The sequence below is a fragment of the Chiloscyllium punctatum genome, chromosome 10 (genome assembly GCF_047496795.1).
Source record: "Chiloscyllium punctatum isolate Juve2018m chromosome 10, sChiPun1.3, whole genome shotgun sequence".
NCBI classification, from domain to species: domain Eukaryota; kingdom Metazoa; phylum Chordata; class Chondrichthyes; order Orectolobiformes; family Hemiscylliidae; genus Chiloscyllium; species Chiloscyllium punctatum.
In genome coordinates, this window is record NC_092748.1 from 45,990,889 (window position 1) to 46,062,977 (window position 72,089).

At 40.9% G+C, this 72,089-nt stretch overlaps 1 protein-coding gene across 1 annotated transcript; it reads right to left on the minus strand.

Annotated features, from left to right (window-relative positions):
- Positions 1-7,050: 7,050 nt before the first annotated feature.
- On the minus strand, positions 7,051-41,078 carry zc3h15 (zinc finger CCCH-type containing 15). Its single transcript, XM_072579052.1, has 10 exons — positions 40,905-41,078; positions 33,577-33,678; positions 31,959-32,064; positions 25,994-26,146; positions 22,645-22,730; positions 17,667-17,846; positions 16,274-16,420; positions 16,070-16,168; positions 15,841-15,994; positions 7,051-7,993 (listed from the first exon to the last, which is right to left on the minus strand). The coding sequence occupies exons 1-10, from the start codon at positions 40,974-40,976 to the stop codon at positions 7,818-7,820; spliced, it is 1,275 nt and encodes a 424-aa protein (XP_072435153.1). The 5' UTR covers positions 40,977-41,078; the 3' UTR covers positions 7,051-7,817.
- Between the last annotated feature and the right edge of the window lie 31,011 nt (positions 41,079-72,089).

Sequence of the window (72,089 nt, forward strand, 5' to 3'; positions counted from 1 at the left end):
AAAGGAACCCTAGGGGGTAGTGACTATAATATGATAGAACTCACCCTGCAGTTTGAGAGGATGAGGCTAGAATCAAAATGTAACAGTATTACAATTGAATAAAGATAACTACAAAGACATGTGGGAAGAGCTGGCCAGAGTTGAGTGGAAGGGAAGCCCAGCTGGAAAGATGGTGGAGCAGAAACGGTAGAGGTTTCTGGGGGTAATTCGGGGGGTACAACAGAAATTAATCCCAAGGAAGAAGCACCTTAAGGGGAAGATGTGGCAACCATGGCTAACAAGGGAAGGAGGGAGCAGCATAAAAGAAAAAGAAAAAGAAAACCATGTGGTGAAGATTGGTTAGGAGCCAGAGGATTTGGAAATCTGTAAAAACGAGCAGAGGATGACTGAAAAGGCAATAAGGGAAGAAGATGAAGTCTGAAAGTGAGCTAGCCAGTAGCCAGTAAAAGAAGATTGGAAGAGTTTTTTAGATATTTAAAAGCCAATAGACAGGAATGAGTGGCCATTGGATCACTGGAAAATGAGGCTGGAGAAGTATTAATGGGGAACAAAGACATAGCAGAGAAACTGAATAGGTATATTGTATCAGTTTTAATAGTGGAAGTCACCAGCAGCATACCAAAACTTCAAGAGAGTCAGTGGTCAACACTAAATAGAAGGTGCTAGAAAAACTGAAGGATCTGAAGGTAGATAAATTACCCAAACCAGATGGACTAGACCCCAAGGTTTTGAAGGAGATAGCTGTGGATATTGTACAGGCATTGATAGTGATCTTAAAGGATCAATGGAATCAGGGAAGGTCCCAGAGGACTGGAAAATGGCTGATCTAACACCCTGTTTAAGTAAGGAGGGAAGTACAACACAGGAAACTATAGGACTCTTAGCCTGACCTTGGTTGATAGTAAGTTTAGCTTCCATCATTGAGGATGAGATTGTAGAGTAGTTGGAAATGCATGGTAAAATAGGACTGAGTCAGCACAGCTTCATCAAGGGAAGATCATGCCTGACAAATCTTAGAATTTTTTGAGGAGTTAACAAACAAGTTAAGAGGGAACCAGAGGATGTGATCTATTTCAACTTTCAGAAGACCTTTGACAAGGTGCTGCACAGAAGGCTGCTAAATAAGAGCCCATGGTGTTAGGGCAAGTTACTGGCATGGATAGTAGATTGGCTGACAGGCAGAAGGCAGAGATTGGAATAAAGGGGTCTTTTTCAGGATGGCAGGTGGTGACTAGTGGAGTTCCACTAGGGAATGGGGAGAAAGCAGGAACAGAATATTGAGATGAATGAACAAGCATGATTATAATGAATGGTGGAGAACAGATTCAACTAATTCAACAGTGTTTGGCACTGATAAAAAAAACATACTGACACTTGGGTCCAATATTGGAGTTGCAAATTGTTCAACGTCAATGTTGAAGGTACACGATTTATGGTATGAGTTTTATCAGGCCCAAAAGCTAATGTAAACATCAACCACCCTGATTCCTGCTACAAAGGAAAGAGTTTGTGAAATATTATCATATACTTTATAGATCTTCCACCTCTAGAAGCTATATCAAAAGGGAGTCTTAAAATTGACAGGTTAGGGAAGTTATATCCAGGACAAATGTAGTAGATATGACAAGCAGATGATTGTTGAAAAGAACAAGATTAAATGGCTTATAAGAAAGGCTGTACAATTATCATGAGATTTTAAAAAAACATGTAAGTGCTAGAAAAACTCAACTGGTCAGTCAGCATCTGTAGAGAGAAAAGGAGCTAACATTAACAATTTCTCTGTATAGAGATGCAGTTCGATGCGCTGGGTTTCTCCAGAACTCTTTTTATTCCAGATTGCCAGCATCTGCAGGATTTTGCATTGATGTGTGATTTTATTCTCCCTATCAATTGTATGAATCAATTGGCAGAGGTGGCCTTGAGAATGGGTTTGTAGTGTGTATGCAGGACAGTTTCTGAAAACACTGCATTCCAAAAGCAACCAGTCAATAAGTTATTTTAAAGTTGCAATGAAATATTAAGTAATAAAAATAAAATAAACTTTATTAATGATCACATAATAAATTATTTAGGCAAGAATGATCATAAAACAGTGAAATTTCACATTCAGTTTGAATGTGAGAAACTTGGGTCTGAAACCAGCATTTGAAATGCAAGTAAAAAAGTATGAAGGCAAGAATTGACTAAAGTAGATCGACAAAATAGGTAAAAAGATGACAAGTAGTCTTTTTAGGAGCTATTTTCTAACTCTCAACAAAGATAAGTTCCATTATCAGAGAAGACTTCTAGAAAAAGATATTCCAACTGTGGTGTACAAGAAATCTGAGAATTGTTACATCACAGAAGAGGACCATTCAACTCATTATTTCTACAGGCTTTCCAATTGAAAGTGCCATTTGTGTCATCCTGCCTTCTCCCCTTAGCTGTGCATTTTGTTCCTTTTCAGATAATTGTTTAATTCTCCTTTGAATATCTTGACTGAATCAGCTTGCACCACACCCTTAGGCAGGAGATGATTATGGATGATTTTAAATTCAAAAAGACATACAATGCAATGAACATTAATAGTGGACAAGATTACTAGTTTTTAAAGATTTTCCAGACCATGACTTAAAAAAAAGACATTAGAATGAAATTAACAAGAAATATAAAAAGAGATAGCAAGTGGTTCTACAAACATAGCATGCTGGCCTTCATAACAAGAGGGATTGAGTATAGAAGCAAAGAGGTTCTTCTGCAGCTGTACAGGGCGCTGGTGAGACCACACCTGGAGTACTGTGTGCAGTTCTGGTCTCCAAATTGTAGGAAAAACATTCTAGCTATTGAGGGAGTGCAGCGTAGGTTCACGAGGTCAATTCCTGGAATGGCAGGATTACCTTACACTGAAAGACTGGAGCAACTGGGCTTGTATACCCTTGAGTTTAGAAGACTGAGAGGGGATCTGATTGAGACAAATAAGATTATTAAAGGATTGGACACTCTGGAGGTAGGAAACATGTTTCCGCTGATGGGTGAGTGCCGAACCAGAGGACACCAGCTTAAAAATACAGGGTAGACCATTTAGGACAGAGGAGAAACTTCTTCACCCAGACAGTAGTGGCTGTGTGGAATGCTCTGCCCCAGAGGGCAGTGGAGGCCCAGTCTCTGGATTCATTTAAGAAAGAGTTGGATAGAGCTCTCAAGGATTGTGGAATCAAGGGTTATGGAGATAAGGCAGGAACAGGATACAGATTAAGGATGATCAGCCATGATCATATTGAATGGCGGTGCAGGCTAGAAGGGCTGAATGGCCTACTCCTGCACCTATTGTCTATATATTTAGACAATATCTTATGTAAACATTAGTCTTTTAAGGAATGAGACTGTCGAATTAATGGGAAATTGGTAGATACTTTAATATTTTGCATTTGTAGTGGAATAGCACTCAAAGACAGCAATGGTAAGTGAAGGGAGAAGAAAGGCTGATTTCAAATATGTGCAATTTGTTTTGTTATTTTATGAGAAAATGCTGGAATGCGTTCAATTCATTTTCAGTGATGATATTTCAACTGGAAACTCCTATTGTTTATCCTCTAAATGTGAATAATTCAAAATCAACTGCATCAAGTCAGGTTCTTTGATGATCATATTTTGAAAACAGGGTAAGATTTATCACAAATGTTCTATTAAATCTAACAAGATCTATATATAAATGGAATCTTTGAACTTTGATTGTGAACTTGGTATATCAAGAATCTAACTTGGTCTTGAATATATTTGATGTTCAAGCCAACACTGCATTCTGGGTTAAATAATTCTGAGGATTATTGACCCGAAGAATAAAGTCCTTTCTACCTCCATCTTAAAACGCAGACTCTTTATTCTGAAACTGTGTCACAGAATTTTAGACTCTGTTTCAAGGGTGAGTACACCCTCTCCCTCACCACCCCCACACAACCTAATATTTCAATGAGATTAACTCGAATTCTTCTAAACACCAATGAACACAAATTCAACTTTCTCAATCTTTCCTCAATTCAGGGATGAGGGTCAAAACATCTTGTAGACAGTGCTGTTACTGAGCATCTGCGATACGGGTGCTGAATGTTTTTGGATGTGGTGTCAATCAACTGGCTGCTTTGTTCTAGATGGTATCAAGCTTCTAGAGTGTTGATGGAGCTACATTCATCCACACAAGTGGAGAGTATTCCATCACACTCTTGACTTACAGATGATAGACAGGCATTGGTGAATCAGAAGGATATTGACGAGATCATGGATTGCTTTAGTATCTTACATATCATGAATGATGCAGAACATTATACAGTTGTTGGCAACATTCCCACTTTTGACTTTGCAATCAAGGAATGGTCATTAATAAAGCTGCCAAAAATGGGCCTAGAACATTACCATGAGGAACTCCTGCAGAGATGCCTGACCTCCAACAAATTCAATAATTTTCCTTTGTGCAAAGTATGACTCTAATCAGTGAAGAGCTTTCCCCTTGATTGAGTTTTTCTAGAGCTCCTTAACATCATAGTTAGTCAAATTCAGTCCACAGCTTTCCCATTATCCAGTGCCTCCAATTATTTCTTGATACCATGTGGAGTGAATCAAAGAATGGCATTGATGCTGGCGGTCTCTGGGGAAAGCAGTGATGGATCCAACATTTTACATTTCTGGCTGAAGATTGTGGCAAATGCAGATAATACAACAGGGCGTGAAGGCTGCACATGGTGACAATTTGGTTGTGCTGATGGCCACAATGCCTCGTGGTCTTGTCGTATTGAGTTGCTGGATCTATTTCAAGTCAAATGTATTTAGCACAGTGATAACATCACATTATACATTGATCGATACATCTGCAGCAGGCAGATTGGAGAGAATGAGATAAAGCTTTTCTTTCATACTATTGACTCCTCACCACCTGTCACTGACTTTTATACCTGATTTCCTTTGCAATTAAGTCAAATTTTAGAGGCTCATTAGCTGGATCAGTGCAAATAATAAATGACAAAGACTAATGAACTAGATGCTGTCCAGATTATTTAAAACAAAAAAAAATGGAAATACAAGAGGTTCATCAACTGTGAAAAACTAAAAGTTAACCATAAGACGTAGAAGCAGAAATTAGGTCATTCAGCCCATCGAGTCTGCTCGGTCATTCAATCATGGCTGATAAGCTTCTCAACCTCATTCTCCTCGTAACCCTTGATAATCAAGAATCTTTTTATCTTTATCTTAAATATCCTCAATGACCTGGCCCCCAAAGCCTTCTGTGGCAGTGAATTCCATAGATTCACCACTCTAGCTGAAGAAGTTTCTCCTTATCTGTTCTACAATGTCTCCACTTTAGTCTAAGACTGTGCCCTTGGATCCTAGTCTCTTCTACCAATGGAAGCATCTTCCGCACATCCACTCTGTCCAGGCTATTCATTATTCTGTAAGTTTCAATGAGATTAGACTCCCCACAGTGTGGAAACAGGCATTCAGCCAAACAAGTCCACACCGACCCTCTGCAGAGTAACCCGCCCAGACCCATTCCCCTAATTTACCCCTGATTTATGCACCTAACACCATGGGCAATTTAGCATGGCCAATTCACCTAACCGGCATGTCTTTGGATTGTGGGAGGAAACTGAAGCACCTATAGGAAACCCACACAGACACATGCAGAATGCCACATGCAGACTCCATACAGTCATCCAAGGCTTGAATCAAACCCGGGTCCCTGGCATTGCGAGGCAGCAGTGCAAACCACTGAGCCACCGCGCCACCCGATCCTCCCCTCAATCCTTCTAAACTCCATAAGAGTTCTCAACATTCCTCATATGTTAAGCTTTTCATTCCAGGGACCATTCTAGTGAACGTCCACTGAATACTCTCCAAGGCCAGTACATCCTCCCTGAGATATTGGGCCAAAACATGAGCACAATACTCCAAATGTGGCCTAACCAGAGCCTATAGAACCTCAGAAGTACATTGTTGTTTTTATATTAAAGTCCTCGCCAAAATAAATGCTAACATTGCATTTGTCTTCTTAACTACTGACTCAACCTTCAAACTTACCTTGAGAGAATCCTAGACTAGAAGTCAAGCCTCTTTTCACTTCAGACTTGTGAATTTTCTCATTTAGAAAATAGCTCATGCTTCTAGTTTTCTTACCAAGTGCATTACTTCACTTTCCCACATTGTACTCCATCTGCCACTGCTTTGCCCACCATCCTATCTTGTCCAAATCCTTCTGCAATCTCCCCACCTCCTCAATGCTCCCTGACCCCCTACCTATCTTTGTATTGTCTGCAAACATTGCCAGAATACCCCCAGTTCCTTCATCTAGATCATTAATAAAGTGAAAAGTTGTGTTCCAAACACAGCCTTGCAGAACACCAGGTCACCAGCTGCCATCCTGAGCAGAACCCTTTTATCCCCAGCCTCTGCTTTGTCAGACAGCCAAACTTTTATCTATGCTAGCACCTTGCCTTTTACACGATGGGGTCTTACCTTACTCGGCAGCCTCCTGTGCAGCACCATATCAAACGCCTTCTTGAAGTCCAAGTACATAACATCCATTGGCTCTCCTTGGTCTAACCTGCTCATTACTTAACGGTTTAGATTTGCTTAAAAAAAGTGCCACAACAGAAATGGCCATGTTAGTACCCTGCAAGAGTGAAATGGATTGGGCTCGAAAACCTTCCTTATGTATTGCTTCCATGAAAATGTGAATGTTTTGCATATACATGTAAAAAGTACAATTTCACACACATCTAAACTTAAAATACTAAACTCACTTGTCTGCTTTTTTCCAAAAATGTGACCCATTATTTGCCATCATTTCAAATAGAAGAATTGAAGGAACCATTGAACTATACTTTATTGCTGTATTTGAGAGAAAGGCACGTCATTCATATTCAAGGGTCAGAAACCGTCATACTTGACAAATTGCTATGTTTAAACCATGATAACGTATTCAGTATTTTGTGGAACATGTGCATTTTAAATTGTGTAAATAATAGCACATCTAACATTTTCTACTATTTTGTAAAATAAAATGCACGACAAAGCAAAGGGGCATGAAAACAACTGATTTATACAAAAACTATTTTTTTCAAATACACTTTATTTACAACCTGCACAGACATAAATGGCCAGGAAAATTTCAATATTGGGCAACTGCATCATTCATTTCAAGGAGTACAATATGTAACACTGCCGATTCATACTCTTCATCATTATAAACTCAAACCAGGGACTCACCAGTGGTGCTTGATGCACTGCTTAATGTGGCGCTAGGCATTTCAATACCTGGATCATCACATTAGAAATATTCCACATAGAAATGATCTTCAGAATAATTCGAGTTGAAATGATTAACATTGTCTCTTTAAGTAAACAATTTCATATCCTATGTTTTGGTGGTTCAAACAGCTTTCTTGTCCAAAATAATGAGTCAAAAGCATTATTTTTAAAAGAAATAGCTATCGTTCTTCAAAATAAAAATTTACATTTGAGCCATTTAAAATATTTGCTTCCCAACAGAATAAATAACTTGTTTTAATATTCAATTTCAAAGTTACAATTGGCAATGCTTGTAAATACTTGTTTACTCATTTTGGACAATTTTCTAAAGGTGGATCTTAACTATAAGTGGTTTACAAGGCAATACGTGACCATGGGAAGGGTCAACATATATCATATTTCTGCATATTTTAAAAACAGCACAAGAAAGGTCTATGGGGGTCAAACATTGAAGGAATCAGTCAGGTGTTTATTTAATATGAAGTCTTTCGAATTTGATCTCCAAGTTTGTACTAAACAAGTTTTGTTTCCAAGATTCCTTAATCTTCCAAATCCAAGTCATCTAATTCTTCTTCTAAATCATCAAGATCTTCTCCAGTGAAGAGATTTTCATCAACAGGGACACCATCGATATGACTGTCTTCGAGTTCCCCATCCAGCTTACCATCTTCACTTCCATTAGCAACTCCGCCTGAGGCCTCAGCTAATTTATTTTCTGTAAAAAAAAGAAATCAGAATGTACAAGTGTATCTACGGTGAAAAGCAAATATTAGGATAGGTGGCAAAGATAAGAAATTAGTATCAGAACTGGTCATCTTTGCAAAGACGAATTTAATCATTATTTAAATATTCAGAGAATTAAAGAGTTAAACTGACCAAAAAGTCTTTCAGGGAAAACTAACTGTATATGCACTAATATATATCATAATATGCAGTTAAACAAGCAAATAGTTGTGGTCAAAATTCTATTTCCTGCACATTTTCTATTAAATCTAATTTAATAATTCTTTGCAAATTTCATTTCAACATGTCCAGTTTTTGAAAAAACGTTTTCTTTCCAATAAAACAAAATAGATTTTAGCTGTTGAACAAAAAATTGCGAAGAAAAATAAATCTGCTAAATTATACCAAGGAAAAATTAGGTTAATTCAATTCAGTTAACCCAGTTGTTTCAACTAAGAATGGGGAACATAACTATTTATTTTCTTCCAGCTCGATTTAAAAAATGACCAAAGGCAGCAATTAGAGTCACAGAGAAGTATAGCACAGAAACAGACACTTCGTACAACTTGTCCGTGCCGACCAGATATCCCAATCTAATGTAGTCTCATTTGCCATATACTTCCAAACCCTTCCTATTCATATACCCGTCCAGATGCTTTTTACATGTTGCAATTGTACCAGCCTCCACCACTTCCTCTGGCAGCTCATTCCATACACATGCCACCCTTTGCATGAAAACTTTGCCCATTAGGTCCCTCATATCTTTCCCCCCCTCACCCTAGACCCTATGCCCTCTAATTCTGGACTCTCCCACCACAGGGAAAAGACTTTGTCTATTTATCCAATCCACACCCCTCATGATGTTATAAACCTCGATAAGGTCACCTCTCAGCCTCCGACGCTCCAGGAAAAACAGCAGTTAGAGTCACTTGAATAGGCTAGTGGCCTATTCAACCTCTTCCCATAGCTGAAATCCTCCAACCCTGGCAACATCCCTGTAAATCTTTTCTGAACCATTTCAAGTTTCACAACATCCTTCCGATAGGAAGGAGACCAGAATTGAGCGCAATATTCCAAAAGTGGCCTAACCAACACCCTATACAGACACAATGTGACCTCCCAACTCCTGTATGCAATCCTCTGACCAATAAAGGAAAGCATACCAAATGCCTTCTTCACTATCCCATCTATCTGCGACTCCACTTTCAAGGAGCTAAGAACCTGCAATCCAAGGTCTCTTTGTTCAGCAACACTCTCTAGGACCTTACCATTAAGTGTATATGCCCTGCGAAGATTTGCTTTCCCAGAATGCAGCATCTCTCATTTATCTATATTAAACTCCATCTGCCACTCCTCAGCCCATCTGATCAAGATCCCGTTGTACTTTGAGGTAACCTTCTTTGTTTTCGACTACATCTCTAATTTTGGTGTCATCTGCAAACTTACTAACTATACTTCCTACATTCACATCCAAATTATTTATATAAAAGATGAAAAGTAGTGGACCCAGCACCGATCCTTGTGACACTCCACTGGTCACAGGCCTCAAGTCTGAAAAACAACCCCCCACCACCACCGTCTTCTACCTTTGAGCCAGTTCTGTATCCAAATGGCTAGTTCTCCCTGTATTCCATGAGATCTAACCTTGTTAACCAGTATCTCATAGGGAACCTTGTCGAGCGCCTTACTGCAGTCCACTTAGATGACGTCCACCACTCTGCCCTCAATCTTTGTTACTTTTTAAAAAAACTCAACCAAGTTTGTGAGACATGATTTCCCACGCACAAAGCCATGTTGACTATCCCAAATCAGTCCTTGCCTTTCCAAATACATGTAGACCTGTCCCTCAGGATTCCCTCCAACAACCTGCTCACCACCGATGTCAGACTCACCAGTTTACTAATCCCTGGCTTGTCCTTACTATCTTTTTAAAACAACGGTACGTTAGCCAACCTCCAGTCTTTTACACCCCACCTGTGACTATCTATGACACAAATATCTCAGCAATGGGCCCAGCAATCACTTCCCTAACTTCCCACTGAGTTCTAGGGTACATCTGATCAGGTCCTGGGGTTTATCTACCCTTGTGTTTCAAGACATCCAGCACTTCCTCCTCTGGTATATGGACATTTTTCAAGATGTCACCATCTATTTCCCCACAATCTGTATGTTCCATGTCCTTATCTACAGTAAACACTGATACAAAATACTTGTTTAGTATCTCTCCCATCTCCTGCGACTCCACACAAAAGCTGCCTTGCTAATCTTTAAGGGGTCCTATTCGCTCCCTAGTTATCATTTTGTTTTTAATGTATTTGTACAAACCCTCTGGATTCTTGGTAATCCTATTTGCCAAAACACTCTCATGTCCCCTCTTTTTCCCAACCAATTTCCCTCTTAAGTATACTCCGACTGCCTTTATATCTCAGGATTCACTCGGTCTCTGTTGTCTACACTTATCATAAGCTTCCTTCTTTTTCTTAATCAAAACCTCACTTTCTCTAGTCATCCAACATTGCCCCCCACCTACCAGTCTTTCCTTTCACCTAACAGGAAGATACCTGTTTCTGGACTCTTGTTATCTCATTTCTGAAGGCTTGCCATTTTTCAGCCGCCCCTTTACCTGTGAACATCTGCACCCGATCAGCTTTTGAAAGTTCTTGCCTAATACCATCAAAATTAGCCTTCCTCCAATTTAGAACTTCAACTTTTAGATGTGGTCTATCCTTTTCCATCACTATTTTGAAACTAATAGAATTATGGTTGCTGGCCCCAAAGAGCTCCCCCCAAAGACACCTCAGTCACCTGCCCTGCCTTATTTCACAAGAGCAGGTCAAGTTTTGCACCTTCTCTGATAGGTACATCCACATACTGACTCAAAAATTTTTGAATGCTCTTAAATTCCTCTCCATCTAAACCCTTAACATTATGGCAGTCCCAGTCCATGTTTGAAAAGTTAAAATCCTCTGCCATAACCACCCTATTATCCTTACAGATAACAGATCTCCTTACAACTTCATTTCTCAATTTCCCTCTTACTATTAGGGGGTCTATAATACAACCCCAATAAGGTGATCATCCCTTTATTCCTCAGTTCCACCCAAATAACTTCCTTGGATGTATTTACATGAATATTTTCCTTAAGTACAGCTGTATTGCTATCGCTTATCAAAAATGCCACTCCCCCTGCTCTCTTGCCTCCCTTTCTATCCTTCCTATAGCATTTGTATCCGAGAACATTAGGCTGCCAGTCCTGTCCAAGCCTGAGTCATGTTTCTGTAATTGCGATGATATCCCAGTCCCATGTTCCTAACAATGCCGAGTTCATCTGCCTTCCCTGTTAGGCCTCTTGCATTGAAATAAATGCAATTAAATTAATCAGTCCTACGTTGTTCTCTGCTTTATTCAAGAAACAACCCACTGTACTCACTAATGTAGATTTACAGCAAGCCTATACTTAAAACAATTTACTTATCTGTTTCTGTGCTGTGACCTCTCCCAAACAGGTTCCTCCAAGATCAGTTGTGAATTTTGCTGTTTGTCAAGTTTTCCTAGACACACTCAGATGTCCAGCAACACATTAATTCAAACAGCAAACGCAGTAACTACACAGATTCACTGTCAGCTAGCAGTGTGGGTTTTCTTTCTCTCTCTCCCTTACAGACCATGTGCTTGCTGCCTTTATCTGTCTTCCTCCCTTTTAAAAATGCTGTTGCTTTGAATTTTTTCCTCCAAAAGTTTCAAAACAATTGCAACTGCATATAAAACAGTAATTGCTGCTCCCAGAATGTGAGGAAATCACCTCAAATACAAAAGGAGCAGCCTGTTACAGCCAGAAATTTTTCCTGTTCTCCATCTTGGATTACCCAGAATCATTTTTGCATCGAGAATTTCAGACAGTTATAAGTAACAAGGTATTTACTGTTTCAGTTGACAAACTGTGGTAAGGAGTTTGAAGGGCAATGGGTTAAGCTAATGCTCCTCCCCAAATTGTGGGACACAAGCTACATGTGCAATAAAAACTGAATTCTATGCTCCTTGAAACTGACTTGGACTCAAGTAACCTTTGGCAGACAAAGAATTTTAGCTTATACAACATCAAATGGTCGAACTCAGCCAATAATTCAGCACTTTTTTCTCCATGTCAGTAAACCACAATTTATTCAGTAGTTTATAACCAGCATTTTAAATCAAGCCATTAAACTGTAAAACCACAAAAACTTAATAGCAAGTTTACAAAATATTAGATGGTGCTGATGTGGCAAAATAAAATTTAGCCCAGATGAATACAGAAAAAGAGTAGGCCAGTTGGCCCTTTAAGCTTGCTGCACTATTCCATAAGATCTGATTCATTTGGTTGCCATCTCAACTCCACTTTCCTGTCTGCACTCCAAAACCCTCAATTCTTTTCACTATCAAAAACTCTAACGCAACCTTGGATAATTTTAAAGATCCAGCCTCCGTACCTTCCAAGGAACAAAATTCCAGTCTCTAACAACCTTCATTTGCCGTAAGAGAATTGCATGTTATTCTTAAACTATGCCCCTTTCAAAAGAACAAATATCAACCCAGTATCCATCCGATTCAGTCTCTGTATAATAAAACTTTTGTGCTATACAACTCTATGACTCTACAACTGAGGTTGGACATCAGAAACAAAAAAACAAATGAACCTGCTGAGTTGCTTCAGCAATTTCTCTTTTCATTTGATTGATTGATTTGTTGTTGTCACATGTACTTAGATACACTGAAAAAATGCGGTCTTGCATGCTATACAGGCAGATCGTAGTGTACAAAATGCATCAAGGTAGCAAAACAAAGTGCAGAATACAATGTTGCAGCCACAGAGAAGGTTCAGGGAGATACAGATCAGAATTAACATTTGACAGGTTCATTCAAAAGTCTGATAACAGGAAGAAGCTGTTCTTTAGTCTGCTCATACATGTATTAAAACTTTTATAACTTCTGCTAGGCGGAAGAGGATGGAAGAAAGTATAACTAGGGTGGGAGGGGTCTCTGATTCAGTTGGCTGCTTTCCCAATACAGTGAGAAGGATACAGAGAAATCAATATGCTTCAATAAGATCACCTCTCAGGTTTCCAAACTCCAATGAATATAAGCTTAGCCTGTTCAACTTATAAAATAATTCCTTCATCCCAAAAATGAGTTGTGTGAATCTTCTGAACTATACTATTGCAACTGAGTTTTTTCGAAAAGGAAACCAGAACTGTCCACAGTATCCTAGATGTGTTCTTACAAAATTTAAAAGCTGCAGTAAAACTTACCTTTCCTTTTCAATAAACAACATTCTAACTACCAAATAACTTGATATACCAATATACTAACTTTGTGTTTGACCTATCAGTTCATCTGGATCCCTCCGTACCATAACAAACTTACTTTCCCATCTATCTTGGTACTGTCAGCAAATCTAGTTATCTTACACATTTGGTCCATTGTCCAAATCAACGACAGATTACCAATAGCTAAGGGCCAAGCATTGATCCCTGTCGTACTCCAATAGCACCAACTTGCCTGTTAGCTAGGCAGCCCTTTATCCACACTATATTACCAGCTATACTATAGATTCTCACATTATGCAGCAACTCCTGATGTGGCAACTTGTTCACTGCCTTTTGGAAATTCAATCCACTGGTACTCCTCTATCTACTTGTACTTTATCAAAGTAAATGTTGCTTTGTCAAAAATGCTCAGATTAAACATTATTTCCTTGTTACACAGCTGTGCCGACAATGATTAATCAAATTGTGATATTCTAAGCACCCTGCTCCAACCTCCTAAATAATGGATTCTGGCAAGATCCCTATAACAGATGTTAGGCTATCAAGCTTATAGTTTCCTTTAACAAAGGCAATATTTCAGCATATTTTATACTGCTATTTTAATGGTTCCATTAGACTGCAGTGGTGACAGTCAAACTAATAGCTGATTACACTATTAAATTATCTGATGTATTCGATAGAGTTGACCATGATAGCACCTCTCCATTTACTTCATATCAAATTTCTTCACACCTGATTGCAATTCACACATCAAAACAATGACTTCTCTTGCTACATTGCGCGCGAACACACACTTCAAGTCCAATCAATCAAACCTGGGCTTGCATCTTTCTAATCTCCAAGGCAACCCACTGTGCATCCTTTGTTAATGGCAATCAAATTCAAAGCTGTCGCCCTACTTTACCCAATTTGCCTGCAATTCCCATCCTTACTGAACTACACCAACAAACCATATCAAATGAATCCTCGCCTTGAAAATTTTAAAAATTTGTTCATGCTCTTGCCCTGTTCAATGAATGAAAATTACTTCACTGCTGAATGTCTATTAATTTGTATAATATTTTCTTTTCACCGCTGGTGCTTTTATTCGGCCACGCAAACTCAGTTCATGCTTAGAATTATTTTTACACATCTCTTTAAACTTATTTTTCATGTAACAGTTCTAATTCCACAAGTTTAATCAACTGCTTTTTTTGCTTTTTTCACATTCCAGCATACCCGCAACTCCTGAACCTCAAGAACTAAAATTTAAGAGTTTTCTGTGCCAAAAGTCTGACACAGTCATAGGTTTGACAGAATGCAATTTTCTAACTGTATGAGATAGTTACTGACCTCTGATAACTGAGATCCCAGAGTTGGGGGAAAACATTGCAGGACTGTGCTATTCTCCCATTTTTCATCAGCTTCTCAACTTGTTCAAGTGTACAATGCACATTCAGTAATGTTTGCAATGTATGGTTTAAACAAAAATCAATTGTACACGGAACCTTCTGGTTAATATCTGGGAACTTCCCATTGGTTTACCTTATGTATAATTTGCATTTTTTTGCAATTAAAGCAATTCTAATAATGCTGCTACTTTCAAGTATGTTTTATCTTTAATTTTGAAGCACAATCATTAAAGTGCTATGGTGCAGGGCTATGAATAGCGTGAGTTCTGATTCCATAAACCGTGGGCTGAATGGCCTACACCAGTGCCATAATCATTTTATGATTCTAATTTTATGTTTATTTAAAATCGACTCCTAAAATCTATCCAACCAAAAGCAAGATGGTATATTAATTAGCAATATCATTGTATATTATGAAACTATTTAATAACATTATAATTATCCATTGTTTTGGATCGATATTCCTTAGAAGAAAAGTTAATATTGGTACTTATCAACCCTGGCTCAGTTGATAGCATTTACAACAATCACAAGATCCTAGGTTCAAGATGACTTCAGCTGTTTAAGCACAAAACCCAAAACTGCTTCTCTAATTGATAACTGCATTGACAGAGGTGCATTCTTTTGGATAGGATATTAAAATAAGACCCCCTGCCTGTTTAAGTAATTGTCAAAGGTTCTTAGAACACCAGGGGTATTGCTCACATTATTTTGACCAATACTTATCGTTCAATGAGTATCTCAAAAGTTTAATTGATCATTATCATCCTGCTGCCTGTGGAAGTTTGCTGTGTGCATACTGGCTGTTTTTTTACATCGCAACATTGAGTACATATCACTGACTGTATAGCATGTTAAGAGGTCAAATGCTCATGCAAAGTGCTATATAAATTCAAGTTTTTCATGCAAAGTCAATTATATAGAACAAAATGAAATAGTCAATTCAATGCAACATATGAAGGAACTAAAGGTTAAACTAATTGCATACAAATGATTACATACAATTCAAATTAACCTCAAATTCTAGAATTTGGCCTCGGAAAACTTGCAATAAGCTAATTCTTCCCATTTTGACTTTTGTTACGTGCTCTTTAAATAAGACATTTAGTATGCGAACAAAAATACTTCTGGACTCCATCACTTACCATCAGTATCACTAGACATTTCTTTAGGTAAACTTGCAGAATGTGTTGCACCCATCCGTTCAAATCCAGTAGACACTGTAATGCCAGTATTATTTATCTCTATTGGCACAAACCGGGAAACGTCAATGTCATTGACTTGTACTGTCTCTTCAATCTGAAATTAAGAGAGTCAGTCAAAAATTTACAATGACAGTAACAGAAAGTGGTTATTCTGTGCAGTTGGAATTACCTCTTCGCCTTGTTCTTGTGTGTACTGCGTTTCATCCGCTTCTTCATCATCGGCACTAATCAAATCAGGTCTGAATTCAAAGACTTCACGACCGCTCACCTACATATGGAAAGTAGGTTTATAATCAAGCATCTTTTGAAGTTAGCACGAGAACAAACCATTTCAATAAATGGTAAAGAACAAATAAAAAAAAAATCTACATACACCAAAGGCTTTGCCAGCATTAAAATCTGCTTTTCTCTTTTCTAGTTCTTGCAGAGCTTTTTCTGATTTTTCATGTCTCTTCCTTTTCTTCCATTCCAAGAAGGTTTCTAGGGTGATTCTGGTTACATCCGGCCCCAAAGCTGCTCGCTTAAAATTTAAAGGCAACATAATAATTTACTCTTTTGTTCCAATGTTGGTGAGTAACAGGTGCAAATTTGACCTTGTTACAGAGTTAAGAAGTCAAGGTAATTCAAACCATTTAAGACTCAATATAAATGAATGTATTGCAATTCAATAGACATGCCCAGTAGATTTTTAAATATTCAGCGTCACCATGTGGTTAGAATATGTAGTGCAGCACTGCTTTCAACAGAAATAAAAGCTCAAGTTATTGTTGTATTTTTATTTTATCCAGATATTTAGGATTATTGAATATAAAGTAAAAACAGCATATACCTCACCACCAATTGAAACCTTAAGTGTTCAAAGATGTTTGTTTATGTGTCACTGGAAATTTAAAAAAGACGTATCTATTGTGAAATCCCAGGTGATTTTTTTAGATTACTTAGTGTGGAAACAGGCTCTTCGGCCCTTCAAGTCCACACCGACCCTCTGAAGAGCAACCCAACCCCACCCATTCCCCTACATTTACCCCTTCACCTAACACTATGGGCAGTTTAGCATGGCCAATTCATCTAATCTGCATATGTTTGGACTGTGGGAGGAAACTGGAGCACCCGGAGGAAACCCACGCAGACACTGGGAGAATGTGCAAACTCCACACAGACAGTTGCCTGAGGTGGGAATTGAACCCGGGTCTCTGGCGCTGTGAGGCAGAGGAGTGTTGGACTGAAGTCCGTGTGCTGATGTTGCTCCTAGGATGGTGTTTGAGGGAACCTTTTTCAACTGCAATAATGTATGAGTGGAAATATATGCAATTCAGTATACTTGCGACCAGAGGTAAAATTTGAGCTGATGGCATTCCATGATATCATGCTTTCTGGTATTTTAGGTAGGTAAGGAAGTCACACTGGCAAACTAAGCTTCGACAGCTGCTGTAGTACATTGTGCAGCCACAATCTACTCCTCCTGCCAATGCAGAGTCTGCTGCCAGCAGTGTCAAAAAACAATCACTGTCCTTGAAGGTGGCTGGCTTGTTGAGTGTTATTCTGGCAGCACTAATGCCATCATACTCATATCTTAGGCTACGTAAACGGTGGAAGATTCTGAAGGGTCTTGGCTCAAACTTTTTCTGCAATATTAACACTTAGAAGAATAATCAAAGTACAGAAGAAAGCAGATACTCCAGAGATAAACAAACATCCGAACAAGTCTTCATGAGTGCCTTAAAGCTAATGGCGAGTATAAGTTACAGAAAACACTGTTCCATTACCTCTTTTTCTATTAAGTCTTCTAGTGAAATTTCTTCCTTTACTTCTTTCTTCTGGTTTTTCTTCAATACAAAGCCTGGTGGTAAGGCATGGCGGTACATACAGCTGTCTCCTCCTCCAGGACAGACCCAGAACCAGCCATATTTGTTATTCTCTATGGCTTCAAGGAAATATTTACATACCTAACAATGGAATAACACAAAGATCGAATCAACTCTTCTGATACAAGTCAACTCTTAAATATACTTTTTACAGTAAGAGTTGGACAGCTTAGAAACAGACCCTTTCAGTTCAACTCATCCATGCCAACTAGATATCCTAAATTAATCTAGTCTCATTTAACAGTATGTGGTCCATATCCCTCAAAACCCTTTCTAATCATATACCCATTCAGATGCTTGCTGAAATATAGTAATTCAACCAGCCTCCACAACTTCCTTGGCAGCTCATTCAATACATGCACTACCCTCTTCATGACAATGTTGCCACTTAGGTCCCTTTTATATCTTTCCCCACTTACCTTAAACCTGTGCCCACTAGCTCTAGTCTCCGCCACAGCTTGGAAAAGACTTTGGCTATTCACATTATCCATTCCCTTTAGTTTTATAAACATCTGAGGTCACCCCTTAGCCTCTGATGCTCCATGGAAAATAGCCTTAGCCTATTCAGGCTCTCCCTACAGCTCAAATCCTCCAACCGTGGCACATTCTTTTACATCTTTTCTGAAGCCTTTCAAATTTCACAACAGCCTTCCTGTAGGAGGGAGATCAGAATTACAAGCAGTATTTCAATAGTGACCTAACCAATGTCCTGTACAGCCGTAACATGACCTCCCAACGCCTACACACAATGCACCGAATAATGAAGGCAAGCATACCTAATGCCTTCTTCACTATCCTGTCTACCTGGTACTCCACTTTAAAGAAACCATGAACCTTAATATTAAAGGTGTATAAGTCCTGCCTTGATTGCCCTACCAAAATTCAGCACCTCACATTTATCTAAATTAACTCCATCTGGCACTCCACTGCCCATCAGCCTAACTGATCAAGGTCCCCTTGTACTCAGAGGAAACCTCCTTTGTTGTCCAGTACACCACCAACTTTGGTGTCATCTGCAAACTTATTAACCATACCTCCTGTGTTCACATCCAAATCATTTAAATGACGAAAAGCAGTGGACCCAGCTCCAATCCTTGTGGCACACCGCTGGTCACAGACTTCCAGTCTGACAAGCAACTCTTCCCCCACCACCCTCTGTCTCCTACCTTTGAGCCAGTTCTGTATCAAAATAGCTAGTTCACCCTATATTCCATGTGATCTAATCTTATTAAATATCAAAATATCATGATATCATGATAACAAATTGCATATCAAAATTCATACTTATTTAAAAGTAACTAAAATGTGTTTTGCTCCATTAAGGAAAGGTAAGTTCTCTCTCCTTTGTAATGGAACTCGTGTAACTCAGAGGTACTGGAAGGAAAAAAAATTGGGGAAAACAGTTTTCTTACTTTCCTTCCCAAAGTAGGAATTGCCACCAGATCCTTCTACAACATCTGCAAAAGTAGTAACTATTCTAATTCTTCAAAACCTTTGCAGCTTTGGAGTTACATAACCAATTCTATGCTGGAAACTTAAGATTAACCAAATGTACACATACACAAATTTCCTGGAAGGCCAATCTTCCTTTAAGTACGAACATGAAAACAAATGTAATGAGTACCTCTGTATGACTAAGATGAGCTAACTTCAGTCACAACAAACATCTGTGACAGTTGTGATCTGATACCAATAATACTGAACAATCAAGCAAACTTTAAAAACAAACTTTCATCAAATTACACCCCTTCCCGCAGGGAGCTTCTGATGCCTAGTGTGATAGGGAAAAAAAAAGTCTCTATCATGACCTGTCAAGGATGCTTTGTCCAAGGGCAATCCTTGGCCAACTGCTTATTGATGCTTCATGCTAAGCAATTTTCTTGATAGTTTTTTTCAGTGTTGGTTCACCACACACTTCTTTCCACACTCAGAGGCAAATGAAGGATGCAGGTCTCAAGTCGGACTCTACTAAACAGGAACTGAAACCCTGCTGTTAAATACAATCTTGAACCACATACCAGCCATTTAGCCAATGAGCCAACCACCCTTACAATCTTCAGGGGGTGCAAAAGAACTGGTGTTGGCACTTAAAAGCAGGACATCTGCTCATCATTGAAGTTCCACTGATGAAGGTAGTTAACATTCAAACTTGTTGCATCAACCTCAATGACATGATTAAGTGCTTAGCTGAGTTGATCTACTTTGATTGATCGATTGATCACTTCTCCAAATTCCACCGCAGTCAGTTAGCAGGCCAGGCAAACACAGCTTGTCTGCTCTTCCGAGAATAGACATGTTATATCATGGTAAATTGAATATTAGGTCAGAGAGGGTGTTTTTCTTTTGGCCAGGGTGAGGGGGAGGAGAAAGAGGACGACAAGAAGGAGAATAAAAAAAGAGAAGAAGGAAGAGGTGGTGTTCAAGAATGGATTTGGAGCAGGCGACCAAGATTGTAAATGCCTTGTAGTTGGATCCAAGGATTATCCAGCAGTGTAACAAAAAGACCAACAACTCAACAGTGAATGCAGCCTTACAATGACACTTTCTTACCAGATTACCAAGTTCACATACTCTGCAGTGAACCTCAGAGCCAATCAACATCCTATCTGCACCAGCAGTTTCTTTCCTGTTCTCCCCATTAAACGCTCTTCCATTAATACCCAGAACTTGCATTCAGTCAATCCACCTGCATGGCTTCCATATTCCTCCAGCTATTCAGCTTTGCTGGCACATTATGCAAATAAATTGTAAGAAAAATGCTGACATCATCCAGACACTGACCATTAGCCCTTTCTTTCAGGAAAGGTGACATACAACAACTCAAGGGCAATAAATAATGGCCTAGTAAATGAACCCAGCAAAACAACAAGTAAAAAAATTAAAGCAGAACTGGCAGAAGAAAGTCATGTGCATTTCCCTCAGGGAAGACGGGTTTCCAAACCATGGGACTGCAGTGATTGGGATACCACAGCATACAATATTGCCGAGAACATTGAGAAGAGCATGTTCCTCCTTTATGTCCCTTCTTGACACCAAGGACATCACCTTACTTTCTGATAATAAGTAGAAAGTTGCCAAATGTATGAACCTGGAGTTCCTGATTTACAGCAAGGATGATATGCTGACCACCCAGGCGCAGTATAGGCAGAAAGAAAAAGGGAACAGCACCGTACTCATGAAAAACCCCGTTATTGACCTGTTTCTTAGCTACCAATTAGATACGAGCACTGCGCATAGCTTGGTTGTTTATAAGGTAAAAACAATGACTGCAGATGCAGGAAGCCAGATTCTGGATTAGTGGTGCTGGAAGAGCACAGCAGTTCAGGCAACATCTGAGGAGCAGCAAAATTGACATTTCGGGCAAAAGCCCTTTATCAGGAATAAAGGCAGTGAGCCTGAAGCGTGGAGAGATAAGTGAGAGGAGGGTGGGGGTGGGGAGAAAGTAGCATGGAGTACAACAGGTGAGTGGGGGAGGGGATGAAGGTAATAGGTCAGGGAGGAGGGTGGAGTGGATAGGTGGAAAAGAAGATAGGCAGGTAGGACAAGTCATGGGGACAGTGCTGAGCTGGAAGTTTGGAACTAGGGTGAGGTGGGGGAAGGGGAAATGAGAAACTGTTGAAGTCCACATTGATGCCCTGAGGTTGAAGTGTTACGAGGCAGGAGATGAGGCGTTCTTCTCCAGGTGTCTGGTGGTGAGGGAGAGGCGGTGAAGGAGGCCCAGGACCTCCATGTCCTCGGCAGAGTGGGAGGGGGAGTTGAAATGTTGGGCCACAGGGCGGTGTGGTTGATTGGTGCGGGTGTCCCGGAGATGTTCCCTAAAGCGCTCTGCTAGGAGGCGTCCAGTCTCCCCAATGTAGAGGAGACCGCATCGGGAGCAACGGATGCAATAAATGATATTAGTGGATGTGCAGGTAAAACTTTGATGATGTGGAAGGCTCCTTTAGGGCCTTAGATAGAGGTGAGGGAGGAGGTGTGGGCGCAGGTTTTGCAGTTCCTGCAGTGGCAGGGGAAAGTGCCAGGATGGGAGGGTGGGTTGTAGGGGGCGTGGACCTGACCAGGTAGTCACGGAGGGAACGGTCTTTGCGGTAGGCGGAAAGGGGTGGGGAGCGAAATATATCCCTGGTGGTGGGGTCTTTTTGGAGGTGGCGGAAATGTCAGCGGATGATTTATAAGCCCATATCATGGTTCTCATAACAGTCTATTGGTGAAATAAATTGTAGGTCAATACTACTGAACAGAACTGATGTAATGATCTCAGTGGGGGAAGCACCCAAGTGGACACTGATGAACATGCAAATATAGGATGTTAACCAGCTGTCCTGTAATATAGCCTCCTGACAAGACTAGAAACATATTCCAACTTGAAAAAGGCTATAGCAGTCAGCTTAATCTCTGCATAGTATCTGATCCATTTGCCTACATCCTGCAGATCTAAAGACACTGCCACTCCTGTCTCCATACCTGGTGCAGCCTGGGCATGGACTGGTCACCTAATCCTTACAATACCTCTTCACCCTCAAACAGAATTCAGTAACACACTGATAGAAGTAGAAATTCTTCATACCTTCAAAACAGTTCAAAGTACTGCAGCATGCAATAAAATTTCCAACAAATCTTATTAGTAGTTTGAATGCATTATTCTTTAAATAATGCTAACAAAACACCCATTTAGCAATAGAAGGAATACTGTCTATGCTATCTGCACTTGCACCACCAAAATTTGAATTCTGTGTCACAACAATGAATAAGGCTGCACAGCATTAGCCACATTGTATCACTGGTGTGCTGGAAAATTTTGAATCAATGTTCAGTGCCTCTGGAATCAGTGATACACCTCTGCATCAGCACTGTACACTGGACTTCCTTCTAGCGTACTTACTATTACAGTTTTCTTCTGTTCTGCATCACCATGCTTTTTTTGTACAACTTCTTCTAGTTTTCTCACATCCCAATTTTCCATTGTGTCTATGAAAAAAAATTAACATTTGATTTCAATTAGATAAACCCAGTTCATTAATTGCACTTCATATGGGATGGAGTACTGTTCAAAAGTTGATTTCAGTAAAATGTAGAAAATGGAAAATCAATTAGGAATTTGACGCAACAAGACTCAATAACTACACAACATTAAGTCGTTGTGGGGAAAACAAAACTGCGTGCTTGGAATGGAGTTTATTACTGGCTAGGCCAGTGTTTATTGCTCATCCCTAATTGCCCTAGAAACTGGGTAACATACTTGGTTATTTCAACAGAGCACTTAAGATGGAATCACAAACCAAAGTCAGACAGACAGGAGAAGGAATGCAGATTGTGTCTCCTGAAGGGAGACTAGGGAATCAGATAGGATTTCATAACAATCTTTATTGTAGCTTTTTTAAATTCAGAATTACTAACTACTTCAACTTATATTACTCTTGTTCTACTATACAACTTATACTACTCTGTTCCTGTCCATAACTATTGATAGAAAAAAAATCAGTATTCCACTGCTGCAGGACATGAACAAATTGGATTGTTTTACTAAATATTAATGTTACATAATTGGCAAAATAATTGTAATACCATTATGAGAAACGGATAGAAGAAAGCACTGCTCTTGTTATTAGAAATATAAAATTTAAAAATATATGGTTTGGGGCTGGCTTATTTAGGAGAAGAATTAAATAATAATATGTAACATGCCTGATCCTAACTCTTATTTGATAAACCAGAGAGGCTTGCTCATCAAAAGATCAGCAAGACCCAGATTAACGTACTAGCAAGAACCATAAGGCATTCAAACTGGTCAACAATGGCCAGAGCAGTTGTACCAACAGTGGATAGGCTGTTTGTACTCAGGAGGTTTTAGGAATGCAAAGCTTGATGAACAGCAATAACTGTCTGCTTAATTTAAAAGCAAACACAATGGGAATTTAGAAGATAGTTAATAAACATTTCTACCTGGGTATGAGTTGCTGTGGAGTGGGGTCTGAAGGGAAACTGTCCAGAGAAAGCCAGTGTAGTAGTGGCTGACAATATTGAGCAGTCTGTAAGAATCTGCAGGGCAGGGGGGTGAACAAAAGTGAGCAGCTAGTTTCTGTTGTTCACCAAGCAGAATATGGGGGGCACGGGGCAGAAAGGAACAACTAGTTTCTCTGCTTTACCATGCAGAATGCATTGGGAGCTTGTGCTGAGATTGAATAAAGAAAATTAATGAGAATGCAGAAGGTTCATCTAGCTTTAATTAGTGGGAGGATGTTTCAGGATAATAGATACCATGAAAGTCAGTGGTTTTCTTACAAAAAAAGAAACAAAAAATCATCAGCATCTGAAAATAGCTTTGGACTGGTTCCTTGAGAATGGAGCTGAAAATGTGTTGCTGTAAAAGTGCAGCAGGTCAGGCAGCATCCAAGGAACAGGAGAATCGACGTTTCGGGCATCAGCCCTTCTTCAGGAAGAAGGGCTGATGCCCGAAACGTCGATTGTCCTGTTCCTTGGATGCTGCCTGACCTGCTGCGCTTTTCCAGCAACACATTTTCAGCTCTGATCTCCAGCATCTGCAGTCCTCACTTTCCCCTCCTTGAGAATGGAGTATAATACAACTGGGGAAAAGGATTTTTCTGGTCATTTGACAAATGACTTAAGACGTTTTCCTGTAGTTCAGAGTATATTTGATCTGAATTATGTGAAATAGTGTCAAGTGAGTCTTCCAGCTAGTCATTAGAAAATCATACCTTTTTAAGGGTTATCAATTCATAGGAATCATACTGTGCAATACAAGTTCAAATTGCTTTATGGCTGCAACCTTTCAACTATGAAGCCAAGCTTTGGAGGGGAGTGATAAAAGAACCAAAGGACTAAGTTCTTTACAGAACGTTGTGTAAAGATACAAATTATGATACGTCAGTCAACTCCATCAACCAACAGAATCAAACATTAACCAGTCACACAACTGCTCTGCTGATATTGCCTCACTATACATCACAGTAAAAGTAACTCAATTTAAATAATTCATGTGAAATATATAAATCATCATTCCAATTTGTATTATATAAATATATAGATTTACACAGAAGTTAAAGAATGACAACTGCCACCAAGAGATACATTGTCTTGAAAATACTATATTTCAATGCAATACAAATAAAACACTCCCAAAATAAAAGATTGAAGTTCCTTCTTGCAAAATTAGTTTTGACAGAAGAACTTACTCTGGTTACCTGGTAATGCAGAATACATCAGACTTAATGAGACAGTTTGGATAAAAGTGACATTTCACTGTGCATTGCCAAAATACAAATACCATCATGCCGAGATAGCTAATCATGGTCAATAAACACAAGTTCAGAGTCTTATTCGTAACTTTAAAAAAAACTGTTGATGATTTATTGCAATAAATGCAAAATAGATTTTGTAGACAATGCAGGTACAATTCACTCAGTTCAAAGTTGCTTTTTTAAATTACCTATTAATGCAATTCTAGAGCAAAAATTCATGAATAAGTGAGTAAAGTTGCACTACTATGGGGAGTTTGAATCTTTTTGAACAAATAACAACTCTAAAATTAAAGTACATTGCACTTTCAGTACACTTAATATTAACACAGTCTCTTCAAAGAAGGGTAATGTGGGAATTTCTTCAGATATTAATAAATCCATATCAAGCAGAAAAATTGGATAAAACTCTTACTAGGCATGTCCACAGCAAAAGAAATGAAACACATTGTCTGAAACAAAGCAAGTAAAGCAAAGCAGAACCAAAGTTAAATACCGTACAACATTAAAAATGGATCCAGAGGTACATCATGAGGTAAACTGCAATCCTCATCTTCAGCTCAAGGGGATTTTTACAAAGCATCTACTTTCTAAAATCAAGTCTCTCAATGGAACTTTCAATCACATTCACATCATGCAGTAATTGGTGTGGGAAGGCATTATTGATTTAAGCTATGAAAAATGTGCTCTTCACTTGGTTTCATTATCTATTGCATAATCTGCTAGAATGCTCAAGTAATTCACATTAAGAATAGTACTTAATGCATGAAATCATAAAGGCTGAATGAGTAGAGGCAAATTAATCACTATGTTTGCCCCATAAAAACATTCTTGGAATATGCTCAGTTAGAAGCACTGAAAACGTTTCACAAATAGTTAATTTTTTTAAAAAAAAGAGGGAACTGAGAGAAGATCAAATCAAAAGGTACTCTTCTTAAAAAAAACTTCTATTAAATCTCTGCTTTGTCAACATACCTTTTACAAGCTCTTCATCCCGTGCATCTACGTACATACTGCGCTTCTCACTCTTCCTTTCCAATGATAGGTCATGTGAAAACTTGCATTTGTCACCCTTAGTACATTGACCTTGCTTGAAAAAAGCACACACCACAGATTTGGGATCTGCTCCTAGAAGGGACAGCAAACAAGTTATAACTTAGTCGTAACTCTACCTTTACTTGACTTTTTAATGCTTTTATCCATTATTCTAATTAGTTGGAATTACACAGTAATGTCACTGGGGATCTGAGACTAAGCAAAAAGAAATTGTTGAAAATTCAAGCAGCTCATTTACAGCTGAGAATTTCATGCACTTTACACCAAAGTAAATACATCAGAAAGTTAAAGATAATAAAATTGGTTACAAATTGAAAGGGGAACTGTGTGATAAGGACTATGGAGGAGCACAACAAGTTGGAAGGAGACCCTATGTTCAAATTGTTGCTTGTTGTTGAATGAAGAAACTGTACAAAGAGTCAGAAACTTCTGCTGTAAAAGTTACAGGGGAAGGGGTGCCCTTCTTGCTTTGGGGTTTCAATAAGAAACCAAAATGATGCACATAAGAAGTGCCACTGTAAATCAATACAAGGACTGCTCCATTACTATCAATCGCAGGAAAAAGACTACACAAAAAAGGTTTCCACAGCTGTAATAAAATTGAATATATTATATGGGTGTATTCTGACCAAACAATCCCATTAAGAATAGGAATAATTTCAACTCAAAGCAAAATGTATTTTAGTCAATATTCCAACATGGAAGTCAGTGCTATTTCAGAATTTATCCTCTACAACTGAAATCTTCAATTACTTGGCCTAAGTAACAGAAGTTAAGTTTAGACAGTCAGAAATGAAATCTTATTCTTCCTCCTCCGGAGATCTTGTTTTTGACTATGTTTTTCTTCTCAAAAGTTTCTCTTTTTAACTTTCATCAAAAAGGTTCACATTTGGCAATGATTTCTATAGTTCCTCATTAAGGTCACTATAACACTTTCCTCCACTAGAACATGATAGACCTCAATCACTGTTATGTGCTATCTCTGTCCAAACATTTGCAAACAGATTTTTAGAATCAATAATAGAAACATGCACAGGAAAACACAGTCCAATGCAAATAAATGGAGTTGCAAATGTAGTCAGTTGTAAAACTCCAGCACTACAGCAGTTGCTAAGAAGGATATTTAACAGATTGTTTCTGTTAAAGTTATTTCTGTGATAAAATTGTCCAGAATTCTCAGCATTATGACACACAGTTTATATGCATTTCTTAGGGCTAAGGCTAGCATTTGATTGGGATGGGGGAGGGGCAGCAGGGGATTCTGGATGTTAGTACATCCTTTATATTAATGCAGTTAATGTCATCAGCTGATTTCTGAAACATCTCTCTCCCTACCAAAGTCTGTGCAGGTCTATGAAGAATTGAAGAATCAGACTGATATGGTGCACTATTCTTGCTGGCCCAATGTCCTGCGATGCTGTATTGAAGTTGCTGCTGAAATAGGAGAAAAAAAAACAATGTAGGAAACAGACAGTGAAAGATAGTGTAATAATTGGGAAAGATACAGGGCACGTCAGAGAAAGTGAGCTCAAGGGAAAACACTGCCAGAGACTAACAGGTAAAAAAGTGGCGGCTTGGAGTCAGCAGATGACAGAATGAGAACAAATCAATGAAGGAATCATGTGAAATCAATGGATATTAGGGAATTGATAGCTTGTTTGGAAAGTCTGGAGAGTGAGTGCATACTTGAAGTTCTGGGCTGAGCAGCAGGTTGGAATGAAAGGTAAGTGTCAGGGAGCAAAGTAATAAAAAATAGAAGTGACTTAATTAGAGAGAGTATTGGTTGCTAAGAGTTTCAGTTTTAAGATACAGTAGTATTTAGTTTATTACTTACTTCAATTGGCCAAATAAAGAGAGATGTGGCAGGGTACCCCAGACCATAATACACATTCTACTGAGTGAGAATTCCAGGATGCTTAGTGTCCTGGAGAACCATATATACAGGGAGGGGCATCAGCTAGAGTACCAAGGTTTTTTCAGCGTGTACAAATGGAGTCAATGCAGACAAACTGCAAGATTGAGTGTATCATGGATAGTATGATTTTGAATGTGCCTGGCAGCCAAAGGGGACCAGTCAAATTGTGCACAAGTCCCCTCAGTCCATCTTGCTCCACAACCTGCATTCAGTTCTGGAAGTTCAGCCAGAGACAAATAAACAGCACCGCATGACTCAAAAGATTTTGACAAGGTGCCACATAATTGACTTGCTAGCATAGGTAAAACCTTTTTTGGGGGAGTGGCTGCATAAATGCAAAGGTAACAGGACATAGATAATGAACAGTTGATTTCCAGGCTGAAGAAACAAGGTGGTTAACTGGGAGATAACAGGAATTCTTTGCTTGATAAACATTAATGATCTAGACTTTGACATGCAGGTCACAACCTAAAAAGTTTTGTTCCATCTGCAAAATAAATAGTGAATTGTGAGCAGGATAACAGTTGACTTCAGTGGACAAATACTGACTGATAGGATGGGTGGACACAGGGAAATAAAAGTTAATATGGAGTGAGAGTAGGTACATTTTGTTAGGAAGAATGAGGAGACTATACTAAATCAAGGGTACAGAACCAAAAGGTCTGTATATAAACTGGTTTATAAATGGTTTAAAAAGGCATTACAAGACCTCATTCCTTACAAAGTGGCGCATCAAAAGCAAAAGCAGTGAGTTCACAATGATCATTTATCAAACTGTGATTTCAACTCAACTGGGTCCAATTTGGGGCAATGTATTTTGGGAAGGATCTAATGGCAACATAAAGGGTGCAGACAAGATTTATAAGATCCAATCCCTGGATGAGGGACTTCAATTCCATGGTTGGACTGGAGAAGCTGAGTCTATTCTCTTTGAGAATGTTGAAACAAAAAGGTGATAGAAATTTCTTTTCAACCTTCTCTTAAGTAGATGGATCACAATTATTCCAATCTAACCAGATAAACAAAGTCCATCTATGAAATCAACCCCCTTATTCTTATCTGCACTTACTGTAATGCTTTCATATCATTGCGAAAATGCACCGATGCCCCTTCTGAAAATAAGGCACTTCTGGACAAAGCAGATAGATAAACTGATCGTATTGGCAAAAAGGATGTAGAATTTGAGGACATAAATTTAAGCTGCTTGCAAAGAATCAATGCAGACATGAAATCAAATTCTTTCCGCAGTAAGCAGTTAGGTCCTGGAAAGCCCTGGCCAAGAACCTGCTGGAGGAAGACATGCTGAAGGCCTTCCAGGAGTTTTGGTGAAGTATCCAAACAGGAAAAAATTCAGCGCAACAGAATTGCAGCATGAGGAAGAGGGGAAGATATAGGATGAGTGTTGGAACATTATAGCATAGAAATAGGTTCTTCAGCCCATTGTATTTGAACAAGTCATCAAGCACAATACAATTGCTGAAGTTACCATAAAGGTCCTGCCTTCTCAACCTTGCCACTTACCTGAGGCATGGTGACCCTCAGGTTAAACTCATCATTAGTTATTTCTGTCTGATGAGAGCATAGCCCTATGGTCCTATGGATAATAGCAACATAGTTTTACTCTAGCCCCATTCCTAACACTTAGTCCATAACCTTGTATGGTATATAGTGTTTCATGTATACACCTAAACACTTCTTACATGTTGTAACGGTTCTGCCTCCACCATCCTGTCATGCAGTGCATTCCATATACCGACTACCCTCTGGATGAAAAAAAATTCCTCAAATACCCCTTAGTCCTACTGCCCTTTTCCTTAAATCAATGCCTCCTGATAGGGGTACGTTTATTGATATCAAGCTTATCTATGTGTCTCAATTTTGTAGATCTTAATCATGTCCTCCCTTAGCCTTCTCTGCTCTAAGGAAAACAAGCCTAGCCTATGTAATCTCTCTTTATAAATGAAATGCTTCAGCTCAGGCTATGTCAAGGTGAACCTTCTCTGCACTCTCTCCAGAGGGATCATGTATTTCCTATAATGTGGCAACCAGAACTGCATACTGAATTCCAGCTGTGGCCTAACCAATGTCATTTACAGCTCCACCATATCTGTCTAGGTCTTGTATTCTAGACCTTGACTAATAAAGGTAAGTATTTCATATGCATTCTTAAACATCCTATCCATCTGTCTTGTTGCCTTCAAGGATTTGTGTGTATGAACACTAACGTCCTACTGATCGTCAGTACTACACAGGCCCTAACATTCATTAATCATTCCCTTGCCTTGTTTGTCCTCCCAAAAAGATGTCATTTTACACTTTACAGAATTAAACTTAATCTACAATTGTTCTGTCCATCTCACCAGTCTGACTGCCAGAGATGTACAGCACGGAAATATCATCCTACAGTTTAAAGCTTTCTTCCTATTTACCATACCCCCATATTTCATGTCAGCTGCAAACTCACCAATAAGACCTCCTTTGCCTGTGCCCAAATCACTTATGTAGACTGCAAACAGCAGGGGAACCAGCAATAAACCCAATGGCATGCCAAAGGACACAGGCTTCCACATAAAAACAAAAACAAACCTTCAACAAATACTCTGACTAGCTGAATTGATCTTGCAAGCAGTAACAGAAAGGACAGCTTGCATAATGTCTTTGTGTTTTGAACATTTTCTGTGCTTACGATTCTAAACTAAAAGCCAGACGAGAAAAGTGGGGTAAGGGTGGGGAAGAAGCCTAAGTAGCTTTGAAATAACAGTAAAGTCATGCTTAGAATGGAAAACAGGCAATGTCAGTTCAGGGTAATCCTGTTCACAGTGTGCTATTAAAAGAAAGTAGTAAGTTTAAAAAATGCACTGTTTTGAGATAATGTTGAGAATTGCAGATCAAAGCATAACCAATCTTGTGTATATGCAATAACGTGATTATACAACAGCTGCACTAAAACAACTGGATCAATGAGTCCTACTAGCAGGTAAACTTACTCTGACAAATGTTCATCAAGCTGCATACTTCTGACCACAAGCAGAATCAGTACAGCCATAACCATTTTCTGTGTCTAAAGTAGTGGAATTAACACGAGTGAAGCACTATTATACATTAAGTGATACAATGAAGTGCAAAGTATTTTAAGGCAATTGAGATATTTTAAAATTGAACCAGAGTGCTTTTTGTTATCAATACTGGTAATTCCATGATGGCTATCCTTTAGACAACCTCTAATTCCAGGCAACACTAAGTAGTGGAGAAGGCCACATGACTTCCTACAAAATCTATTTGGAGACAAGTCCTTTTGAGCTCGCTGCCATCAGGACCAGAGGTCTAGATCATGACAATGGTGCACACGTCACACCTGGATATGAAAGGAAGAGAGATGTTTGCAGACTGTCATGAGAAGCCAGACTGAAGACTTTGGGGAAGACAACCCACAATCATCACCTGTGCTAGGTAAAACGACTGGTTTTGGGCTAACCACTAAATGGAGGCCACTGAGGTTAGAGCCTATGCTTGAGAAAATAAGGATTCTGATAAGTTCATGGAATCACCAGGGAACCTTCCAATGAGAAGTCCAATTGTTTATGTTCAAATGGTGGGGCAAAGGGACTTCACAGGAAAGGAGATCCTGTTAAACTGGGAGAAGCATTAGAACTTAACCACAAGGTTACAATTCTATAGAGGCTAGTGTAATATATATGTGTGGCCTGGATTTTCGGTTGTGTTAAGTTAACAGGGAATACCTTTTCTGCAGTTTAGTGTACTAGACCAAGCATGGCTTACTAGGCAACTCTGTTGATTTTACTATGATTGATACAGTAGAAGTTTTCAAATGTGGAGTCATGAGGTTTTCTAAGTGACTGAAGAGCTCTCACCACTTTTTAAAAAGATCAGTATCTACAGGAATTGTAAAATTATTCATTCTATTCTGATTTAGTTGTGGATGTCAAAGCTGACAAACAGTAAAAATACCTTTGCTGATCTTCTGAGCAACTACTACAGGTTTAAAAAGTTCATTCAACTCTTGGAGTTCTTTCTTTTTATCATCTTTTTTCGACTTCTTTTCTTCAAAGGGTACCTAAGAAAGAAGAAAGCAAACAAGCTCAACACTTAGCAAGCTTTGAAATGATTTGTATCTCAGGTTGAGGTCCTGGATTTGAGTTTGCTCGCTGAACTGAAAGGTTTGGATTCAGATGTTTTGTCACCATACTAGGTAACATCATCAGAGAGCCTCCAATGAAGCACTGGTGTTATGTCCCACTTTCTATTTGTGTGTTTAGGTTTCTTTGAGTGTCTGGTGATGTCATTTCTGGTTCTTTTTCTGAGAGGATGGTAGATGGGGTCCAAGTCGATGTGTTTGCTGATAGAATTCCAGTTGAAATGCCATGCTTCTAGGAATTCTCGTGAGTGCCTCCGTCTGGCTTGTCCTAGGATAGATGTGTTGTTCCACAATAGCTAATGAACTTAAAAGACCCTTTTAGATGTAGGTTTGCTCGCTGAGCTGAAAGGTTCACTTCCAGACATCAATGATGTTAATAAATAGAAAGCAGGAATTTTCAGCATTACTTCACATGAGGCCCACTGAAGATGTTACCCAGGAAAGGCAACGAAACGTCTGGAAATGAACCTTTCAGCTCAGCGAGCAAACCTACATCTAAAACCTCAACCAGAGCTACAAATCTTCTCAAAACTCGTTAAAAGACCCTATACAAACAATAAGCAAAACGAACATCACTTACAAAATACCTTGCAAGGGCTGTAACAAACACTGCACTGGACAAACAGACAGGAAACTAGCCACCACGATACATGAGCATTAACTAGCCACAAAAAGACATGACCCATTATCACTAGTATCCTTCCATACAGATGAGGAAGGACACCACTTTGACTTGGACAACATATCAATCCTAGGACAAACCAGACAGATGCACCCACAAGAATTCCTAGAAGCATGACATTCCAACTGGAACTCTATCAACCAACACATTGATTTGGACCTCATCTACCATCTTGACAAAATGAACAGGAAATAACATCACCAAACACCCAGAGAAACCTAAACACAAATAGAAATTGGGACATAACACCAGCATTTCACCAGAGGCTCAATGATTATGGTACCTAGTATGGTGACAAAACATCTGAAACCAAGCCCTCCAGCTCAGCAAGCAAACTTACATCCACAAGCTCAACATTTAAATGCAGCACTCACCAACTATGCTTGGGAGAACTGTAATTTACATCAGTTCTCCCCGCTCCAACTTTTGACAGAAGTTTTATGTTCTAACAGTATATCAATAATATAGGATACAATTCACTTCTGCAACTCATAGGACCAGCTTAATAAAACCTTGACAAATAGAAACCTCTAATTTTTTTTTAAGCCAGCTGAAAACAAATACTTTTATAATCTCAAACCATTTAAAAGTTTTTTTCGGGTTTTCTAGGATTGCAGCACAACAGAAAGCTTTCTTCATCACAATCTTCCAATCTCTCAAATTTGATCAGACTTATCTGATCTTTCATACAGCGAGTCATGTAACTAAATGTTCCACAAATTATAGGCTTTCAACAGTTAACACTGTACCTGTTTTCCACCCGTCTGTCCATGCTTGACTTGATTGGTGACAGTTTTGATAAATTTTTGTTGTTTTGCTCCTTTCTTGTTCTTCAGACCAAAGGTCTTATCCTAGAACAGCAAGAAGGCAACATCTTAAGTTTAATTAGTTGAATAAAATTCAGAAATAGAACTGACCTCCTCTTCAGCCTTGACAGATGTGATACCATGCTAGGCCCTTCCCATTCATTGTCTGCTCAGCAGGGTGACCAAGTGCTGCTTTCACATTTTCTAGATCTCTAGCAAACAAAGTTGACAAGGCAGGGTGATGCAGCTTCCTTACATTTGTTAAAATATAGCTTCAGATGTTTTTCCAGAAAAAAAAACCTCATCTCAGCTGGTTAACTAGTTAGTTGCATTTTTGGGTTCAGTTTAAACGAGGAATTTTATGCAGACACTTGCGTCCCATTACCTCTAAGTAATAATCTTTAAATGGACTGCATACAATTAAGAGACTGATAGAGACACTTAAAGGTTCAAACATTTTTCTTTCAAATAATGAGAAAGGAAAATTTGTTAACTTGATTTGTTTTTAAACATGGTACACAACAAAAATGGACATGCTTATTACATCACTGAATATTTTTCCATCCCACTGTATCAAAACTGCTACATGTCTTTATTTTATACTCCCAAGAACATGCTCCAATTTACACCCATCTAAATTTGCTGATTTGTTTTTGTTTGAATTTTGAGTGCGCTAAATTATGTGCTTCACTGACAGATAGGTCTTAAATCTCACGAAGCATTTTTGAAACAAAAACAGATAAACATACACAAATTAATATAGTAAATGCAACCTCATCCAAACTAATACCATCTTCTGGTAATTTAGTTGTGCTTAAAATGGGAATGTATTGATTCTGATCTTATTCCAGCCGGGATATTAAAATGCTAGTTGCAATTTAGTTATAAGTCTCTGCAAATAATTTCAACAAATGTGGTGCTCAGGAAAGATGTTTTAACTGCCCACTTCATAATGGAAAGTAAGGCTTTTATACCTGCATTTTCCCTAGCTGATAATGCCGGAAAGATTTGTCCAAGAGTAATGTATAACAGCTTCAATACCGAAATGTTTGGTAGAATTTTTTGTTAAAGGCAGCAACACAACTGACATGATGTTTATTGTCAGACAGCTCCTGGGAGAAAGAAAGAGCAAAATATAGAACTGTGTCCTTGTTGAGATGGGATTAAACATGGCTGACAGGATGTTCAGAAGAATTTTAAGATTGGATGATGGCATGATGCTCAAATGCTGGTAAGTTGCATAACATTCATATACTTCTTTGTTATTCATGGCAGTGCACAAGAAAGCATCCTTGCAGCATTTTACATGAGTGATCCTTTAAATACTCTCAAAATCAGATGAGATTCAGGATAAATAGCAAGTTCTTTAAGGCTTTAGAGGACAACAAACTGCTGAAATAGTGTTTCTGAATGCATATTTTCTCTTTATGTCCACAAGCATGGCTTACTTATGGAAGGATGTTTTGCTAACAAGCACAAACCACTTTTAAAAGTCTACCTGCAATTAATAAACTTAAATTTAACATGTCAGCAATATACTTCCAACTGGTCCCAAATGAAGACTGGATGCAACTATCACCACGATAAAAATATCACAGCTCAGACTGCAGATGAATTTACTTACCTAGGTTCCACCTCTTACAAGTCTTTTAAGGAATCAAAGCCAAGCCAGCTTTATACTTGTGAAATTTATGTATACCACACAAAAAAAGCATTTTCATATAAGCAACCCAAGATAACAAGTAGCTCTTAAAAGGCTGACTATAAAATATATTTTTTCTGGGGATGTATGCATTGATGACATGCCCTAATTGTGTTTGAATGAAATTGCTTGCTAGGTTATTTTAGGGGACAGCTCAGAGTGAGTCTCAAGTCACATGTAGGACAGACAAGGACTGAACTTGCTTCCTTAAAAGACATTAGCAAACCAGATGGGTTTTTACAATTGATTATACTGGATTACATTATACTACTTTTCAATTCCAGATTTAAATTTCTCCAGCTGGCTTGATGACGTTTGAACTTGTGGCTCCAGAGAATTAGCCCAGGCTCTAGATTACCGTTACAGCAACATTACTGTTTCAACATCACTTCACTGCACTGCAAAGTATCAGTACTCAGGTAGCAAGAGCAAGGATACATCGGTGGTGTGGATGGATAAATTGCAACTATCTTTGACAGGGCATCAACATCCGATGAGAGTTCATGGCACACAGCAAGAAAGGTACAAGCATTGCTTGAATACAGTCCTTTGAGAAAGAAGTCCCCAAATTGGAAAACCTTCCAAAGATAAAGCATACTAAGAAATCATGTAGGCAGTTGCCTCCAGCTATGTGACCCACCACTTTACCAGACCTCAATGTAAATGCCTAAGGAGGTCTTGCCTGGAAAATCAAAAATCAGAAGACAATTTGGAAAGAAATTAATTAGTACCCAGATGTGATGGAAAATCTCAACTGTTACAGAGCAGAAAGAAGCCATTCAGCCCATCACATTTGGCTCTCCAAATCCTGACTTAGTGTCATTCGCCTGTCGTCTCCGCATCATTTCGATTTAATAACTGAATGCCTTGAACCTGCTTCCATCATACTTGTAGTAATGCATTCCAGACGTGAAGTGCTCACTATGTGAAAACATTTTTTCTCTGGCACTTAGTTCTTTCACAAATCAGTTTTAATTGGTGTCATCTTAATCTTGAGCTTTTTAAAGAGTGGAAACAGTGTCTCCCCGCCTGCTCTGTCTAGACCTCATGATTTTGACTACTTCAATCTTAGCCTTCTCCTCTCCAAGCAAATAGTCCCATTTTTTTCCAAACTATCTTCAGAACTGAGATTTCTCGTCCCTGGAATGATTCTCAAAAACCTCTTCTGCACTCTCACCAAATGTATCATTTCTAAAGTGTTACACTAGAACCATACACAATTCTCCAGCTGAGGCCTTACTGATGTGAAACACACGTTCAATATAACCTCCCTGTTCTTCAAATCTATGTCATTATTAATAAAGCCGAGGATACTGTCTGCTTTAACTGCACTCGCCACCCTAATGAGTTATGCACGTCTCTCTGCTCCAGTACACTTTTTAAGAGTACCCTTTGTTTTATATTATCTGTCCATGTTCTTTCTGCCAAACATGTTACCTCACCTCTGCCCATGAAGCTCTAAGCTACCTATCCACCCACTCCACCAACCTGTCAACATCCTTTTGAAGATCTAAACTGTCTCCTCTGTTTACAGTTCTCCCATGTTTTGTACTGTCTACAAGCTTTGAAATTGTTCCCTGAACATTAAAATAGATTGAGTATAAATCAGAAAAATCAAGGGTCCCAATATTAACACACTGGGGAACTCCACTACAAAGCTTCCTCAGTCCTGAAAAGTATCCATTAACTGTTACTCAGCTAATTTTGCATTCATTTTGCTACTGTCCCTTTTATTCCAATAACTAACTTTTCTCAAGCCCATTGTATGGCTTTGCATTATATCCATGTAAACCACATCAACCGATTCCTCTCATCCATGCAAAGTAGTCCAGAAAATTAAACATGATTTTCCCTTAAAAACGTCCATGCTAAATCTCCTAATATTTTAAAGAAATCATTAATTCATAGCCAAGGGCCTGAGCTATCTTCTTGAACCACTGCAGTATCCACAATATTGTCAAGAAGTAGTTTGAGGATTTTGACTTAGAGACACTGAACAAATGATTTTCAAGTTGGATAGTGAGTAGCTTGCAGATGATGGTGTTTCTGTGTATTTGCTGGCCTTGTCTTTCCGGATGGGGGTTTGGAAACTTCTCTCTTAAGGATCTTTGAATTTCTGCAGTGCAACTTGTAGGTGGCATACATGCTATTACTGAGTGGCGGTGGTAGAGGGAGTGGACGTGGTGGCAATCAAGTAGGTTGCTTTGTCATGGATGGTATCAAGCTTTCGAGAGCTGCTGGATGGTTGGTGCAGATGCTAGAGATTAGAGTCGAGCGTGTGGGGCTGGAAAAGCTAGCAGGTCAGGCAGCATCAGAGGATAAGGAAAATCTACATTTCGGGCAAAAGCACTTCATCAGGAATCTTGATGCACTCATCCAGGCACATGGGAAACATTTCATCACACTTCTGACTTTTAGATGGAGGACAGGCTACGTGGAGGCAGGCAGAAAGTTATTCACGGTAGGATTCCTAGCCTTTGACCTGCTCTTGATGCCACCAATTTTTGGTTAATGGAACGCCTAGAATGTTGACAGTGGGTGATTTAGTGTTCGTAACACGATTATAAGCCAAGGGACGATAGTTAGATTAGCAGCTGGATAAAACCACCACACCATCACCTCCCCCCCACATTTACCCATGTGACTTAAGTCTATCTAGAATTATTATTCCCAGAAGTTTTCCCATTATCAAAGCTCAACTGACTAGTCTAACTCTTGCAATTTCTGTTGTTCAAGGGCATATCATTCACAATCCCCCAGTTGTCTGGCACCATGCCCAAGTCCAGGGAAGACTGAAAGGTTATGGCTAGTGCTTCTGCTATTTGCACTTTCACTGCCTTCAATATCATTGAATGCATCTTATCTGGTGCTGGCACCTTGTCAACTCCAGCATCTTACCCAATACCAGTAAAGGAATCAAGGATTATGGGGAAAAGGCAGGAAAGTAGAGTTAGGGATCATCAGATCAGCCATGATCCTGTTGAATAGCAAAGACGAATCAATGGGTTGAACGGCTTACTTCTGCTTCAACGTCTTATCCACACCGAATCTCCAAACAGCATCCCACCCAGACTCACACCAATCTTGCATTTCCCATGGTTAATTCACCGAGCCCTCACATTTGTGGACACTATGGGCAATTTAACATAACCAATCCACTTAACTGCACATCTTTGGACTGTGGGAGGAAACCCACACAGCCATGGGGAGAATGCGCAAACTCCACATAGACAATTGCCTGAGGGTGGAAATGAACCCGGGTCCCTGGCACCGTGAGGCAGCAGTGTTAAGCACTGAGTCACTGTGATTGTTACGTCTGCATATTCTGAGCTGAAGTCCTTAGGTTTAAGTATTCTTCTTCCAATGCCATTTCAGTCACTAATGCATTTCACCTTTGCTAAGCTATCAGTTTTTTCGCAAATCATTCGCCAACTTTCATCGAAATCATCACTCTCAACATCCTTCGCTTTTCCCTTCCATTCTAAAGAGACACAACAGACTCTAACCATTAACTGTTTCTCTCTCCACAGCTGTTGCCAGACATGAGCTACTCCTGTATTTTCTGTTTTTTTAAAGTTTTTCTGTCATTGCTTTTGAATTCACACATCCTAAATCTCCCAAAATTACCATCTGACAAGTTATTACATAAGAAGCATCTCCCTAATAATCATGGATGGATAATGGTACCAAATGGAAACATTATTTAGTAGATGTTAGAATTTCTAACAACTGCCGTGGTTCAATTCATAGTGATCACACTGGAGTTAGAAAGTTGTGAGTTAAAGTCCCACTCCAGAGGTTTGAGCTCAGAAATCTAGTGCACTACTGAGGAGGTGCTGTACTGTCAGAGGTACGGTCTTTCAGACAGGATGTTAAACAGAGGTTCCAAGTGTTCTTTCAGAAGGATGTAAAAGATTCAATGGCACTATTTTGAAGAGGAGCAAGGGAGTTATCCGAAGCGTCCAGTCCAATTATTATCTCTCAATCGATATTACTACAGATTACATAATTATAACATTGTTATTTGAGGGAGTTTGATGCACAAATTTGATGCAATCCTTTCTATATTATTGACTAATTGAAATTACTTAATTGGCTGTAAAACATTTGCAATAGCCTGAGATTATTAAAGCTACTAAGTTATTATTTAGATGTTTGTTCTTTAGACAGGGAGTAAACAATTATGGAACGCAGAATCCATGATTTTACTGAATGGTGAAATAGACTCAAAAGATTAAATAGCATCCACCTGGTCCTATGTTTATACACCTTCTTAAGTTGCCTGCAATTACAGAATTAATACAAGAAGCAAGCCATTCAGCACATCTGGTCCAGGATGGTATTTGTACTCCAGTCAAACATGCTCCTACCTGTTTTCATCTAAAACCATAACCATCCCTTCTCCATAACATGGTTCTCTAGCTTCTTTTAGATACACCAATACTATTTCCTTCATCCACTCCATGGTAGTTGGTTTCACATCTTAACGCCCTACTGGATTTCTTAATGACTCTTATATTGCCGACATCTCATTATGCTCTTCCTTATGAGAGGTGACATTTTCTCTATATCCACTATCCAAATTTTATGTCCTGGTCACCCAGTCTTCATTTTCACTAGAAAAGAGATATTGTCAAATATTTCTTGATTTAGTGCACATATAAGGAGTTATTTCAGAACACACCTTATGTTATAATGCAATACTAAAGTAGCCACAATTTTTAATGCAGGAATGTTAATATCACTTAAGTCTACAGACAAATTATATAGAAAACAGGGCTTGCATTTCAAGCCAATGAAGAAGTCAGTAACTTGAAATATCAGCTATCCAATTTTCCCACATATACTGCCAAGTCTGAACACTTCCAATATTTTGTATTTCATCAGGTGCTCAGTTCTCCTAGTATTTTGCTTTTGAAATAAAGTACATAATGCTGACATTTTCCAAGTCATCCCAAGTGTTCTGATTAATACGCCCTTAAAACCACATGGACTGCAGGGAAAACATTGTTCCCCCTCCCATTATAAACAGGCACTGTGAAAAGCAAGAAGAAATAGGAAATGAAAGCAGAAAATGCTGGAAATGTGCAGTGGGTCAGGCAGCATCATGGCATGGGGGGGGGGCGGGGAAAGGAGGGAAAGACTGTAAAACATGAGTTAACATTTAGAGTCATTGGGCTTTTATTAGAATTGTTCACAGAAGCGTAAGTTCTTGCCAAACAGAAGACGCTGACCGTAGGCTTGGGGGGGGGCACAACATTTCCACCTCCCTCACATGCCTCCTCCCCATGTCCACAAAGCCACCCCTCTCTCTCTCTCTCACACACACACACAGAGCCTAACACACACGAGTTAACAGGGTCATTAAACTGAGCACAGAGCAGGGCAGTGGAGAAGACAAACAGGTGTGTGTGTGTGTGTGTGTGTGTGTGTAATCGGGCCCTTCTCCTCCCAGCCCCCGCTCTGTCTCCGCTGCGGCCGAAGGGTGACCGCACGTTCCCTTTGGCCTGGCCTGCCCGAAACTGTCGGCGCTGCGGATCGCGCAACGCCCGCGCCTCCCACGACTCACCTCGATGACCTTCTCTTTTTTCTTCTGCTCAGCCTTTTTGCTGGGTTGACTCGAGGCTTTCTTGGGCGGCATCGCAGCCTGGGTGTCAGTGTCCGCTCCTCCTGCTTGCCACAGCCGGCCTCAGGCGAAGGCCCGGTCCCACACCGCCGCCGCACTGGATTGTGGGTGATCGCAGCTCAGCGCGCCGCGCACGCGCCGACGCCCCGGGCAACCACAATGGGAGAGGGCGGGGCCACGGGCATATCGTCCCGCGCCGGCCGATGACGTTCCCTCACCTGGAGGAATCCCACACCTGGTGAGAGTCCTGCAACTGAGGGTATCCCGCTCCTGGGGGTATGCCACACCTGGTGAGAGTCCCGCACCTAGGGGTATCCCACACCTGGGGGAAACCCTCACCTGGTGAGAGTCCCACACCTAGGGGTATCCCGCACCTGAGGAATCCTGCACCTGGTGTGAGTCCCGCAACCGGGGGAATCCCTCACCTGGGGGAATCCCTCACCTAGTGAGAGTCCCGCACCTGGTGAGAGTTGTACCTAAGGGTATCCCACACCTGGTATGAGCCCCACACCTGGAGTGAGTCCCACGCTTAGGGGTATCCCACACCTGGTGAGAGTCCTGCAACTGGGGGTATCCTGCACCTGGTGTGAGTTCCGCACCTGGGGAAGCCCCACACCTGGGGTTATCCCGCATCTGGGAGAATCCCTCACCTGGTGAGAATCCCACACTTGGGGGGTATCCCACACCTGGAGGCATCCTGCACTTGGTGGGAGTCCTGCACATTCTGGAATCCCACACCTGGTGACAGCCCCAGAGCTGGGGGAATCCTGCACCTGGTGAGACTCCTGCACCTGGGGGAATCTCACATCTAATGAGACCCCGTCACCTGGTGAGAACCTGGTGATGTTCCTGTACTCCATCAGAGTCCGGCATCTGGGGCAGTCCAACACCTGGTGTGAGTCCTGCACCTGGGGAGACACCCGCACCTGGGGGACTCCCACACCTGGGGGAATCCAGCTTCTGGTGATACCCCTGCCCTGGTGAGAGTCCCGCACCTGAAGCTATCCCACACTTGATGAGAGTCCTGCACCTGGGGCAATCCCGCACCTGGTGAGAGTCCTGCACCTGGGGAGAAACCAGCACCTGGGTGACTCCCACACCTGGTTAGAGTCCCACACCTGGGTGACTCCCACACCTGGTTAGAGTCCCGCACCTGGGGGACTCCCACACCTGGTTAGAGTCCCGCACCTGGGGGAATCCCGCACCTGGTGAGAGTCCTGCATCTGGGGAGAAACCCGTACCTGGGGCAATCCTGCACCTGGGGAGAAACCCGCACCTGGGGGACTCCCACACCTGGTGAGAGTCCCGCACCTGGCGACATTCCCGCACCTAGTGAGAGTCCCACCCCTGGGAGTATCCCCACTTGGGGGAATCCAGCACATGATGAGAATCCCACACCTGGGGTATCCCGCACATGGTGACATTCCCGCACCTGGTGAGAGACCCACACTTGGTGACATACCCACATCTGGTGATATTCCCTCATCTGGTGAGAGTCCCACACCTGGCGGTATCCAGCACCTGGTGAGTATACTGCACCTGGTGAGTGTCCCATAGCTGGTGGAGTCCCACAACTGGTAAGACTCCTGCACCCGAGGGAATGCTGCACCTGGTGAGAGTCCCGCACCTGGGCAAATTCTGTACCTGGTGAGAGTCCCGCAACTGGGGGAATCCTATAGCTGGTGAAATCCCACACCTGGTGAGAGTCGCGCACCTGGGAGAATTCCACACAGTGAGAGTTCCACTCCTGGGGTTATCCTACACCTGGTGAGAGTCCCGCCCCTGGTGAGAGTCCCGCACTGGGTATATTCTGCACCTGGTGAGAGTCCCGCACCTGATGAGAGTCCTGCACCCAGTGAGAGTTCCGCACCTAGGGATATCCTGCACCTGGTGAGAGTCCCGCACCTGGTGAGAGTCCCGCACCTGGGTATATCCTGCACCTGGTGAGAGTCCCACACCTGGTGAGAGTCCCACACCTGGTGAGAGTCCCGCATTGGGTATATCCTGCACCTGGTGAGAGTCCCGCACCTGGTGAGAGTCCCGCATTGGGTATATCCTGCACCTGGTGAGAGTCCCGCATTGGGTATATCCTGCACCTGGTGAGAGTCCCACACCTGGTGAGAGTCCCGCACCTGGTGAGAGTCCCGCATTGGGTATATCCTGCACCTGGTGAGAGTCCCGCACCTGGTGAGAGTCCCGCATTGGGTATATCCTGCACCTGGTGAGAGTCCCGCATTGGGTATATCCTGCACCTGGTGAGAGTCCCACACCTGGTGAGAGTCCCGCATTGGGTATATCCTGCACCTGGTGAGAGTCCCGCACCTGATGAGAGTCCCGCACCCGGTGAGAGTCCCGCACCTGGGTATATCCTGCACCTGGTGAGAGTCCCACACCTGTGTATATCCCGCACCTAGTAAGAGTCCTGTTACTGGGGATATCCTGCACCTGGTGAGAGTCCTGTACCTGGTGAGAGTCCAGCACCTGGGGATATCCTGCACCTGGTGAGAGTCCCACACCTGGGGATATCCTGCACCTGGTGAGAGTCCCACACCTGGGGATATCCTGCACCTGGTGAGAGTCCCACACCTGGGTATATCCCGCACCTAGTAAGAGTCCCATTACTGGGGATATCCTGCACCTGGTGAGAGTCCTCTACCTGATGAGAGTCCAGCATCTGGGGATATCCTGCACCTGGTGAGAGTCCCACATCTGGGGATATCCTGCACCTGGTGAGAGTCCAGTATTTGGTGAGAGTCCCGCACCTGGGGGAATCCTGTAGCTGGTGAAATCCCACACCTGGTGAGAGTCGTGCACCTGGGAGAATTCCGCACAGTGAGAGTTCCACTCCTGGGGTTATCCCGCACCTGGGGATATAATGCACCTGGTGAGAGTCCCACACCTGGGGGAATCTCACATTTGGTGAGAGTCCTGCACCTGGTGTGAATCATGCACCTGAGAGTTGCATACCTGGTTAGTGTCCCACACCTGGGGGAATCCCACACTTGGTGAGAATGCTGTATCTGGGGATATCCCACACATGGTGAGAGTCAGCACCCTGGGGGAATCCTCCACCATGGAAAATCCAGCACCTGGGGGAATCTTGCACCTGGTGACTCCCACTCCCACTCCGCCAAGGACATGCAGGTCCTGGGCCTCCTCCATTGCCAAACCCATCCCACCCGACGCCTGGAGGAAGAATGCCTCATATTCAACCATGGGACCCTGCAGCCACACAGGATCAATATGGATTTCACCAGTTTCCTCATTTCCATTCCCCCTCCCCTGTATATACCATCCAGCTTAATTACCAATCAGCTTTGAAACTGCTCGGTGCAGTTGTGAATCCTGCCAGCATAAAGACTACTCAGCATAAATAATACCCAGTATAAATAATGCTAAATATAAATCCTGTCAGCAAACGTCCAACCAGATGTAACACCACTTGGTGTAAATGTGATCATGTTTAAATACAGCGCAACATAAAGATGTTCAATATAGATACCACTTCGCATAAATATTGTTAGGTGTTAATACTGTCTGGCATAAACGTTCCAGTTAATAAAATCATCATGGCAGGAAAAAAATATTACCCACTGTAAACTCCACTCAGTGTAAATGTAACCCAGTGCAAATACAGCCTGATGAAAATGCTGCTTGGTGTAAGTATAGCCCACTGTAAATCCCGTCTGGTGTAAGACCCATTGAAGTAAATCTCACTCACTGTAAATCAGTTTAAAACTGATGGAGTAAATCCCGCCCAGTGTAAATATCACCCAGTGTATATCTCACCCAGTGTATATCCAACAAAGTGTAAAATCCAGTGGAGTAAATCCTACCCAGTGTATATCCGATCCAGTATAAAATCCATTGAAGTAAATCGTACCCAGTGTATATCTGGCCCAATGCAAAATCCAGTGGAGTAGTCATACCTAGTGCCAAACCCACCCTGTGTAAAACCTTTCAAGGTCAATCCCACTCAATGTAAGTGCCACACAGTGTAAATGCTGCCCAATATAAAACCTGATGGAGAAAGTGAGGACTGCAGATGCTGGAGATCAGAGTTGAGAGTGTGATACTGGAAAAGCATAGCATGTCAGGCAGCATCCGAGGAGCAAACAAATCGACGTTTCGGGCATAAGCTCTTCATCAAGCATGAGTTGATGAAGGGTCTATGCCTGAAATGTCAATTCTCCTGCTCCTCAAATGTTGCCTGACCTGCTGTGTTTTTCCAGCACCACACTATCAACTAAAACCTGATGGAGTACGTCCTACAATGTAAATACAACCCAGAGTAAATACCACTCAGTGTAAACCTGCCAGTGTAAACCCCAGTAAAGTAAGTCCCACTTGGTGTAATTCCTGTCTAATGTAAATTCACCTGTAGTAAATCCTGCACAAAATAAATACAGCTAGGTGTAAATACTGTCCAGTGTAAATACTACCTGGCATAAATACTGCCCAGTGAAAGTAGTGTTTTGTCATATCTACTTATGGCCCTAGTAAAATACAGCTTCATGACATCCTATGCTCTGAGAGGATTCTCAAAGCAGTCTAAAAAAATGCTGTCATTGTTTAGAGTTTGCAAATTTCCAACTACCCAGTCATTACGCAGAGCTGTGGAAGACAAGTACAGTGGCTGCAATATGGATAACAGACCTTTACATCCATAATGACATTTTTGTGGTAAGTGACACCACTTAAATATTAATGGCTCTTTCAGGTCATGAATATCATACAATGGAGACCCTAATACCCACATGGCCTCTACAATGCCTGTAATTTAGAGAAACCAATTGCAAGGTCCACATAGTGTAAAGTAATGGAGAAAGTGATGGAAAGTGCTGTGTGTAACAGACATTGATTTGTTCTGAACCTGTTTAGCAACCTCTTTCTCCATGGTCATTAAAAGATTGCTAGTTGCTAGATGGTATTTGTAACGAGGAACTTATTAGTGACTTCCTGTGTTTCCCAATTTTTGCTTCAAAGGATGTTTGCTTGTAGTTTAGAAAGGTTGCTTTATGTGCTGTACCAAGACAGAAGGCAGGCAGTAGGTGAATTGAACAGATCATCATGGAGGTGCAGAATGTATGGTTTCAACTAACTTGTGAGTTTTCATCAGTCAGCAAATGTATGGTCATGATATTTGCGAGGACAGGAAGCCAAGGAGGGGTGTAAAGCAGAGGGTTACATGTGATGCACTTTGTTGCAGTTGTTTGAGTGTCAATAAGTTGTGTTTGCTCAAAAACTGCATGAATCCATGTAAGACTCTGTTAACTCACTTTTTAAATTAGAATCAGTCTAAACATTATGGCACAGACAGGGAACACAGGGGGCTAACACCTTCAACATCTCAACATCTTATCTGCGCTGACACCAATTGTTACAGTTAGCCTGAGAATGTGACTTCTTAAAAAAAATGTTTTGTGATTTACGTGTGAAAGAAATAAAACCATCATGGTCATTCTAACAGATGAGAGACTTAACAAACAATCAAGGTATTTTTTTCAATGTATAATTTCAGTTACATCACACTGTAAACGTTTGCTATAAATTCTATGTCTTACAACTGTGTACTCCACAATGACCTGATGAAGGAGCGGCGCTCCAAAAGCTAGTGCTTTCAATTCAACCTGTTGGACTATAACCTGGTGCTGTGTGATTTTTAACTTTATGCCTCAAAAGTGCATGGTATTCATTTGTGGAGAATGAGAGGTCATGTGCTGAAATCTGGATTGTTATAGCTCCCCAAAGGCTAAAGTCTGATCATTCCCAAAGATACTGCATTGGGGTTAAGTTCAACTTTCCATCCATCCAAGTAGATATGCAGTTCCTTTTAGGCACTGGCATTGTGGAGATGGAATTGAATAGCTGGTTAATAGATGGAATCAATGAGAGGCATCTTGTACTGCAATAGTCTCTAAACTTTAGAATACCTTCATTAAGGTTCTAGTCCAATATTCAGAAGGCTGGAGCTTGGGTGGCACACCAGATGTCATCAGCTTGGATGAACTTGTGAGATGTGGTTTTAGCAGGTCATTTGTTGTATATTCAACAGCCTTGTGGTTAGGACCAAGCTTCATTCTACTCTGTTGGCCAATCATTTTTATGCATTTCTGTTTTGCCCAAGGTGAATTACCTGTTTCACTTAAAACAGTGGTTATAACACAACAAGATGCCAGATATCTGTGAGTACAACAATGTCAGGCTATCACTTAACTTGTCTATGGGACCACTCTCCCAATTTTGGGGTAAGTTTTAAAAGTTGGGAAAAATTTGCTGCATTTGCTGTTGTCATTTCCAGTGTCTGTGTCAATGCCATGATGGTCCAGCCAGATTGATTCCTTTCTTTGGATTGGAGGGTGGCTAATGTTGTTCCATTTTTTAGGAAAGGAGGGAGAGAGAAAGCAGGGAATTATAGACCAGTTAGTCTGACCTCAGTGGTGGGAAAGATGCTGGAGTCAATTATAAAGGATGAAATTATGACACATCTGGATAGCAGTAACAGGATAGGTCAGAGTCAGCATGGATTTATGAAGGGGAAATCATGCTTGACTAATCTTCTTGAATTTTTTGAGGATGTAACTCTGAAGATTGACGAGGGAGATCCAGTGGATGTAGCGTACCTGGACTTTCAGAAAGTCTTTGGTAAAGTCCCACATGGGAGGTTAGTGAGCAAAATTAGGGCACATGGTATCGGGGGCAAAATACTGACTTGGATTGAAAATTGGTTGGCTGACAGGAAACAAAGAGTAGTGATAAATGGCTCCCTTTTGGAATGGCAGGCGGTGACCAGTGGGGTACCGCAGCTTTTTACAATGTACATTAATGATATCGATGATGGTATTAAAAGTAATATTAATAACTTTGCTGATGATACAAAGCTGGGTGGCAGGGTGAACTATGAGGAGGATGTTAGAAGATTACAGGGTGACCTGGACAGGCTAGGTGAGTAGACAGATGCATGGCAGATGCAGTTTAATGTGGATAAATGTGTGGTTATCCACTTTGCTGGCAAGAACAGGAAAGCAGATTACTACCTAAATGGAGTCAACTTAGGTAAAGGGGCAGTACAATGAGACCTAGCTGTCCTTGTACATCAGTCAATGAAAGCAAGCATGCAGGTACAGCAGGTCGTGAAGAAGGCTAATAGCATGATGGCCTTCATAACAAGAGGAATTGAGTATAGAAGCAAAGAGGTTCTTCTGCAGCTGTACAGGGCCCTGGTGAGACCGCACCTGGAATATTGTGTGCAGTTTTGGTCTCCAAATTTGAGGAAAGACATTCTGGCTATTGAGGGAGTACAGCGTAGATTCACGAGGTCAATTCCCAGAGTGGCAATGTTGAAAGATTGGAGTGACTGGGCTTGTATACCCTTGAGTTTAGAAGGGTATCTGATTGAGACATATAAGATTATTAAAGGATTGGACAGTCTGGAGGCAGGAACATGTTTCCGCTCATGGGTGAGTCCCGAACCAGAGGACACAGTTTAAAAATAAGGGGTAGGCCACTTAGAACAGAGTTGAGGAGAAACCTTTTCACCCAGAGAGTGGTGGGTGTATGGAATGCTCTGCCCCAGAAGGTTGTGGAGGCCAAGTCTCTGGATACTTTCAAGAAAGAGTTGGACAGAGCTCTTAAGGATAGTGGAATCAAAGGTTATGGGGATAAGGCAGGAACAGGATTCTGATTGAGGATGATCAGCCATGATCATAATGAATGGTGGTGCTGGCTCAAAGAGCAGAATGGTCTACTCCTGCACCTATTGTCTATTGTCTTTAAACTTTCTAGTAGTTTGATACAACTGAGTGCATCAATAAGCCATTTCAGAGTGCAGTTAAGAGTCAACCATATTGATGTGGCCCTGAGATCAGCCAGACCAAATAGGATTGCAGATTTTCTTCCCTAAAAGGGAGTGATGATGTGGAAGTGCCGGTGTTTGGACTGGGGCGGACAAAGTTAAAAATCAGACAGCATCCTATATGCTGTAAATTAGTTAGAAATTGTACCTGTACTTAATAAAAAATAAAGGATATTAAAATGGTTACCACAGCTGGCTTGTTCAATTTGTTTACTATTTGCTGGTGTGAGCTTCATTCATTCATGTAATTTCTCTTAAGAACTGTTTTGACAGATAGTTTCTTAAAGGGATAACAGCCAAATTAAAAGGTATAACAAGTACATATTAACTGTGGAAAATGTTTGGTGTTCTGTAATCTATTCAGTTCTGAGAGACAGCTGGTAAGGGCAACATAATACTATAATCTTTCATGGAGACACGATGGTAGGGATGGTATTGTTCTGAATACACTACACTTACTCTGAGGTAAATAAGCCTAAATACTGCATGTAGGAAGAGCTGATAAGATGAGAAAATGCAGTAATGGGTTGGGTGGGTTGTTTTGATTAGAAAGAATGAATGAAACCATGTTATGATAGGGAGTTATGAATGAATGAAACAGAATGCAGTGTTCACTTGTGAGTGTGTTAGTAAAGGACTTATGAATGAATAAGCATAGAACTCTTGTAGGTGGGAAATATAACGTACATGTGAGTCAGTTAGTGAAGGGACACCAAATTCCTCACCCTCAATGATGGGGGGCTTGCATATCATACATTTACTGCCTTTATCTGTGCAATTGGTAAAGTTTGGATGGCACTGTTGAAGGAGCCTTGCTAAATTGCTATAATGGAAGTTGTATGTAGCAAATGTATGTTGGTGGTGGAGGATTTGAACATTTAAGTTGCTGTATGGCTTACTGATTAAGCAGACTGTTTTAGTTTGATGATGTTGAGCTTGTGAGTTTTCAAAGCTATACTCATCCAATTAAGTGGAAAGTGTTCTTTCGCACTCCTGACTTGTGCCTTAATAATGAAGGAAGAGCTACCATTCCATTAATGTTTAACTTCTCTCCATCACAGAAAAATCATTTTTAAAAACTTATGACCACATGGCGGACAGGCACTGGGGAATCAAGAGGTGAGGGTGGAGGGTGACTAATGTTATACCACTTTTTAAGAAAGGTGGGAGAGAGAAAGCAGGAAATTATAGACCAGTTAGTCTGACCTCAGTGGTGGGAAAGATGCTGGAGTCTATTATAAAGGATGAAATTACGGCACATCTGGATAGTAGTAAGAGGATAGGACAGAGTCAGCATGGATTTATGAAGGGGAAATCATGCTTGACTAATCTTCTTGAATTTTTTGAGGATGTAACTCTGAAGATGGACGAGGGAGATCCAGTAGATGTAGTGTACCTGGACTTTCAGAAAGCTTTTGATAAAGTCCCACATAGGATGTTAGTGAGTAAAAGTAGGGCGCATGGTAGTGGGGGCAAAGTACTAGATTGGATTGAAAATTGGTTGGCTGATAGGAAACAAAGGGTAGTGATAAACGGCTCCATTTCGGAATGGCAGGCAGTGACCAGTTGGGTACCTCAGGGATCCGTGCTGGGACCGCAGCTTTTTACAATATATGTTAATGATATAGAAGATAGTATCAGCAATAACATTAGCAAATTTGCTGATGATACAAAGCTGGCTGGCAGGGTGAAATGTGATGAGGATGTTAGGAGATTACAGGGTGACCTGGACAAGTTAGGTGAGTGGGCAGATGCATGGCAGATGCAGTTTAATGTGGATAAATGTATGGTTATCCACTTTGGTGGAAAGAACAGGAAGGCAGATTACTACCTCAATTGAATCAATTTAGGTAAAGGGGCAGTACAGAGAGATCTGGGTGTTCTTGTACACCAGTCAATGAAGGCAAGCATGCAGGTACAACAGGTAGTGAAGAAGGCTAATAGCATGCTGGCCTTCATAACAAGAGGAATTGAGTATAGAAGCAAAGAGGTGCTTCTGCAGCTGTACAGGGCTCTGGTGGAGACCACACCTGGAGTACTGTGTGCAGTATGAGGAAAGACATTCTGGCTATTGAGGGAGTGCAGCGTAGGTTCACGAGGTCAATTCCTGGAATGGCGGGATTACCTTACACTGAAAGACTGAAGCGACTGGGCTTGTATACCCTTGAGTTTAGAAGACTGAGAGGGGATCTGATTGAGACATATAAGATTATGAAATGATTGGACACTCTGGCAGCAGGAAACATGTTTCCGCTGATGGGTGAGTGCCGAACCAGAGGACACAGCTTAAAAATACGGGGTAGACCATTTAGGACAGAGATGAGGAGAAACTTCTTCACCCAGAGAGTGGTGGCTGTGTGGAATGCTCTGCCCCAGAGGGCAGTGGAGGACCAGTCTCTGGATTCATTTAAGAAAGAGTTGGATAGAGCTCTCAAAGATAGTGGAATCAAGGGTTATGGAGATAAGGCAGGAAGAGGATTCTGATTAGGAATGATCAGCCATGATCATATTGAATCACATTCTCCCTGTGTCTGCGTGGGTTTCCTCCGGGTGCTCCGGTTTCCTCCCACAGTCCAAAGATGTACAGGGCAGGTGAATTGGCCATGCTAAATTGTCCGTAGCGTTAGGTAAGGGGTAGATGTAAGGGTATGGGTGGGTTGCGCTTCGGCAGGGCAGTGTGGACTTGTTGGGCCAAAGGGCCTGTTTCCACACTGTAAGTAATCTAATCTAATCTCATTAATTCACAGTAGCAGAGATGTTCTAGGATTTTCAAACCTATGTCTCATTGCCTTTAGTTTTAGTTGTGAAATCTGATCAGGAAATACATCTTTTCATGTCTTCTGCCACAGGATGAAAAGTGTACTTTTGTTACAATAATAGCAGATTGAGACCATCTCAACATTATTTTTATGTTTCAGAACGTAGGAAGATGTCTCTAGATAAATATATTTGAAGAACTTCAAATGCCTCTGGTTAACTATATTACAAACACTGCTGATGATAAATATCATATCTTAAATATGCAAATTTTCCTGTGAGTACTTTTCCATCAGCGCTATAGATTCAGTTTTGCAGATCCTGTTGCACCTCTCCGGCTTTGTAGATTTTGAATTGTGGGGCCACAAAGTTGAAACAGTCAGTTCGATACCAAAGGACCATTTGGAAAACAGCTGACAGAGACTGACAAACTGATAACACACATCACTAGACATTCAACACAAATATAATGGGATTTGAACCTGAGACCACAGAGGAGTAAGCCAAATGTTTTTAACTGATGCTCCACTGAACTATGTTATCTTAACTTTGTTTACCATTACAAAACACGCTAGGCTGTCCACTAACAATAGAAAAATATGAACAATAACACTAAGATCTCATCTGGGAGACAATGGCCTAATGGCATTATTAATCCAGAAACTCAGTGATATTCTGGGGATCAGGGTTCGAATCCTTTCACAGCGGATGGTGGAACTACAATTCACTAAGAGTTATTCAAAATTAAAGAATCTACTGATGACCATGAATCCAATGTTGATTGTTGGAAAAACGCATCAGGTTCACTAGTGTCCTTTTCAGGAAGGAAGCCTGCCATCTTCACATGATTCCAGATCCACAGCAATATGGTTGACTCTCAAGTGCCCTCTGAAATGGCCTACATGCCACTCAGTGTTTCAACTGCTATAAAGTTTCAACAAAGAAATGAAATCAAGCAGACCACCTGGCATCAACATAGGCACTGGAACAGACAATGGTGAAAACTGCCCTTAAAACCTGCAAAGTCCTCCTTACTAACTGCTGGAGCTACTGCCAAAATTGGGAAAATCATCTCATAGACTCGTCAAACAACAATCTAATGTAGTCATACTCACAGAATCATAACTTGCAGACAATGTCCCAGACATCTCTATCACCATGCCTGGTTATGTCTTGTCCCACTAGCAGGACAGAGCCAACAGAGGTGGCGCTACAGTGGTACACAGTCATGAGAGAGTTGCTCTCAGCGTCCTTCACATTGACATGGACCCCATGAAGTCGCATGGTTTCAGATTAAACATGGGCAAGGAAACCTCCTGTTGATCACCATGTACCAGCCTCCCTCTGCTGATGAATCAGTACTCCTCCATGTTGAACAACACTTAGATGATGTCCCTTTGTGTTGCAGCTTGCAGCAGTTTTTCTCCACTTATATAATATTTTATTCTTTTGTTCTCCTTTCTAAAATGAACAACTTCACATTTTCCTAAATTATACTCCATTTGCCAACTTACTTAACCTTCAGAAATGAGATAACGAGAGTCCAGAGACAGTATATTCCTGTTAGGGTGAACATAGAACATCGGACATTACTGCGCAGTACAGACACTTCGGCCTTCGATGTTGCACCACCATGTGGAACCAATCTGAATCTCATCTAACCTACACTATTCCATTCTTGTCCAATCTGAAGCCCATCTAATCTACAACTATTTCATACTAGTTCTTTAATGATGGTGATGGTACTTAATTCCTTTAATATTAATGGAGTTTTCGGTATCTTCCACAGTAAAGACTTGTACAAAATATCTGTTTAACTCCTCTGCCATTTCCTTGTTCCCCAAAACTGTCTTCCCAGATTCATTTTCTAAGAGGCCTAAATTTCACTTTCACCTCTCTCTTCCTTTTAATGCATTGCCACCTGTTTGAGGTAAGAGTCGTAATAATGGCCATCTTCAACAATACAGAATCTAATGATATGTCTTGACATTCGTGACAACACTATTGCTGAATACAGTACAGAATCCTCTACCATCAGCAGTCTAGGGGTCACCAATGATCAGAACTGAATTGGTCGAAGCACACTAACACTGTAGCTTCATGTAAAAGCACACTGGAGACTGGGAATTCTATGGTATGTAACTCACAATAGACAATAGGTGCAGGAGTAGGCCATTCAGCCTGAGGCAGGAATTGAACCCGGGTCTCTGGCGCTGTGAGGCAGCAGTGCTAACCACTGTGCCACCGTGAGATGTGAATTAATTTCAAAACTATAATTGATCATAAATTATAGCTGAATTTTACATTCCTCTCCAGTTGGGAAAGCCTTGGGATAATGTAAATTCCAATGGGTGGCTTTCTGGCTTTTAGCTACCCACTCCTGGCCTGTCTGAAAATTATGGGTGGCCGGGGGAGTTGTGAGGCAGTTTACTCAACCTTGGACATATTGAGGTCCTGAAATATGCTTCAAGCAAATAATCCTCAAGGGTGCTAAGTTGTGCTGCTAAGTCAATCAGGGGAGCATTCCACAGTCAGTCCTGGAAATCTAGGCATTAATGATCAGTGGTTATTATGGAGAAGGTTGTGGATTCCAGGGATAATGAGAAGCTCAAATCCGATGTCTGTGTTCATTGCTGTTAGTTGCTGAAGTCATAGTGAAAGAGGGCTGTGAGATGAGGGGGTCTTCACGTGTGAATATCACTCTGATCGCAACATGAGGAGAATGAAGGGACATTGATAATTATATAAAGGGGATGAACACGAACAGATGAATGCAGAAAAATTATCAAGGGATACAAGGACACCACCACCAAAGATTACATAACGGGAAAAGCGATCATCCTGTGTCTCACATGGAGCTTGCAAATCACTCACATGGACAGAAAGTTGAAATATTGCTATCATTAATCCAAAGTAAACAGCACAATAAAGACAAAATCATGATCATCTCATGCAGAGTAGTGCCATTCACCTGGCATCTAATTACAACTTATTGGCAGAATTCTTTTTGTAAGAGTGAACATTAAGAATTATGACCTCAATCAATCATGACCATGACGTAGTTTGCAGTAATTGCCTCCTCGTCATGTCAGATAAGCAAGACTATTGAGATCCAAGCTTATCTGGATTTGCCATTTTGATTCATACCTCATACCTGATGCAAAAAGACAATGCTTTGAAGCTGGTAATTTTGCACTCCAAACTATATGTATACAGCATCTGTGATGTTCAAGAGTGGCTTTTTTTTTGGAAGGGAATGCTGTGATGGTGTATTAAGGACAGATTTTCAGCCACTCAATGAAACATTCTGCAACATTCATCTGGTTGAGGTTTCAATACCTCAGGATCCCTGACTGAAGTATGATTTTATTCTTTGTGAAGTCTGCATGCCACATTGTGTCAGGGCGCAACATGATAATTCATAGTGATTGATGTGAGGGCTTAAAAGAGCCACTACTGAAACACTGTTCTCTTTCTCACATTTCCCACAGATTATTGGCTTATGAATTTGATATGGATCTCCTGGTTGGTCGATTCCTGTGAGCTTGCTGCACAGGCAAAGAGAGCAGTGAAGGAGAGAGCAATTGCAACGTTGTCACAAATCAAGCAAGAACAACAACCTCCAGATGTTTCCACAGTGTCCAGAGGGAGAGGTAACAAGTGAAGATCCCCCAAGGAGGTTTGTAAAAGCACCCTGCTTTTACTAACATCACTCTCATTTTCTGCAACTTTTGGAAACACAGTGAAGGCACAGATTTGCAAGTTTTGAACTACAGAAGCAATCATCCCAATATCCACAAACAAAGTTGCATTAGAACATTATTTCAATGAGCCACCACGCACTGCAGCACAGACGAAAATCACCTATTCAGTGCATTAAAAAAGAACGGGTACCAATGAACACAGTCCACCGATTTCTCAGCAACAAACCCAAACAAGCAGATAAACACGACCAGAAGCCCTAGCCACTCTCCCCTACATCGTAGACATCTCAGAAATGACTGCCAGACTACTCAGACCCCTTGGCGTCATGGTAGCCCACAAACACCAACACACTAAAACAGCAGCTAATAAACTTCAAAGATCCTATACAGACAACAAACAAAACTAATGTCATTTAAAAAATACCTTTCAAAAACTGTAACGGGGGGGGGATCCAAGATGGCGGCGACCCAGCAAGTCTGAGTCTATAGTGCGCCTCCCAAGACTTGGATAAAGTGGGTCACCCACCCCCACCACACTCACCAAATCATTTATAATAGCTGTTTAATTTAATTAGTTGCTTAATATTAAATTTAAACAATCTAATATTTAGTAAAAATGACCAAAGGGAAGGGAGCCCGCAGCTCTCAGCAAGCAGGAACCCTTTCCCTACCCTCTCCAGCTGCAGCTGAGGCGTCCACAGTCACCCTGAGGGACTTACCTACAGTGACAAGCCTTGTGGAAATGATCTCCAAACAGGATGCGAAGATTGACGCTTGTCTCGAAGAATCCCGAAATCGATAGGACTCACTCTCGGCCGTGCTGCAGAAGCACGACTGAGACATCCAGGAAATCGAGCGCTGAGTTGGAGGGGCGGAGTTAAAGGCCGCGACCTCCAAAACTACAGCTCAATCGGCCGTGGATCAGGTCCGGACTCTCCAACAGCGAGTCCGGACCTTAGAGAATTACATTGACGACCTCGATAATCGAGGTCGTCGAAAAAATATTCATTTGCTGGGCCTTCCCGAACAGGAAGGGGAAGGCCAGCTTACAGCATTTCTCGAGCAGTGGCTGCCACAGCTTTTAAATCTGGAGACTGGATCAGGCCAGGTAAGGGTGGAATGGGCCTACCGGATCGCAATACGCGGGCCCGGCTCGAACCAGCGCCCACGCCCAGTCCTGTTCCGGCTGCAGAGCTATAGGGAGAGGCAGATACTCCTAGAAGCTTCTAGAAATCTTGGAAAAGACCCCCAAGCTGTGATCTATAAAGGATCCAAGATCATGTTATTCCAGGACTTTTCCCCAGTTCTGGTGGAAAGAGGAAGGCATTCGACGAGGCGAAGAAGCGTTTAAGGGACTTAAATATTCAGTACTCCTTACGCTACCCAGCGACGCCATGCTTTAACCATGAAGGATCCGTGTATAACTTCGGATCACCAGAAAAGGCTAAGGAATTCTTGGACTCTCTTAGATAAACTGTAAGAGATCATGGATGTTGGTTTGCCTTTCCCCCCGCTTTGGTTTATATCCCCCCTCTTTTTTTCTTTTCTTTTACCTTACTGTTTAATATTATCATGGGAGGGTGGGGAGAGGGATTTGATTTTCTCCCCCCCCCGGTGTTGTTTTCTTTTATTATTTTATGTATATATGTGGGTATGTATGTATATGTGTGTATATATATATATATATATATGTATATGTATGTATGAAAAAATATATATATATAAGCAGGGGGGTTTGGTTAATGTTGGTGGGAGGAGGTGGTTACCTTATTCTATTTTACCTCTGTCTTTAGGAGCGGGGTTGTTTCTCCCTTGTTATTTTGCATTATTATATTTAATTATTATTTGTTGAGGTTGTAATTTTATAGTTATATGTTTATATATGGTATTAACATTACCAAATATATCCAGGTGTTGGTATGGGTGGGGGTAGGGTGCTCACTGTTAACTCTAGCTTTGTATTATATCTGAATTCTCCTCATTTTATTGAGGAGCGCCTGGGTCAAGGGTGGGGCATTGGTTGGGAGAGGATATGATGGACTTTTGGAAAGGAAGTGACACCCCCTGGGAACAAGCGGGAAAATCTCCACATAAATACGTTTTATAGTTTTTTTATTATTTAGAAATAGTTTTTTATTATACTGTTGTGAGTGTATTAGAGAGCTTTTATTTTTGTAAATTTTATATGCTCTATGCTCGGGATGTTCTGGGTAGGGTTTCCCCTTCCGAGGGGTCTCGGATTTGCCTGGATGATTATGGTCGATCAGTCGGTTAACTGGTGCACCTGGAATGTCAAGGGGAGTAATTCACCAGTCAAAAGGAAGAAAATATTATCAAATCTTAAGAAAGAAAGAGTTGATATAGCTCTCCTACAGGAGACAAACCTGCCAGATAAAGAACACTTGAAACTACGACAGGGTGGATTTGATCAGGCTTTTTTCTTCTTTTAGCTCAAAAAGCAGGGGAGTTGTTATTCTTTTTCGGAAGAATTTCCCTTTCAAAATCCTAAATCAGATAAAAGACGAATCTGGACGATATATTTTGATTAAAGCCCTTATAAATGGAGAGGAATATGGGATTTTAAATTTGTACTGCCCCCCCCCCCCGGCACACCCCTTTAAATTTATAACTGAAGCCTTTTCAAAATTGATGACTTTTGGTGCCCATTATACAATTATAGGGGGAGACTTTAATTGTATTATGGATCCGGAAATAGATAGGATTCCCAAGGGTACTGCAGGAGTATCTCCCAGATCTAGACAATTGGTGGATCTGAACAAAGAATTAGGGTTAGTAGATGTATGGAGATGTCTTCATCCACAGGGCAGAGATTTTTCTTTCTACTCCAATCCATATAAATGTCACACCAGAATTTGATATGTTTTTTGCCCCCTCGATTTTTTAAAATTCCAAATCATCCTGTAAAATAGGTAGTATAGCAATTTCCGACCACGCTGCTATATATATGGAAACTAAGGCGAGGAACAATGGGACATCCCCTCGGCATTGGCGTATGGACCCCTTCCTAATGGAAGATAGTAAATTTGTAAAATACTTCTCTCAAGAATTTAAAACTTTTTTTAGAAATTAATTCAGGTACCGCTAGCAACCCATCAATGATGTGGGAGACCATCAAAGCTTACACGCGAGGTTTGATTATCTCCTACTCTGCGACCCAGAAAAAATTGAAGGGAGAACAACAGCGTCTGCTTGAAGCTCGCTTAAAAGCGGCTGAAATAGCATTCACTGATAGTCCTTCTACTATTAAATTGCAAAGGATTTCGGCTCTTAGGACAGTTCTTAATACTACGCTTACTCAAATGGCTAAGAGGGAAATATTATTTGCAAAACAAAGGTTATGTGAATATGGCAACAAACCGGGTAGATACTTAGCATTTCTTACAAAGAAAAAAAAGGCCCCTCAGACTATTACGTCTATCAAGGAAAGTACGGGTATTTTGACTCATGATCATAAAAAGATTAATGCGATCTTTAGAGAATTTGATTCTGAGTTATATAAATCACAGGATTGTGAAGATAGGACTAGGAGGATGCAGTCATTTTTAAAAAATGTGACCTTTCCGGGTATAACTCCGGAACAGGTATCGGTCCTAAATGCTCCTCTAACAGTCCAAGAAATACTTGATGCAATTAGGCAACTTCAGAGTGGTAAGGCACCGGGCCCAGATAGTTTTCAAGCTGAATTCTATAAAGAATTTACAGAAATATTGGCTGGTCCACTTATGGACATGTATAACTATGTATATAGTCAGGGCTGTCTCCCGCCTTCGCTGAAAGAGGCAAATATCTCTCTTATCCTTAAAAAAGGAAAGGATCCAGAAGATTGTATGTCATACAGACCAATATCCTTGCTAAATGTAGATTTTAAAATTCTTTCTAAAACGTTAGCATTGAGACTAGAAAGGGTACTGCCACATATTGTAAAGGAGGATCAGACGGGGTTTATTAAGGGCCGTAGATCATCCAATAATATTAGAAGGGTTTTGAATATGATTCAAGCCTGTCATCATGGAAAGATACCAGGAGTAATAGTTTCATTAGACGTGGAAAAGGCATTTGATAGGGTTGAATGTTCATATTTGTTTTACACATTGGAAAGGTTTGGCGTTGGAAAGGTGTTTACCAAATGGGTCTCAACATTGTATAGTGATCCCAAAGCAGTTGTGGTTACCAATGGATTAGGTTCGGATAGCTTCAGTGTGGGTAGGGACTGCCGTCAGGGATGTCCTCTCTCGCCATTGTTATTTACGCTAATAATTGAACCACTAGCAGAAGCTATACGAGCTGATCCTAATATAACGGCCCCGAGGATTGGTAAGGTAAACATAAAATTACCCTTTATGCAGATAATGTTCTTCTATTCCTCAGTAATCCTCTGATGTCCGTGCCTCGCTTAATCCAAGTTATTAATACATTTAGTGCATTCTCAGGCTATAAAATTAATTTTTCAAAATCGGAGGCTATGCCAATGGGTGGCCTTGCTATGATACCTCACTTAGTGGACAGATCCCTTTTTCCCTTTCGTTGGTACCTGGAGGGCTTCTTATATTTTGGCATTTTTATTACCCCAGTATTTGGTCAGTTGTATAAGGCTAATTTTGTGCATTTATTGGAAAGGATAAGGCAGGACCTCCAGCAATGGGGAGACCTTCCAATTTCCTGGTTGGGTAGAATAGCATTAATTAAAATGAATGTCCTACCCCGTCTCCTATATCCTATGAGAATGCTTCCGGTTATGCTGTCGAGGATGGCTGTACGTAAATTATATGGCTGGTTGGGTTCCTTTATCTGGAATCATAGACGGCCCCTCATTAAGCTGAAGAAGCTACAGCTTCCACAGGCAAGGGGAGGATTGGACTTCCCAGATTTTAGGAAATATCAGTTAAGTTCCCTATTAAGTTACATAGCTGATTGGGTCTTGTCTGATCCACAATCAATCTGGTTGGATATCGAGGCCTCTCAAGTAAAATACCCACTTATTAACCTTTTATTTTCAGACAAGAGGAAAATCATTACAGATCACTGTAAAAACCCCATAATACTAAACATAATTAAGGCTTGGAATATAATGCGGCAAAATGAGGGTAATTCACATAAAACATCCCCCTATGCACCGATAGTGGGAGCATGGGGATTCCAACCGGGGTTTACAGATGCCACTTTTAAACTCTGGAGATCCAGGGGTAACTCATGTCTAGGGGACCTATTTAAAGATGGGGTCCTGATGTCTTTTGAACAGCTGCGTCAGAAATTCGGATTACCTAATGGAGACCTCTTTCGATACTTCCAAATTCGAGACTGTATACAGAAGAAGACTACGTTATTAGATAGTCTTTATAAATCAGATAGAGAATGTAGTGTCCTACGACCAGTGGGGGTATCTTCCATCAGTACTATTTATCATTTACTACATGATGAAGTATTGGGAGATATGGATAATCTGCTTAAAATATGGGATCAGGATTTGGGACTAAAAATCTCGATAGAAACATGGAATGATATTTGGGAAAACGCTAGAAGAATTACTATCTGTAACAGAACCCAGGCTATCCAGCTGAAGATACTTCATAGGACCCATATAGCACCGGTTCGATTGGCAAAATTTAAGGCAGGAGCATTTCCAATGTGTCCCAAATGTAAAATAGAGATGGGCACGCTTGTACATTGCCTATGGATCTGTCATAAGATTCGTAGATATTGGACTAAATTAGCAAGTACCCTGACAGAAATTTTAGGAACGGAAATTAAAGTGGACCCTGTATCTCTCCTTTTGGGCTTTTCGAACTTTCCCTCCCTGGACATGTACAGGAAGAGACTATTTTCTATTCTCTCTTTCTGTGGCAAGGAAAAATATTTTGGTGAACTGGATGGCTGAGGGCCCCCCGGACTTTCAAATTGGCACAGATTAATTATGGAATGTATTCCCCTTGACTTCCTTATGAATATGGTGCACCGAAAGACCGAATTATTTTATAAAATATGGCAGCCCTTCTTGAATTACATAAATACAGATATTTCAGCTCTCCTAACAAGGGCTTTTATTTAATTAAGATTACAAACCTGGCTGGTCCAGGGCCCCTTAGGAGAGGAATCCCGCACAAATACGGGTTTTATTACATTTGATGTTAACACATTCCGAGCATGCAAGAGACTTAAATATACACTCTGGTTAGTTGTAGGTTAGATTAGTAGACAGTTGAGTTTTGTTTTTTTTCTTTTTCGGTATTTTTTCTTTTGTTAAATTTTGGCTATTGTATATTTGATTTAATTGTATATCAATGTTTGTATTTGAGAGTTTTGTTTATTTTTGTAAACATGTAAAAATGTTAAATTTCTAATAAAAATATCTATAAAAAAAACTGTTACAAACACTACATTGAACAAACTGGCAGAAAACTAGCCACCAGGATACATAAACATTAACGAGCCACAAAAAGACATGATCCACGCTCACTAGTATCCTTAACTATAGATGAGGAAGGACACTACTTCAACTGGGATAACACATCCATCCTAGGACAAGCCAAACAGAGACAGGCACAAGAATTGTTCGAAGCATCAAACAGGTATGATGTTTTGTAAAATGTAGGGGTGATGGATTTTCAGGGAAACGCAGCATGAACAGCCAAGTTTCTGATATTGAGACTGGCTCTAATGCAACGAGAGGTACGTCGGCTTCCAAGAGATCAATTGTGTTAGGGGATTCTGTAGTCAGAGGTACAGACAGACGTATCTGTGGCCAGCAGAGAAAAAGCAGAATGGTGTGTTGTTTCCCTGGTGCCAGGATCAAGGATGTCTCAGAGAGGGTGCAGAATGTTCTCATAGGGGAGAGGGGCCAGCAGGAGGTAATTGTCCACATTGGAACCAACGGCATTGGAAGGGAAAAGGTTGAGACTCTGAAGGGAGATTACAGAGAGTTAGGCAGAAATTTAAAAAGGAGGACCTCAAGGGTAGTAATATCTGGATTACTCCCAGTGCTACAAGCTAGTGAGGGCAGGAATAGGAGGATAGAGCAGATGAATGCATGGCTGAGGAGCTGGTGTATGGGAGAAGGATTCACATTTTTGGATCATTGAAATCTCTTTTGGGGTAGAAGTGACCTGTACAAGAAGGACAGATTGCACCTAAATTAGAAGGGTACTAATATACTGGCAGGGAAATTTGCTAGAACTTCTTGGGAGGATTTAAACTTGTAAGGTGGGGGTGTGGGACCCAGTGAGATAGTGAGGAAAGAGATCGATCTGAGACGGGTACAGCTGAGAACAGAAGTGAGTCAAACAGTCAGGGCAGGCAGGGACAAGGTAGGACTAATAAGTTAAACTGCATTTATTTCAATGCAAAGGGCCAACCAGGGAAGACAGATGAACTCAGGGCATGGTTAGGAACAAGGGACTGGGATATCATAGCAATTATGGAAACATGGCTCAGGGATGGGTAGGACTGGCAGCTTAATGTTCCAGGATACAAATGCTACAGGAAGGATAGAAAGGGAGTCAAGAGAGGAATGGCATTTTTGATAAAGGATAGCATTACAGCTGTGCTGAGGGAGGATATTCCCGGAAATACATCCAGGGAAGTTATTTGGGTGGAACTGAGAAATAACAAAGGGATGATCACCTTATTAGAATTATATTATAGACCCCCCAATAGTCAGAGGGAAATTGAGAAACAAACTTGTAAGGAGATCTCAGTTATCTGTAAGAATAATAAGGTAGTTATGATAGGGGATTTTAACTTTCCAACCATCAACTGGGACTGCCATAGTGTTGAAGGATTGGATGGAGAGGAATTCTTAGTGTGTACAAGACAATTTTCTGATTCAGTATATGGATGCACCTACCAGAGAAGGTGCAAAACTTGACTTACTGTTGGGAAATAAGGCAGGGCAGGTGACTGAGGTGTCAGTGGGGGAGCACTTTGGGGCCAGCGACCATAATTCTATTTGTTTTAAAGTAGTGATGGAAAAGGATAGATCAGATCTAAAAGTTGAAGTCCTAAATTGGAGAAAGGCCAATTTTGACGGCATTAGGCAAGAACTTTCAAAAGCTGATTGGCGGCAGATGTTTGCAGGTAAAGGGACGGTTGGAAAATGGGAAGCCTTCAGAAATGAGATAACAAGAATCCAGAGAAAGTATATTCCTGTCAGGCTGAAAGGGAAGACTGGTAGGTATAGGGAATGCTGGATGACTAAAGAAATTGAGGGTTTGGTTAAGAAAAAGAAGGAAGCATATGTCAGGTATAGACAGGATAGATCGAGTGAATCCTTAGAAGAGTATAAAGAAAGTAGGAGTATAATTAAGAGGGAAATCAGGAGGGCAAAACGGGGACATGAGATAGCTTTGGCAAATAGAATTAAGGAGAATCCAAAGGGTTTTTACAAATATATTAAGGACAAAAGGGTAACTAGGGAGAGAATAGGGCCCCTCAAAGATCAGCAAGGCGACCTTTGTGTGGAACCACAGAAAATGGGAGAGATACTAAATGAATACTTTACATCAGTGTTTACTGTGGAAAAGGATATGGAAGATATAGACTGTAGGGAAATTGATGATTACATCTTGCAAAATGTCCAGATTACAGAGGAGGAAATGCTGGATGTCTTGAAATGGTTAAAAGTGGATAAATCCCCAGGACCTGATCAGTGTACACCGAGAACTCTATGGGAAACTCGAGAGGTGTTTTCTGGGCCTCATGCTGAGATATTTGTATCATCGATAGTCACAGGTGAGATGCTGGACGACTGGAGGTTGTCAAAAGGCTGGTGAGCCTGATGTCGGTGGTGGGCATGTTGTTGGAGGGAATCCTGAGGAACAGGATGTACATATATTTGGAAAGGCAAGGACTGATTAGGGATAGTCAACGAGGCTTTGTGCGTGGGAAATCATGTCTCACAAACTTGATTGAGTTTTTTGAAGAAGTAACAAAGAAGATTGATGAGGGCAGAGCAGTAGATGTGATCTATATGGACTTCAGTAAGGCGTTCGACAAGGTTCCCCATGGGAGACTGATTAGCAAGGTTAGATCTCATGGAATACAGGGAGAACTAGCCTTTTGGATACAGAACTGGCTAAAAGGTAGAAGACAGAGGGTGGGTGGAGGGTTGTTTTTCAGACTGGAGGCCTGTGACCAGTGGAGTGCCACAAGGATCGGTGCTGGGCCCTCTTTTTTGTCATTTACATAAATGATTTGGATGCGAGCATAAGAGGTACAGTTAGCAAGTTTGCAGTTGACACCAAAATTGGAGGTGTAGTGGACAGCGAAGAGGGTTACCTCAGATTACAACAGGATCTGGACCAGATGGACCAATGGGCTCAGAAGTGGCAGATGGAGTTTAATTCAGATAAATGTGAGGTGCTGCATTTTGGGAAAGCAAATTTTAGCAGGACTTATACACTTAATGGTAAGGTCCTAGGGAGTGTTGCTGAACAAAGAGACCTTGGAGTGCAGGTTCATAGCTCCTTGAAAGTGGAGTCACAGGTAGATAGGATAGTGAAGAAGGTGTTTGGTTTGCTTTCCTTTATTGGTCAGAGTATTGCGTACAGGAGTTGGGAGGTCATGTTGCGGCTGTACAGGACATTGATTAGGCCACTGTTGGAATAATGCATGCAATTCTGGTCTCCTACCTATTGGAAAGATGTTGTGAAACTTGAAAGGGTTCAGAAAAGATTTATAAGGATGTTGCAAGGGTTGGAGGATCTGAGCTACAGGGAGAGGCTGAACAGACTGGGGCTGTTTTCCCTGGAGCATCGGAGGCTGAGGGGTGGCCTTATAGAGGTTTACAAAATTTGAGGGGCATGGATAGGATAAATAGACAAAGTCTTTTCCCTAGGGTCAGGGAGTCCAGAACTAGAGGGCATAGGTTTAGGGTGAGAGGGGAAAGATATAAAAGAGACTGAAGGGGCAACTTTTTCACGCAGAGGGTGGTACGTGTATGGAATGAGCTGCCAGAGGATGTGGTGGAGGCTGGTACAATCACAACATTTAAGAGGAATTTGGATGGGTATATGAATAGGAAGGGTTTGGAGGGATATTGGCCAGGTGCTGGCAGGTGGGACTAGATTGGTTTGGGATATCTGGTCGGCATGGACGGGTTGGACCAAAGGGTCTGTTTCCATGCTGTACATCTCTATGACTCTATGACTCTCAGCATGGTATTCCAACCGGAACCCTATCAACAAACACATTGACTTGGATTCCATTTACCGCCCCCTGAGAAAAAGAACCGGAAATGCCATTACCATATGACATGACATCATCACAGGAAATGACAGCACCAACCCAAGGAAACCCAAACCCATAAATAGAAAGCAGGCTATACCACCAGTGCTTCATCCGGAGGCTCACTGAAGATGTTACCTAGTATGGTGATGAAATGTCTGAAAATGAACCTTCCAGCTTAGTGAGCCAACCTGTATTCAGAGGGCACACATTAAAGATGTCCCGAGGCATCATCAGTGAAATGCATCATCTGCTGAAGCAAGACTTGTGCAGGAATGAATATGTGACAATCAAATCCTGATGACCATCAAGATTATATCTGCTTGGAATTTTTTTGCTAGTGACTTGATTCAAGGAATAATGAGGGAGTTGTAAAGTATTTAATAATCCTTGACTCCAAATAAATCTCGGATGTCACTGATGCTATTTTTGCAAGATTACGTGAGTTTACATATTTCCCCGTGACAAAGTGAGCCCATGCAGTGGGAGTCAGAGTCCAGAGATAGTATATTTCTGTTCATGTGAAAGGAAAGGCGAGAGAAATTGAGGGTTTGATTAAGAAAAAGAAGGAAGCATATGTCAGGTTTCAACAGGATAGATCTGGTGAGTCCTTAGAAGAGTATAAAGGCAGTAGGAGTATACTTAAGAAGGAAATCAGGAGGGCAAAAAGGGGACATGAGATAGTTTTGGCAAAAAGGGTTAAGGAGAATTCAAAGGGATTTTACAAATACATTAAGGACAAAAAGGTAACTAGGGAGAGAATAGGGCCCCTCAAAGATCAGCAAGGCAGCCTTTGTTTGGAGCCACAGGACTTGGGGAAATACTAAATGAGTATTTTGCATCAGTGTTTACTGTGGAGAAGGACATCGAAGATATAGAATGTTGGGAAATTGATGTTGACATCTTGAAAGATGTCTGTATTATAGAGGAGGAAGTGCTGGATGTCTTGAAATGCATAAAGTTGGATAAATACCCAGGACCTGATCAGGTGTACTGTAGAACTCTATGGGAAGTCAGGGAAGTGATTGCTGGGCCCCTTGCTGAAATATTTGTATTGTTGATAGTCACAGGTGAGGTGCCAGAAGACTGGAAGATGGTCAACATGATGCCACTATTTAAGAAAGATGGTAAGGACAATCCAGGGAACTATAGACCAGTGAGCCTGACATCGGTGGTGAGCAAGTTATAGGACGGAATCCTGAGGGACAGGATTTACATGTATTTAGAGAAGCAAGGACTGATTAAGGATAGTCAGCATGACTTTGTGCGTGTGAAATCATGTCTCACAAACTTGATTGAGTTTTTTGAAGAAGTAACAAAGATGATTGATGAGGGCAGAGCAGTGGACATAATCTATATGGATTTCAGTAAGGCGTTCAACAAGGTTCACCATGGGAGACTTATTAGCAAGGTTAGATCGTATGGAATACAGGGAGAACTAGCCATTTGGATACAGAACTGGATAGAAGGTAGAAGACAGAGGGTGATGGTGGAGGATTGTTTTTCAGACTGGAGGCCTGTGACCAGTGAAGTACCACATAGACCGATGCTAGGTCCACTACTTTTTGTCATTTATATAAATGATTTGGATGTGAGCGTAGGAGGCATAGTTAGTACGTTTACAGATGACACTAAAATTGGAGGTGTAGTGGCCAGTGAGGAAGGTTACCTCAGATTACACTGGGATCTTGATTAGATGGGTCAATGGGCTGAGGACTGGCAGATGGAATTTAATTTAGATAAATGTGAGATATTGCATTTTTGGAAAGCAAATCTTAGCAGGACTTATACACTTAATGGTTAGGTTCTAGGGAGTGTTGCTGAACAAAGAAACTTTGGAGTGCAGATTCATAGCTCCTTGAAAGTGGAGTCACAGGTAGATAGGATAGTGAAGAAGGTGTTTGGTATGCTTTCCTTTATTGGTCAGAGCATTAAGTACAGTAGTTGGGAGGTCATGCTGCAGCTGTGCAGCACATTGGTTAGGCCACTTTTGGAATATTGTGTGCAGTTCTGGTCTCCTTCCTATCAGAAGGATGTCGTGAAACTTGCAAGGATTGAGAAAAGATTTACAAGGATGTTGCTAGGGCTGGAAGATTTGAGCTATAGGGAGAGGTTGAATAGGCTATTTTCCCTGGAGCGTTGGAGGCTGAGGGGTGACCTTATAGAGGTTTATATAATCATGAAGGGCATGTTTAGGATAAATAGGCAACGTTTCTTCCCTGGGGTGGGGGAGTCCAGAACTGGAGGGCATAGGTTTAGGGTGAGAGGGGAAAGATATAAAAGAGACCTAAGGGGCAACTTTTTCACTCAGAGGCTATTGCATGTATGGAATGAGCTGCCAGAGGAAGTGGTGGAAGCTGGTACAAATATAGCATTTGCAAGACATCTAGATGGGTACATGAATAGGAAGGGTTTGGAGGGATATAGGGCAGGTGTTGGCAAATGGGACTAAATTAGGTTGGGATATCTGGACAGCATGGAAGAGTTGGACTGTGGGGTTTGTTTCCTTGCTGTACATCTCTGTGACTCTATGACTCTCATGCTGCTTTCTCTTATGTGCAGTGAGTCTGAGAGTGCCCTGTCACCACAATCTGCAGTTTGTCAATCAAGAAGGCTTCCATTCCATTAATGTTTAAATTGTCTATAACCATTGGTGCCAGATACTGGAGGTCTGCACTTAACATTCTCAGGGCTGGCCTGATGTTCACACACTAGTGAACTCCCAGGTTCCTGCCTGCTTCCAAGATCCTTTGGCCATACAGAGATGGCTGCAGGGATACAAGGATTAGCCCTTCCAAACATGGCGAATTACTCTTTCACAAAACTCTCAGACACACACTGACTGAAGATATAATAATGCCCATGCATTAATAAAACAGGTCATATAGATCATAGGCTTCCTTATAAATGAGATTTTGATGCCTCGATAGCTCAGGCAGAAACTCACGGTATAACCCAGAAAGGTTGTACCATATCATTGTGGCATGCTGTGTCCTTTACAACTGGCATCAACAAGTTGGGAAAGTCCTGGATGCAGAAGAAATGGCCCAGGGGTAGGTGTTAACAGCTCTCTTCTGTGGATGAAGATGTGGATGGGAACCATATCATTGACTGGAAGGCAATTTCACGAGACCATAATAGGGCTATGCAATGTTGAGTATGAGAAGCCAGACAGAACTAATTGAAACCCACTTCCAGGAAGAATGAACTGGATTTGGATTTTATTATGTCATATTTTGTTGTTTCTATGATAAGCAGCCCTTGACCAGTTTACACTATAGGTGGACCAGGTTATTTCTGTACTCTAAAGTTTTCTGTTGATGAATACATTTTGTTTTTTCACATGACTTAATGCATGTTATCTTCAAGTGATTCTACCTTAATGTATCTGCACTTTGCAGGTCCTCTTCACAGTTTGAGGAAAAAACAATTGGTGAGAGCTGTAACATGTGAGCTGCCATTGTCCAAGTCCCAACCTTGAATGGCAGTGTATTCCTTTGAAAAATTGAAAGAATGATTCATTGCCTCCAGGAATGTATGGACTCATCAATGATTCTGTAGTCTCACACACAATTCTGGATTAGTGGTGCTGGAAGAGCACAGCACTTCAGGCAGCATCTGAGGAGCAGTAAAATCGATGTTTTGGGCAAAAGCCCTTCATCAGGAATAAAAGCTTTTGCCCGGAAGGTCGATTTTCCTGCTCCTCGGATGCTGCCTGAACTGCTGTGCTCTTCCAGCACCACTGATCCAGAATCTGGTTTCCAGCATCTGCAGTCATTGTTTTTACCTAGTCTCACACACAAGGTTGGTGTAGGTGTAGATGATGTATGTGAGGATTTTCCTACCACCTTCCACTTAACATTGATTGTAACCTTACTGTTGTCTGCATTAACATGAATGGTGTTAGTGAGGCCACATCTGTTGTACTGTGTATAGTTTTACTTCCTGTATTTAAGAAAGGATAAACTGGCATTTGAGACTGTTCAAAAGAGATTCACTAGCCTGATTCCAATGATGAAAGGTTGACTTATCAAGAATGGATGAACATGTTAGGCCTTTATTCATTTGTATTGGCAAGTCTACCTCCCGTATCTTCCACCAACTCAGATACTGACACTGTCAGTGGGTATTTTATCTAGATTAGAGTTGGGACATGTCGATTAGAGTTGGGACCTGGATGACATGTAGCTCATGTCATCTAGGGTCTGGTAAGATTTGGTCCAAGGTGTTGCAAATAATTGTTTTAATTAGATCCTCAATTGCCTATATGTTGTTTTGACCCAAGTTCAAAAACGGTATTGTACGATATTCCCATCAGTACACAAAACATAAATAAATTTTCACATTTTGTTAAATCCATATTTGCAATATTACAATCCAGAGAAATTACTTGATTCATAATATTAATAATCGGCCCAGTTTCAAAATTTTCATTTTCACTGTAGAAGTTTGAAAGCTGTTTTTTCTGGGCCTGATGTACAAACAATCAAGTTCTTGGGGGAAAAAAGTGATTTCATTAGCTATTACATTTAGCCCAGTAACTTTATTCTATGATGTAAGTTTTATCTTTGGGAATAGACTATGGTAACTCATCTTTCTAGTCCATTAACGATTAGTTTTGAGTAGTAGATTACGAAAGCCCACAGGTATTTGTTTAAATTCTATCCGTTCACAAAATGAACATTTATTTTCATTAAAGGACAATAATGATGTGTCACTAATTGAAAATATAATTAGTTTTCCATGAAATAATTTTGCCAGTTGAATTTGTCAAACAAACCTATTAAAATCTAGATGTGACTGGAAAAAGATAACTTGCATTTGAATGGTTACCTTGGACTGGAATTTAGTTTTACTAAATTGTTTGACAGTACAGATAGATACTGTAAATCTAATATAAATAGCAAAAGCTGGGCAATACGTAGAAGTGAAGAGAGAAAACAGTGATGATGCTTCAGGCTCATTTTTGATAGTAGATCATTGACCTGAAACATTAATTGTTTCTATCTCCATAAATGCTGCCTGATCCTTTGAATATTTGGAGCCTTTGCTGTTTCTGTTTTCGATGAAGTACTAAGTATCTTTTAGTCCAATGACAATAAAGTCAAGACTCTTTGGTAATTTTGTTTAACATCTCAATCTTTGTCACTTTTCCAAGGCTTTGACCTAATTTTTACTGATTATTTTTGTATTTTCTTTATTTTTCCTGTATTTTTTCTGCATGAGCTAAGAGTTAAACAAGTCAAGGGAAGTTTGGAGAAAGAACTGTTCTTGTGGTTTTCTCGCTAAATACTAAATGTAAAATCATATTTTGCAAATTATATTTAGGACTGTGTCCTGCATATTTTTGGTTAAGTGTGAATTGCATTGTTTTTTTGGAGGGATTCTCAACATGAACCTGAGTGAGATTTCTCATTGTATTTAGGAAAACTCAATTCGTTAACTATCATCTCATCCTATGGTGTCCCTCATGTCCGATTCCAATTCTATCTTCCCATGTGTCTTTCCCAGAAGAACTTGCCACTCTGCATCCCTTGCACTGGCTTCCTTTTGTGTAGCTGTTGTGCACTTGGAAAGTATCGACAGCACTGCCCTCACTGGCAGCTTATGGTACAGCAGTCACAAAGCCACACTGCTTATGGTTGACACTCCCTCACACAAAATCTTGCAATACAGAAGAGGCCCTTTGGCCCATTAAGTCTGCACTGACAGGACCTACTCTAAGTCTACTCCATTTCCACTTTCCAGTACTTAACCTGTAGTAAATGCTATGACATTTCACATGCTCATCCAAGAATTTTTTTAAAGGTTGTCAGGTTTCCTGCCTCAAATACCTTCTCACGCAGTGCATTTCAGATTCCCACCTTCCTCTGGGTGAATAAAAAACTCAAATTCTCTTAAACCTCTTGCTTTTCTTTTTAAAATTATGCCACCTTGTTATTGACCCTTCAACTAAGGGAACAGCTTCTTTCTATCCACTCTGTACATACTCTCATAACCTCATCTCAGTCAGCTCTCCCAAGCCTTCTTTTCTGTAAAGAAAACAACTCAAGCCTATCCATCCTCTTTTCATAGATAAATTGCTCCATCCCATGCAACGTCATAATAAATCTCCGCTGCACCCCTCTTCAGTGTAACATATCCTTCCAAGAGTGCACTGACCAGAACTGCAGAAAGTACTGCAGCTGTGACCTAACCAAAGCTTCGTACAGCTCCTACATGATCTCCTGCTCTTATAACCCATGCTATGACTGATAAAGGCAAGTGTCTTATATGTCTTCTTCACCTATCTTTCCAGTTTCAGGTATATGTGGACAAGCACTCTCTTCCTATGAGTTTCCTAGTGTCCTGCAATTCATTGAGTACTCCATTGCACTAGCCACCATTTAACCATCAGCCCACACACTTTACCTGTCCTTAGATACATCCCATCTCAAGACCACTTGAGTCTCTGCTACTCTTTCTCCAAGGTCCAGTGGTCACTTGCATCTTGGCATTGTCCACTGAAGCAACATCATATACATCACGTACCGAACTTGAACTTTTATTAACAGCCAGCAAAAGATATTACAC

What these genes read in the sequence shown, in the direction of transcription:
- zc3h15 (XM_072579052.1), bottom strand. Translation starts at nt 40,976, where the DNA reads ATGCCGCCCAAGAAAGCCTCGAGTCAACCCAGCAAAAAGGCTGAGCAG. An exon ending in AACAGAAGAAAACTGTAATA is followed by an intron (nt 17,847 to 22,644) that starts GTAAGTACGCTA and finishes TTCCATTGTTAG; the next exon opens with GTATGTAAATATTTCCTTGA. An exon ending in AAGACTTAATAGAAAAAGAG is followed by an intron (nt 16,421 to 17,666) that starts GTAATGGAACAG and finishes TTAAATTTTAAG; the next exon opens with CGAGCAGCTTTGGGGCCGGA.